A 72,089-nucleotide genomic window follows, 5' to 3' on the forward strand; every position below is an offset into this window, starting at 1 on the left:
TGCACATATTTTTTTTCCCTTCATCTGCACAGGTATCATTAATCTATCAACTATAATGGCCGTACCAGGTCCTGCAGGTCCTGTATCCCGTACACATGACGTGGGCAGGGCACGGCATGCCGCTAGTTTTTATTCTGAGTGCTCTTATATACGGTGGTAGTTTTACACAATGTTGAGCCTGTGATCTGCAGAGTGAAATGTCTGACTGCTAGAACAGAAGTATACGGCAGATTCTACAGCATGGATACATAAAGGACGTCCTGGGGGAATATACCTCCCTCCAACACTCGTCCAGTCCCTGCCTCACACTAGAGACATTTATAATAACTCCAGGACTATGGAGCTGGTCATTTTCTCATAATCTGTGGCCATTATTAGTGATCGCGCATTGTACGGTAATATCACCCTGGAGGTTGTGATGTATTTAGTGTAATAGCGCCATCTAGAATATACAGTATATATCAGGCGATACCATGCTTTCTATAGTTAGTCGTCTTATGTGCCCTCTATAGCTATCTATTATACTTTATATTTCTTTATAATAATTTATAATAAATTACTCGATAATTTTACAGTTTTATGATGTTTATTAATCTGCTGTAATTATAAAAGAAAATCCAACCTTACAGTGGACACAGGTGGAAGTGTTCTCCATGATGGTGTAGGCTGAGGTGGAGCAAGTATATAGTCAGTGGGGGATCAAGATGACCAGTATTCCCCAGGGTTCCTTGTTATGAGGGAGGGACCATCAACAGGTAACGACCCTCTGGCTATGGCCATCAATAGGTCATCACCCTCCGGCTGTGTGCCATCAACAAGTAATGACCATCCGGCAGTGCGCCATGAACAGGTAATGACCATCCGGCTGTGTGCCATCAACAGGTAATGACCATCCGGCTGTGTGCCATCAACAGGTAATGATCCTCTGTCCGGCTGTGTGCCATCAACAGGTAATGACCCTCTGGCTATGGCCATCAATAGGTCATCACCCTCCAGCTGTGTGCCATCAACAGGTAATGATCCTCTGTCCGGCTGTGTGCCATCAACAGGTAATGACCCTCTGGCTATGGCCATCAATAGGTCATCACCCTCCGACTGTGTGCCATCAACAGGTAATGACCATCCGTCAGTGCGCCATGAACAGGTAATGACCATCCGGCAGTGTGCCATCAACAGGTAATGACCATCCGGCTGTGTGCCATCAACAGGTAATGACCATCCGGCTGTGTGCCATCAACAGGTAATGATCCTCTGTCCGGCTGTGTGCCATCAACAGGTAATGACCCTCTGGCTATGGCCATCAATAGGTCATCACCCTCCGGCTGTGTGCCATCAAATGTTTTTATCTTCTGTCCAGTTTTGTGCCATCAAGAGGTAATGACCCTCCAGCTGTGGGCCATCAACAGGTCATCACCCTTCGGCATTTAGGCTTCTTGTCTTCTGTAAGATGCGATTCTTGAGTCTCCTGATGTTAAAAAATATTTAAAAAATCACCGATTAAACTAATAATCTATCTTGTACATAAGCATTACAATTTATAATCTATCTAATGCATAAGTATGACAATTTAGCTCACAGAACATACACTATGCTAAAACATTAGACCCTACAAGCAGAAATTTGCTAAACTAACATAAATATAACTGACAAATCAGTAGAAAAATCGCTACCAATGGCACAGCTCTCTTCACATCAACCTGTAACCATAGTAGATAAGAAATAGAGGACAACGCTCATAGTCAGTTATCAACAATTCGGCATGGGGCATCCCACCAGAGACATTATAATATCTAGTATGGGAGAGTGGATATTGCTGGATTGGTTTATGGAAGCCATGTTGCTTTTCAAGAGCCTTTGAGCCACTAATAATGTGGAAACCTCTGTTTTTCCATTGACAGATGATGGACCTGAGTGGGGACTTGGTTTTTGTGAGATGAGTAGAAGTTTTTATTGGTATCATTAACACCTACATAACATTGTTTGGTGGCTTTTTATTCCATATTTGGGAGACAGAATGAACAAACAGTTGAACACCACGCTCCACTGCTTCATCCTGTGAGGTTTTCTATTAGACTGTGAACTGTTATTGTCGAGGTGAGGAGTAAATTTTTTTTGCATAACTTGCCATTTTTTCGGACAGTTTAAGTAGAGATGTTTAAAAATATAAAATTCAATGATTTTTTATTAAAAAATAATAATTGGTTTTATTATTTGCAGATGTCTGTACCAGGAGATCAGAGGGACAGCTGACATCTTCAATTTTTAAATCAGATGATCTTGAGATCAAACAAGATACAATTGAAGTGAATGCCATTACTCCAGATATCCCATCATCCCTTCACAGCAAAGATCTGTCATCTGATCCTATGAAACAGGTCCTGTCTTCTGATTCATTACTGACTACTAAGGAAAATCAGAGTCACAAAATAAGCATTAAAAAACGAACTGCTCCTAAACCAAATAACTCATTTTCAGGTTCAGAATATAGAAATAGTTTTTCCCTTAAAAAGTATTTTCATAAACATAAAAAAATTCACACAGCTGTCACACTGACACTGCGTACAGGAGGTCAGGGGCCTAAGCTGACCCTAAGCTGGGGCCCTGACTAATCCCTCTACCTGGAGGTACTGTTAAAGGTACAGAGGTCCAGGCCGCCAGCGTAACCCCTACCTCCTGTGGATCCCTGCACCTCAGTAATCTAGTCTTGAGAAGGACCCCAATCACAACAATAGGGGACAGGAAATAATATGCCAACACACAGTACTGAGACGAACGAGACAGTACAAGAGTCAAACCAAAAACCACCTTGCATACAAAAACTACACAACTACAGAGGGAACACCAACGGGAAAGGAGATAAATGATAAAGCGAGGAAGGGAAAAACCACACCAAATACACTTAGCTCAGGACTCCAAAATACCACGATCCGCTCTGTTTGTCTGTATGAAATGCTTTCACCGACACTTCCCTAACAGACCGGCAGGCATTTGAACGAGTCTCACTACTGCAGCATTGATTGCAGCTGGGCGAGGCTGGACCTCGTCTAGCACAGAGAGAGAGAGTTAACTCCCTCACTGCCGAAAAACGCAAAACACCAAAAACTCAGCTGCGAGAAGTCAGGCTGTGTAATCGTGACGATCTTCGTGGCGACACACCCGTGACAGTACCCCCCCTTCTACGAGGGGCCTCCGGACCCTCAGGGCCAGGTTTATCTGGGTGAGTCGTGTGGAAGGCCCGAACTAATCGGTCTGCGTTAATATCCGACGCAGGAACCCACATCCTCTCCTCAGGACCATACCCCTTCCAATGAACCAGGTACTGAAGGGACCGGCGATTAAAGCGTGAATCGATGACCTTCGATACCTGGAACTCCAAGTTACCATTGACCACCACTGGAGGGGGAGGTAAAGGTGACGGTATCACCGGCGCCACATACCTCTTAAGCAACGATCTGTGGAACACGTTGTGAATTTTAAACGTTGGGGGGAGGTCAAGACGGAATGCCACCGGATTAATTATAGAACTGATCCTGTACGGCCCGATTAACCTGGGACCCAGTTTCCAGGAGGGGACCTTAAGTTTTATATTCCTGGTAGACCTCGTCTAGCACAGAGAGAGAGAGTTAACTCCCTCACTGCCGAAAAACACAAAACACCAAAAACTCAGCTGCGAGAAGTCAGGCTGTGTAATCGTGACGATCTTCGTGGCGATACACCCGTGACAACAGCGAAGAATAGATTTTCTTGTTCCACATGTTGTAGATGTTTTAATCAGAAATCAGATCTTGTTAGGCACCAGAGAACTCACACAGGAGAGAAGCCATTTTCATGTTCAGAATGTGAAAAATGTTTTAACCAGAAATCAGATCTTGTTAGGCACCAGAGAACCCACACAGGAGAAAAGCCTTTTTCCTGTTCAGAATGTGGTAAATGTTTTACACAGAAATCAACTTTTATCAGACATTGGAGAACTCACACTGGGGAGAAGCCATTTTCATGTTCAGAATGTGGGAAATGTTTTACAGTGAAATCAACTTTTATCAGACATCAGAGAACTCACACAGGGGAGAAGCCTTTCTCATGTTCAGACTGTGGGAAATGTTTTGTACAGAAATCACAACTTAATAAACATCAGAGAACTCACACAGGGGAGAAGCCTTTTTCATGTTCAGAATGTGGGAACTGTTTTACAGAGAAATCAAATCTTATCGCACATCAGAGAACTCACACAAGGGAGAAGCCATTTTCATGTTCAGAATGTGGGAAATGTTTTGCAAAGAAATCAAATCTTATTGCACATCAGAGAACTCACACAGGGGAGAAGCCCTTTTCATGTTCAGAATGTTGAAATGTTTTAACCAGAAATCAGATCTTGTTAGGCACCAGAAAACCCACACAGGAGAAAAGTCTTTTTCCTGTTCGGAATGTGGTAAATGTTTTACACAGAAATCAACTTTTATCAGATATTGGAGAACTCACACTGGGGAGAAGCCATTCTCATGTTCAGAATGTGGGAAATGTTTTACAGTGAAATCAACTTTTATCAGACATCAGAGAACTCACACAGGGGAGAAGCCTTTCTCATGTTCAGATTGTGGGAAATGTTTTGTACAGAAATCACAACTTAATAAACATCAGAGAACCCACACAGGGGAGAAGCCTTTTTCATGTTCAGAATGTGGGAAATGTTTTACAGAGAAATCAAATCTTATCGCACATCAGAGAACTCACACAAGGGAGCAGCCATTTTCATGTTCAGAATGTGGGAAATGTTTTGCAAAGAAATCAAATCTTATTGCACATCAGAGAACTCACACAGGGGAGAAGCCCTTTTCATGTTCAGAATGTTGAAAATGTTTTAACCAGAAATCAGACTTTGTTAAGCACCAGAAAACCCATACAGAGAAGCCTTTTTCATGTTCAGATTGTCTAAAATGTTTTGTACAGAAATCACAACTTAGTACACATCAGAGAACCCACACAGGGGAAAAGCCTTTTTCATGTTCAGAATATGGAAAATGTTTTAACCCGTAAGGGCATCTTGATAGCCACCGGAGAAACCACCCAGGTAAGAATTCTGCAGCCACACCCAACTGGTCTCTGTACAGACTAGAAAGGCACTAGCTGCACAACTAAAAACGCCACCACGGATCTAACTCCCTAATAGGCCGTTGATGAGTTTCTCATGCCTCCTGAAGAACCAGAGGGGAGGTCGCAACACTGTGAACAAGGGGAAAGGAAAGTATGAAGCAATATATGAAAACACTGAGTGAGAAACTAAAACACATTCATATAGGGCAAAGAAGGCAAGGTAAGGAGAACCAAAAATAAAAGGAATAAGCATAACTTGCCAGAAACCTAACATTGTTAGAATGAAAAGATACTGGGAGGGAAAGCAAACTGACCGGGAAGACAGTTTCACTTTTGTTGTGAAACTTACAAAATTCATCCTCACCAACTGTAAATGTAAAAGCTGTCCATTTATAATGACCACAGACAAGATAAAGATTCCCAACTCACATCAGGACCACAAGATCCCAGGTACTTTCAGCTGCATCACATCTAATGTAGTGTACTTAATTATATGTACCAAATGTCCAGCTTGGGGTCTGTATGTAGGGTAGACAGGGCAAAAACTTAGAACAAGGATGAATTCTCATCGCCATACAATAAAAGAATAGACCTACTTGTTACCAAACATTTTTGTATCCCTGATCACAGCATCATGGACATGAAACTAATTGTATTAAAAGGTAACTTCAAATCTCAGAGAGACAGAGTTATGACAACCTTTGTCACAGAGCAGGAATGAATGTGTCACATGGATTTGTCTTTTTACATCAGCTAAGGAATGTGCTCCTCAGACCATTTAAGGGCATCACAATCATGAACCAAACCTCAGACACAGGACAATAAAACTTTCATACTCCTTATCTTTGAACTGTTCTAATAATTACGGCCACAACTGCTTCTCCCTTTTCCTAGTTCTGCTTCACGTCACTTGTCTTATCTATTGCATTATTCCTGTGCCCTGTTGTGTATAAATATGTGACTCTTCAGATTTTGTGTTATACTATGTCTGATGAAGAGACCTGAGTAGTCTCGAAAGCTTGAAATTTCTTACCTTTTAATGCCTAACTGAAAAGATGGTATCAACCACTGATGACTCTCAAATTTTAATATTTTTCTCCAAACAGCAATTTTAAGATCTCTCCACAGGTGTTCAATGGGATTTAGATCCGGACTCATTGAGGGTCAGAACTCTCCAGCACTTTGTTTCCTTCCATTTTCTAGGTGCTTCTTGAAGTATGTTTGGGGTCATTGTCATGCTGGAAGACTAATGACCTAGGACGCAAACCCAGCTTTCTGACACTAGGCACTACATTGTGACCCAAAATCCTTTGCTAATCTTCAGATTTCATGATGCCCTGCACACAGTCAAGGCACCTAGTGCCAGAGGCAGCAAACCAATCTCAAAACATCTTTGAACCTCCACCATATTTGACTGTATAGGTTGTAAATGTATTATGTTGTGCACTATGGACAAAGGAACATCTGGATCTCTGAAGATGGACCATGAAATTGTTGATATTTTTCAACAATTTTGCTTCTTAACTCCTCAGACAGTTCTCTTCTTCTTCTGTTTTCTCCATGCTTAGTGTGGCACACATATGCACACAATGCAAAGATTGAATCAACTTCTCCCTTTTTTATCTGGTTTTAGTTGTGATTTTCATATTGCCCATACCTGTTACTTGCCACAATTGCATTTGAAGAAGCTTCACATGCTTGAAACTAAGTTATTTATCCACAAGTTTGGCAAGGTGCCAACAATTGTGTCCGGCCTATTTTATGTGGTTTTGTGTGAAATTATGTTCAATTTGCCTTTTTTCTCTATTTTATTGTGTTGTTCCAATACACACAAAGGAAATAAACGTGTATAACAAAATGTGCAATTGCAATAATTTTCTGGGAGAATTACTTAATTTCTGGAACAATTTCAAGGGATCCAACACTATGACGATGACTTGTTTTTGTTGCCTTTTTAATTTGTTGCAGCATATCATCCTCTTCATGTTCAGCTATATTAGGAGGCTTGTAGCAAACTCCAATTAGCAGCTTTCCATTATTGCCATTTCCATGTACATTTACCCAGACTGACTCTCTACATCAGGGATATAAAACTCAAAATTACACAAAGGGCCAAAATGAAAAACGTGGACAAAGTCGTCAGACAACCAGTTTACAGTATAATAGACCCTACATAGTCCTCCATACAGAATAATAGGCCCCACATAGCTTTCCATACAGTGTAATGGGCCCCACAAAATCCTCCATGCAGAATAATTGCCCCACATAGGTGTGGTGGTTCTGGTGTCGCGGTCTTTCCCTCTCGTTGGTAAAGCACGCAGTGGATGCTGAGCTGTGACGTGCGGTGAAATCCCGTCCACAGCCCATCAATCAAGGGGGAGTGTGTCACTTGCTCACTCCCGACTGCAGCCGGAACTCGACGTGACATCAGCGGATGTCGGAATCGGCTGCAGACGGGGTCACGTGATGCCTGGTGATAAAATGAATTCAGAAACCTCAGGAAATCCTGATGCGTTTCAGGTGCAGAACGCACCCTTAGTCATAGGATGTCAGAGGTAACACATAAATGCTGCTATATATCTTAAAGAACAATGTCCATTGACTGGATAATGAATTAATTAACCAATACTGAGGCATCAGGTGTTCGCATACACATAATGTGAGTACATGGCGTTATAAGCTGACATGAATGACAGATATATTAAATAAAAACAAAAAGACTACCGCAGGGAAACACAGCACCATCTAACACCAGCCCAAAAACCACACAACTGGATACCAAAGAAAACCAGACACCCTGCCACACTCACCAATGGACTAAAGAAACCAGCGATCTTGGGAAAGAAAAAGGGTAGATTGTGTAACACCAGAAGTATGGATCCTAGCTGACTAACTCACAACTACCAAGAGAAGCAGTGCGGCTCAAAGAGGCACATACCACCACACACGAAACCACCGATATCCCGCCGGAGACACCGAGGACCAACATGACCCAGCAATCCCGGAAAGCCGTTTACAAATACGAGCACAGCAGACACGGCCAACACTGCAACACAAGTGCCAAACGCCATGTATCACTCAAAGAATGAACTAGAAGAACCAGCAATCTTAGAAGAAAAGACTGCATTGTATTGACATCAGCGGTATAGATTAGGGTAACTAACTGGAAGCCAACGAGAAATAAAGTGCGGTTTATAGGGGCACATGATACTACATCCAAATACACCGACTCTGCGATGGAAACACTAAAGGACAACATGTCCCAGCAGTCCCAGAAAAACGTCCACCAATGCGGACACAGCGAGCATGGCCAGCGATGCAACTCATACCATAACGTCACCACCAGTAAGTAAAATAATTATAGCAATCTATACCGGCGGCCTGGATGAACGGATCTGCCGACACCATACTGGAACCTCGGAGGAACAACTGGTCCCAGGAGTCCTGACTGACGAACCATTGCTACCAATGCAGCAGACATGGCTGACAATACAACTGAATGCTGCAACTTGGCCGCGGGTGAGTGGAATGAATGCGAACAATTGTAAAACAGCAAAAGCCAACGATCCAATGGACCGGCCGTCTACACTACTGCGATAGACACAGATGGAAATATATACAAAGTCCATAAGGGAGTTTTATCGTCTCTTACTAAACGCATTACCAGATAATTATTAGGAGAAAAAACAAGTGTGAATAGTGAATCAGATAGTGATTCACAGGAAGCAGATACATCATTTACAAAAGAAAACTGAACGTGTGCACAGGGTGCTACTGGGAGATACATATAGTGAATCACAGCTGATCATTAGACATTATGTAAATTGTATGTCCACATTTCTGAATAAGGAAACACATTGTTTTGATGTAAAATTGAAATTAAATATACATCGCCAAGCCGAAAAACAAGGAAAATGTTCATAGATAAAAAACAAATCATTTTTGAAGTTCACACCATGGTGGTACTTTGTGTTTAAAGTCAGGATCCAATACGCCTCCCTCAGGGCCGGCTGCTTTTTCCAGCTGCCACCACAGGCCACAAAATTGACCTTTTCGAGTCTGAAAAATGATGAACACGAGGAGTCCCCTTTATGTATTATGGTAAAGTGTTTGGCCGCACCAGAATACCCCGAGTTGTTGGTGATATTGTTGATGTGTTCGGCGATCCTCTTCTTCAGTTTGCGTGTGGTATAGCCAATATACTGAAGCTGACGCTACAGCAGAATATACCGTATACCATGTGGCTGGACTCACAATTTATAAAGGATTTGATTGGATAGGATAAATGAGATGAAGTGCGCATAGAGGGGAATTCCTGTTCTCTATTGTCAGTAAAGCCACATACGCTGCATCTATTTAATGCACAACCGGAAGCCGAGAGCCATGTAGAAGGTGTTCTGGTATTACGCAGCATACTGGGGGACAACATATTCCCAAGGGTTCTTCCTCTCTTATCAACTACTTGACACCCCCCTTCCAAAGTAGTTGGGTGACATTTGTCCTGGTTAATAACCTGCAAGTATTTCAGAATAATATTCTTTATAGTGTTAAACTGTCTACTGTACGGAGTGGAAAATACAACATTCTGAGGAGAGGACTGTTTCAAATTATTATTGGTGCCGTACAATAAATCCCTGCGTGGAGTGTTGCTCACCTGTTCAAATGCATGACGGATGTTAGATTTATGATCGTCTCTATCTAATAACCTGTCAGTTATGATTTTTCCTTCACTGGTAAAAGTGTCATCATTGGAGCAGATTCTCCTGGCCCTGGTATATTCTCCTCTGGGGATTGCATTGGTCGTGTGCCTGAGTTGAGAACTGGATGCCAACAGAATGGTGTTACCGGCAGTGTCTTTATGGTGTAAAGAAGTATCAACCCTACCGGTGACTGTGTTACCATGCAATTCAATATCCAAAAACGAGACATGGATGGACAGCTGGCTAGAAGGAAAAAGGATGTTACAATTGTTTGAATTGATGTAAGAAACAAACTCAGAATATGTGGATGTGTCTCCCTGCCAGACAAGGAGTACATCATCCACATATCTGGAAAACCAAACCAAATGAGTAGAGAATGTATTATTAATAGAAAAAATTGTTTAATTTCTTCCCACCAGGCCATAAAAAGTATTGCTAAAGATGGGGAGAACTTGAGACCCATCGGTGCCCCCAATGTCTGTAAATAAAATTTAGTACCAAACATGAAAAAATTATGTTTTAACAGATAATCCAATGATAATAAAATAAAATGTTTGAGGGCTGGCGAATACGCACTATACTTCTCCAAATGGTATGCAATAGCCATCATAGCTGTATTGTGAGGTATGGATGAGTATCAGTTGACCATATCACATGTAGCAAAAGAATAGTTAGGATGGCATTTGAAATGATCGAAAACCTTAAGGATAGTAGAAGTGTCCTTCAAAAAAACTGGAGATCTAATGAGTAGCTGGAGATGACCATCCACCCACTCACTAAGGTTCTCGTTCAGGGATCCAATACCAGAAATTATTGGTCTGAGCGGAGGGAGGAAAACCCCTTTGTAAGCCTTAGGGAGCCCGTGGAAAATAGGAATAATGGGGTATTCAGGAATCAACCATTTTCGTAATTTAGGGTTCAAAATACCAAGTCTGCTATATCCAGACTGTCAGGAAATATTAAAAATCTCTCAAATCTCTCCCTCCAAAGTCTTCAGCCGTCCCCCCTCCCCTATCCTATTTGGAGTAACAGGAGCTAGCAATCTAAAAAGCTGCTTCTATGCAAAATAGTAGTGTACAAAAGAAGTGACAAACTTAATTATCCAGGCTAATTACCATACGAAATGGAGCTCCTGGTAAAGGAGACATGTGTGACAAATAGACACTTTTGAACATATGGGCCAGAGACTGAATGAGTTGTGCACTTGATCAGAAATAACAAGTATGACACCTGAAAGAGATAGTAAACATCTTGTTAAGGCTTCAAAGGGAATCTATCACACTCCTTACAATAGCCGGGACAGTCCCAGCTGCACATGAGTTCGATCTCCAGACTCTGAGGCACCAAAATGAAATATGGAATAGCGTCATTTCTATATTTCCGATTGTGATAAGACATATATTTTTAGTGGCGGGGCTAAATAAGGAAGAGTATGCATATTTTTCTGTATCTGTGAGCCCTGCCGGTGAGCTGTAATGCAACAATGCAGAGATAACCAACAGCATCATGTTTGATCTCTAAGGAAAGGTAAAATCGCAAAAAAAATATGGCATCATTTGCTAACTTCTGCAATCATCGAGCGAGGAGATATCACAGAAATTAGAGATTTAACAAAACCATGAAGGGCGGCGACCAGGTCATCACAGGGGAGTGTGTGGGCAGGGCCCACTTTAGCATAAAAGATCAAGCCGAATATTGATCTGGGAGATACAAATTTTCATGTAAGCAGGGGTCACGTTCACTGAAACGGCCAAATCAATCGAAGTGCTCTCCTTCGGCTAAACTGAATCGTCTCTGTGATTGGTATAGTAAGTTCTTCTATTAATCCCTTTTATTTTGTGTAACTGTATATGCTGTATGGTTTTGTCCCTCTTTGTAAAATCTTTTATAGATTTTTTTCATAAACATTGCTTCCCTTTGGATTAAAGGGGTTGTCCACTACTTTCACATTGATGCCCTATCCTTAGAATAGGGCATCAATGTATGATAAGCCGGGGTCCCGCGCTCGGCACCCCCGCCAATTTGCTGTGGGCGGCGGCGGCCGACGGCAGGAAGTGCTTACCTGCGGTGCTTGACCGTCAAGGTGTAGTGGCCGGCACTTGTTACTGCACATCCGCCTCCTATTCAATTCAATGGGAGGCGGATGTGCAGTACCCTGCGGCGGGCACTACAGATGGACGGCCAAGCACCACAGGCAAGCACTTCTGGCCGACCGATAACAGCTGATCGGTGGAGGTGCGGGACCCCGGCCGATCCTACATTGATGCCCTATCCTATAGATAGGGCATCAATGCGAAAGTAGTGGACAACTTCTTTAAATATAAAATTGAATAGGAAGTAGATGAGAAAAACTCCAGCACCTTCTCCGTATCCATCACAAGAAATGTAAAGTTAAAACGTCCATTTTATTAGTTCCATTAAAAAAGTGCCATATGTAAGGCAGACCTTACGCGTTTCGAACCAAACAGGGGTTCTTAATCATAGGATACATTGCTATGGTTAAAAGACATATATATATGTTACTGTAAAAGTCAGAAGGCCGGTAAAACCTAGGATTTACCGGTCAATCTGGACATTTACCGAGGCCGTCGGTAAAAGCTCAAAATGAAAAGTAAAATTGGACTTTTACCGGTGAAGTCTTGGTAAATCTTAACATTTCTCAACAGCGTTGGTAAATGTCAGATGTATTCCATATAAACGAACGATTTTGGACTTTTACCTGGGCGAATTGGTAAATCTTTACATTTACCAGCATGTGTTGGTACAAGTAACTTTGAGTCACAGAATTCTGACTCTTACCAGCAGATGATGGTGGTAAAAGTTAACTAAACGCAATTTCCGACTCTGATGAAGGCCTTAATCGTTAGAAATATTTTTATTCTTCAAAATGCAAATGAACAAATACAAATAGGAAAATGCAAATAGAAAACATTTATGTGGGAAAATACTTCTCAAAAATGACAAATTACCGCAAATACAAGAATAACGCAACTTCAAAACTATGTAATTCTGAATTCAAATAGGAAACATTTATGAAGGAAAATACTTCTCAAAAATGACAAATTACCGCCTGTGTTTCAAGTCCTTCTCTTGCAGCTTTTCGAACTCTTCTGACCGCACCAATTCTTCTATTGATTATATGCGAAATCAAAACGTCAGGTTGCTGATCATCATGAAGTTCTCCATCTTTCTCAGAAGGCTTTGACTCGGCACTTTTTTCTTTTAGGTCTTCATTATTCTTGGGAGGCAAAATTGGTGGAGTTTCATATGCTGTTAAGGTGTGCGGACAGTTGGATAAGTCCAAAGCTTCTCCTTCCGTTGTGAACAGCTGATGACAGTTGGATTCATCCGAAGCGTCTGCTCTTGTCGGTGCTGACGTGTGATGAAAGTTAGATTCATCTGACCCTTCGGCTTCTGTTGGTGATGTCGGATCACTAGGTTCCTCTTGCAAACCAACAAACATTTTTTCAAGATCTTCTTCTGAAGAGAGATTTCTGATCCCATCACTAGGAATTTTGGAGGTAGCTAGACCCATCTGCATTGGTACTCCGAACATAGCTTCATAGGGCGAGCATTTTATTCCCTCATGGTATGCTCTATTTTTCATTGCTTGTACAAAGCGAAGGCCCTCAGACCACTTGGGTGTCATATTTGTTTCCATCCACCTTGACAACATGTTTTCAATGTCTTGATTTGCTCTTTCCACGGAGCCTTGGGACTGGCTGTGTCTTGGTTTACCATGCACTATTTTCATATCAGGCCACATCGCGCACAAACTCTTTATGACCTTGTTACGAAATTCCCTCCCATTATCAGAATGCAGAATACACGGGGCACCAAAAGTGGAAAAAATGTCAAGGAGGTGGTACGCAACCTCTTCTGCTCTTTTAGTGCATAAAGCACGTAGAAGAACAAATTTAGTGACGTGGTCTTGATAGACGAATATGAACTTGAAATCATTATCACAATTGGATTGCATGTCAATGAGATCGACTTGAGCACGAGAATTCATTTCACTGTGTAGGATGGGTTTCACAACAAGGCCTTTTTTGGTAATCTTCTGTTTTTTTCTGGCATGGCTGGCAGAGTCACAGATAAATAACTATTGACTCCGTTGTGACATTTTTGAACTTACGGTTCACCTCCTTTAGGATCCTGGTCCGCCCTCTGTGGCCGGTACTGATGTGCGCATTATGAATGACACTAAAGAGTTCTGCACACCGAACGTAATGCAACACGTTGTCTTTTTCACACGAGATTGGTGCAATTAACTTTTCATCACTTCCGACGGTCATGATGTCGTACCTCTTCAAACGCCTGTAGGTAGTACTCTGTTTAGGTACCGCCACCTTAGCCTCCTTCACTTCTTTCAATATATTCTCGTATTTATCGTCCGTGAGATAAAAATTATTTATCTCGCTTTTTCTCCACCACTTCATTCAAGAGCTCCGAAAAACGATCTTTCATTTCCTCACTCATGATCTGACAATCAGCTAGTGCCTGTGCAGCTTTGACAGGCAGTCGGCTATGCAGCTCTGAGCAGTATGTGCAACTTGCAAAACACTCAGGCAGTCGTCCAGCATGAGGACAAAAACAGGAAGTACGCCCATTTACCCACACTGCTTGGCAAGAATCCCATGTTCTTTTGTAATAGGGTTACTCAGCATTGTGTGAAAGACTGTACAACAGCACCATCTACTGGTCTAACACTGCCATTGATGAGTTAGTGATTTTCTCCAGGCAGTGATTGGGCAGCAATCTAAGAAGAGAACCCCAGGAAACTAGGACTTGAGGCAGGAGCAATTTTAGGGAGAGTGAGAGGACTGGTGCTGTGCTGACTAGACTGAGCCCAGACAGGGCTGTTGCGCTGTTTCCTTCCAGCCTTTTCTCGGAATGCGATGTCTTCCGATTCCCCTGATCAGAGACTACGGTGCTCGGGTGGAACAGACCGTTCATGGCACCCAGCAGCTCCGGCTCAGAGCTTATCTGCATATCTTCTGGTTCTACCACATTGGCGCAGCAACGGTAAATCGTGTGAGCGGTGTTAGCGTCCACCTTGCAAGGGGCCCTTGGAAAGACTTTGGACTCTGCGCTCTACAGGAAGCTAAGTACAGGACAATTTATACACTACTACACCGGCAGCGTGTGTACTTCTTGTAACTTTTTGTGTGAGGGTGCTGCGGAACACTGATACCCTAAGATTCATAGGACGTTCTCTTTTGCATATTTTAGTGTGGGGTTAGTGGTTGTATGTTAGCGGGAAGTGGGCACTTTTTGTATGATCGGAACAATAATCATAGGATAGTCAGGATTGACATCTGTATATATAGAACATTACATACGTTAAGGATAGTCAGGATTGACATCTGTATATATAGAACGTACATACGTTACAGGGTAGCAGATAGCTTACAGGGTAGCAGATTTTGTTCATTGTTATTGCCATATTTTCCCCATTTACTCTTATTACATTTATAAAAACTTTGAACACTGTGTCCTCCATTTCCTCGCCGTATCTGCCTAATCAGACACTTTTCACACTGTGTCCTCCATTTCCTTGCCGTATCTGCCTAATCAGACACCTTTCCCGCGGTGGCTTACACTTTTTATTACACCCTTCTCAGCTACATTTACCAAGAAGCCGTGGTAAATGTGCACATTTACCAACTGCGCTTACACCCTTCTCAGCTACATTTTAATGTGCACATTTACCAACTGCGCTTACACCTTTCTCAGCTACATTTACCAAGAAGCCGTGGTAAATGTGCACATTTACCAACTGCGCTTGGTTAAAGTCAGATGTTCCATCTTCACACCTTATATTTCTGACTTTTACCACGCTCGACGGTAAATGTTAACATTTACCAAGACTTCACAGGTAAAAGTCCAATTTTACTTTTCATTTTGAGCTTTTACCGACGGCCTCGGTAAATGTCCAGATTGACCGGTAAATCCTAGGTTTTACCGGGCTTCTGACTTTTACAGTAACATATACATATGGACTGAAAACAAAAGAGAAAATAGGGTTGAGACAACAAAGAACAGGAAGTTCATTAGTGAATGAAAATCCTCCTGAGGATAATTGCTCAGTAATATGCATAAATTAAACTTATGTGCATGGTATGCTGGCAAATTATGTACACCATTAGAAAAAAGTCTCAAAAAATGTACAATAGATCATTGCAAAAATTGAGACCATTGGGAATGTGAGAGTTAAGTTTAAGAATCCATGAGGCTTCTCTAGCTAGAAGAAGCTTTTCTCTATCTCCTCCACCTATTTGTCTTTGCACCTTGTCTATACCAATAACCTTAAGTGTGGAAAAATCACCACAGTGAAAATCAGCAAAATGTTTGCTGAGCCCTGACATGGAGGACTCACTGCATTAGGATTCGGAGTCCTCCAGTAACATGCTCTGTGATGCGGCTTTTGAGCATGCGGCCAGTGGACCCTTATGGCATATGCATGGTAGGCTGAAATTTTCCCTTTTTTCCTTATATAAAATTTAATAGTTCTGTTTCTTTTGCTCTGTACTCGTTCCTCCTCCGAAGCCACACGCTACCTATAAGGCGTCCAATCGTCCGGAAAAACAGATTGGTGGTGGCAAAGAATAATCTTTCTTGGGTTATTGTGAAGTGACAGCGATCGTACAAGGGTGCATACATATATTTCATGTGTTGAAAGGTGGTGTGTACGCCGTACGCTCACTGCTAGCTTGCTGATACCTACATAGTGAGAACAGCCTGCAGCCACCTATATTGATTGTCGGCCAATTGTGCAATTGTCCAGACAATAGGGGGCAGCAGAGAACTGTTCACTCCAGAGATCACAGTGGGTGGTCTCTATGAGTAATCGGGATCCTGTGGAATCCTTGACACAGACATTCTGGTAACTCAGATGTAAATGCATTAGTAGGATCAGACCTTAAGGTGGTGTAGGTGTTTGTGTCGCTGAGGATGGAAAGACCCATGTTACAATACAATTCAGTGTCCAATACCACAACACATCCACCTTTGTCTGATTGCTGGATGGTTATACTAACATTTTGTTGAAGTTCTCTAACCGCTGGAGCATATCAAACTTACTATTATACTTCAAATTACAGATACCACCGTGTAATTTTTTTAAGGTCGTTTTCAACTAGAGTTTGAAATAAAACTAAAGATGGAACCCTGGATTGCAGAGGATAGTATGCAGGGTTAGATGGGATGATGTTAATTCCTCGGTCTTGTAGTTTATTCTAAGAAAAATCTGGATCCTGTAACGAAGACAAAGTTAGTAAGGCAGTCTGTTGAACGACTGTAAGTGTAGCATCATCATGTTCCATAATCTTTGCCATCATGTTATTAGGAGTGGAAGACTCTTCGGACTCATTGAAGAAATGTTTTGTAACTGTTAATAATCGAATACAGCGATTTACATCTCTTATTGTTTGAAAAAGGTCAAAATCTTGCGAGGGGACATAAATTGTGAGTCCAGTCACATGGTATACGGTATATTCTGCAGTAGCCGTCAGCTTCAGTATATTGGCTATACCACACGTAAACTGAAGAAGAGGAGGATCGCCGAACACATCAACATCACCAACAACTCCGGGTATTCTGGTGCGGCCAAACATTTTACTATAATACATAAACAGGATACTTCATGTTAATTATTTTTCGGACTCGAAAAGGTCGATCTTTTGGCCCGTGGTGACAGCTGGCAGAAGCAGCCGGCCCTGAGGGAAGCCTATTGGATCCTGACTCTAAACACCGAGTCCCACCATGGCGTGAACTTCAAAAACGATTTGTTTTTCATCTACTAATATTTCCTTGTTTTTCGGCTTGGCGATGTATATTTAATTTCAATTTTACATCAAAACAATGTGTTTCCTTATTCAGAAATGTGGACATACAATTTACATAATGTCTAATGATCAGCTGTGATTCACTATATGTATCTCCCAGTAGCACCCTGTGCACACGTTCAGTTTTCTTTTGTAAATAATGTATCTGCTTCCTGTGAATCACTATCTGATTCACCATTCACACTTGTTTTTTCTCCTAATAATTATCTGGCAATGCGTTTAGTAAGAGATGATAAAACTCCTTTATGAAAGCTTTATATATTTCTATCTGTGTTCTTTGCAATTGTATATATTGCCATCTGCGTCTATCGCAGTAGTGTAGACGGCCGGTCCATTGGATCGTTGGCTTTTGTTTTATAATTATTCCCATTCATTCCACTCACCTGCCATGTCTGCTGCATTGGTAGCAATGGTTCCTCAGCCAGGACTCCTGGGACCAGTTGATCCACAGCAGTTCCAGTATGGTGCCGGCAGGTCCGTTCATCCAGGCCGCCGGTATAGTTTGCTTTTTAGGCAGATATAATCATTTCTTACTTGTGGTGACTTTGTGGTACTTGAGTTACATTGCTGGCCATGTTTGCTGTGTCCTCATTGGTGGACGTTTTTTGGGACTGCTGGGACATGTTGTCCTTTAGCAGAGTCGGTGTATTTACAGTTGAAACCAGAAGTTTACATACATTATATAAAAAGACATATCATATTTTTCTCAATATCTGACATGAAATCAGAATAAACCTTTCCCGTTTTAGGTCAATTAGGATTACCATAATTACCATAGTTTTTAATATTTGCCAAATGCCGGAATAAGGAGAGAGAATGTTTTAAGGCATTTTTATTACTTACTGCAAAGTCAAAAGTTTACATACACTAAGATTACTATGCCTTTAAACAATTCTGGACTGCCTATATGATGATGTCATGGGTTTGGAAGCTTCTGAGACACACCTGTGGATGTATTTTAATGCACACCTGAAACACACTGCTTCTTTGTGCAGCATCATGGGAAAGTCTAAAGAAATCAGCCAAGATATCAGAAAGAGAATTATGGACTTGTACTTGTCTGGCTCATCCTTGGGTACAATTTCAAGATGCCTGAAGGTGCCTCGTTCATCTGTACAAACAATTATACGCAAGTAAAAACAAAATGGGAATGTCCAGCCATCATACCGCTCAGAAAGGAGACGGGTTCTGTGTCCCAGAGATGAATGTGCTTTGGTCCGACATGTGCATATCAACCCAAGGACAAAAGCAAAAGACCTTGTGAAGATGATGGCGGAAGCTGGTAAGACTGTGTCAATATCCACAGTGAAACGAGTACTATATCAACATGAGCTGAAAGGCCACTCTGCCAGGAAGAAGCCATTACTCCAAAAGAAACATAAAAAAGCCAGTTTACTGTTTGCAAATGCACACAGGAACAAAGACCTTAATTTTTGGAGACATCCTGTGGTCTGATGAAACTAAAATTCAACTTTTTGGGCATAATAACTATTGTTACGTTGGGAGGAAAAAGGGAGAAGCTTGGAAGCCTAAGAACACCATCCCAACTGTGAAACATATGTGGGGCAGCATCATGTTGTGGGGTTGTTTTGCTGCAGGAGGGACTGGTGCACTTCACAAAATAGATGGCTTCATTAGCAAAGAAGATTATGTGGCAATACTGAAGCAACATCTCAAGACATCAGCCAAGAAGTTAAAGCTTGGGTGGAAATGGGTCTTCCAAATAGACAATGACCCGAAGCATACTGCCAAAATGGTAACAAAGTGGCTTAAGGATAACAAAGTCAATGTTTTGGAGCGGTCATCACAAAGCCCTGATCTCAATCCTATTGAAAATGTATGGGCAAAGCTGAAAAGGCAGGTGCGAGCAAGGCGACCTACAAACCGGGATCAGTTACACCAGTTTTGTCGGGAGGAATGGGCCCAAATTCCGACCAACTATTGTGAGAAGCTTGTGGAAGGATATCCCAAACGTTTCACCCAAGTCATTCAGTTTAAGAGCAATGGTACCAAATACTAATGAAATGTATGTAAACTTTTGACTTTGCAGTAAGTAATAAAAATGCCTTAAAAACATTCTCTCTCATTATTCTGGCATTTGGCAAATAAAAAAAATGATGGTAATCCTAATTGACCTAAAACGGGAAAGGTTTATTTTGATTTCATGTCAGATATAAAGAAAAACCTGCAAATGTGTCTTTTTATATAGTGTATGTAAACTTCTGATTTCAACTGTATATATTGTATCATGTGCCCCCAAAAATCTGCACTTTATTCCTTGTTGGTTTTGAGTTAGTTACTCAAATCTATACCCCTGATGTCAATACAATGCAGTTTTTTATTCTAAGGCCCTGATCCCACTATCGGTATTCGGTCAGTATTTTTTCTCAGGAATGGGGGATAAATGCAGAATTGGTGACTTGTTTCTATTATACCTTTTCTCTGATTGTTCCTCACCTGGTTTTGGCTCCCACTCCTGAGAAAAAAATACTGACCGAATACTGACCAAATACTGATAGTGGGGCCGTGGCCTAAAATCGCTAGTGTTTCTAGTTAGGTAAGGATGAGGTTGCTTTATTAGTTAACTTTCATTGCAGAGGACATTGGCTTCATCTGGAATGGGCGTTATGGTAAGTAGGGTTTAATTTAGAACAATAAAAGGTCTCTGTGTTTATTTCAAATAAAATATTTTATTCATGGTACTCTTGTAGTTATTTCACATATCACTTTCACTATGGTGTTAGTAATGGGGGCGTCTTATATACGCCCCCATTACTAACACTGGGCTTCATGTCAGCTGGCCTTATAAGCTGACATCAACCCCAACCCTATTACCCCACTGCCACCGCTACAGGGTAGTGGGCAGAGCGGAGGCTAAGTGCCAGAATTGGTGCATCCTATGGATGCGCCACTTCTGGGGTGGCTGAGGGCTGCTGTTTCTAGCCTCGGAGGGGGCCAATATTCATGGCCCCTTCCTAGGCTATTAATATTAGTCCCCAACTGTCTGCATAGCCTTTGCTAGCTGTTAAAATAGGGGGACCCCAAGTAATTTTTTTGCGGGTCCCCCATTTTAATAGCCTGTAAAGGCTAAGTATTCAGCTGGAGGGCTGATATTAGTAGCCTGGGAAGCTCCGTGGGTATTACCCCCTTCCCGAGCTTCAAAAATCTGCCCCAGCCGTCTGCTTAACCTCTGCTAGACTATAAAATTACGGGGGACCCCACACCAATTTTTTTAAATAAATACTTTAATTTAACAATAAATGACAAGTACAGTAACCAACACTGTCACTGTACTAATTATATACATGACTGACACCTTTCTATCTATCTATTCTATGTGTATAGCTATTATTTCTATTCTAAATTGTCGGGTACCGATGTAGTGTAACTGTATGCGGCTGATGAATTGCCGGCTTTTAAAGAGACTGGTGCGTGAAAATCGGAGGGCACTCGCATGGTCCGAGTGCTGTGCGATTTTTTTCACACACTCATTGACTTGATTGACTTGCATTGGCGAGTCTCGTCCGAGATACATGGCAAATCGCAGAATGCTGCGAATTTGTTCTCAGCCCGATTTCAGCTGAGAACAAATGAGATGTCACTCATTCATTTTTTATTGCTCTTTCCCAACTAGAGCAGAGAGGGAAAGTGCGCGGTTGATGCTGGGCTGTGATGTGCGGTGAAACCCCGACCACAGCCCATCAATCAGACAACTAAGATGAGAACACACACATTTTGTGTGCCCCTAACAGGGGGATCTTCATGCGATCAGATAGACAGATTATAGGCTGGGGCTGGGGAAAACAAAGCAGTCATGTACACATTGGTACCAATGACAAAGTTATAGGGAGGTGAAAGGTCTTTAAAAATTATTACAGGGAATTAGGAGAGAAGCTGAAGTACAGGTGTTTTCAGAAATACTGCTGATTCCACTACGTCACTAGAAAGTCAGCGGGAACTTAAGAAGATAATTCTCAGGAAGAAAGGGTTTGGGTTCATGGAGAACTGGGCTGACTTCTCTGTCGGCTACAGGCTCTACGATAGGGACAGGCTGCACCTCAATGGGGTGCATGCAGATGTGCTGGGGGAAAAAATGGTCAGATGAATGGAGGAGCTTTCAAATTAGTATTTGGGGGAAGGGAGGGTAGCTATGCAAATAAGGGGGTAGAGTAGACAGAGAGAGTGAGACATTCAAGGAAAGTAAGAAGGCGAGTAGCAGTAATAAATGTGCTAATAGTATTAAATGTCTGCAGGCAAATGCAAGAAATCTTGAAAACAAAATGAATGAATCAGACTCTTAGGTCAGCCACAGATTACGATGTGGTGGGCATTACAGAAACCTGGCTGGATGAAAGCCATGACTGGGTGACAAACATAGAGGGTTACACTGCATTCAAACGGATAGGAAAGAAAAATAGGTAGAGGGGTGGGTATTTTCATTAAAACCAATTTAAGACCTCAAGCTCAATGACGACATGGGGGGCAGCTTCAACAATGTACAGCACACATGTCCAACTTTTGGTGATTATATTTGACCCACGACACCAGAACCACTACACCTATGTGGGGCCATTATTCTGCATGAAGGATTTTGTGGGGCCCATTATATGGTATGGAAAGCTATGTGGGGCTCATTGTACTGTATGGAAAGTTATGTGGGGCTAATCATACTGTATGGAGGACTATGTGGGGCCCATTATTCTGTATGGAGGACTATGTTGGGCTCATTATACTGTATACTGGTTGGTACACGACAATTTTTCATTTTGGCCCTCTGCATGTTTTGAGCTTTACATCCCTGATGTAAAATCAGTTTGGGTAATGTACATGGAAATGGCAATAATGGAAAGCTGCTAATTGGACTTTGCTACAAGCCTCCTAATATAGCTGAACATGAAGAGGATAATATGCTGCAACAAATTAAAAAGGCAACAAAAACAAGTCATGGTCAAAACTGTTGGAATTGTTCCAGAAAATGAAGTAATGCTCCCAGAAAATTATTGCAATTACATGTTTTGTTATACATGTTTATTTCCTTGGCATGTATTGGAACAACACAAGAAAACAGAGAAAAAAAAGGCAAATTGAACATAATTTTGGACAAAATTGTTGACACCTTGCCAAAATTGTGGGTAAACAACTTTGTTTCAAGCATGTGAAGCTTGTTCAAACGCAATTGTGGCAAGTAACAAGTGTGGGCAATATGAAAATCACAACTAAAACCAGATAAAAATGGGAGAAATGGATTCAATCTTTGCATTGTGTGCATATGTGTGGCACACTAAGCATGGAGAAAACAGAAAAAGGAGAAGAGAACTGTCTGAGGACTTGAGAACCAAAATTGTTGAAGAATATCAATAATTTCAAGATTATAAGTCCATCTTTAGAGATCCGGATGTTCCTCTGTCCAAGGTGCGCAGCATAATCAATAAATTTATAACATATCAAGTCAAATATGGTGGAGCTTCAAAGATGTTATGGGGTTGTTTTGCTGCCTCTGTTCAGGTACTTTGTGTGCAAGGAATCATGAAATCTGAAGATTAGCAAAGGATTTTGGGGCATAATGTTGTGCCTAGTGTCAGAAAGCTGGGGGGCTTCCAGCATGACAATGACCCAGAAAATAGATGGAAACAAAGTGCTGGAGAGTTCTGACCAGCAATGAATCCGGATCTAAATCCCATTGAACACCTGTGGAGAAATCTTAAAATTGCTGTTTGGAGAAAAATATTAAAATTTGAGAGTCCTTAGTGGTTGATACCATGTTTTCAGTTAGCCATTAGTCAGTAAGCTTTCGAGACTACTCAGGTCTCTTCATCAGACATAGTATAACACAAAATCTGAAGAGTCACATATTTATACACAACAGGGCACAGGAATAATGCAATAGATAAGACAAGTGACGTGAAGCAGAACTATCAGTATGGGAGAGGGAGAAGCAGTTGTGGCCGTAAATATGTGTGGACACAAGTAGATCTATTCTTTTATTGTGTGGCGATGAGAATTCATCCTTGTTTTAAGTTTTTGCCTTGTCTCCCCTACATACAGACCCCCAGTTGGACATTTGGTACATATAAATAAGTTCATTGTGATGCAGCTGAAAGTACCTGGGATCTTGTGGTCCTGATGTGAGTTGGGAATCTTTATCTTGTCCGTGGTCATTATAAATGGACAGGTTTTACATATACAGTTGGTGAGGATGAATTTTATACGTTTCACCACAAAGGTGAAACTATCCTCCCGGTCAGTTTGCTTTCCCTCCCAGTACCTTTTCATTCTAACAATGTTAGGTTTCTAGGAGATTATACTTGTTCTTTTTATTTTTGGTTCTCCTTAGCTTGCCTTCTTTGCCCTATATGTGTTTTTTTTTCTCATTCAGGGTTTTCATATTTTACTTCATACTTTCCTTTCCCCTTGTTGACAGTGTGTTGCCGCCTCCCCTCTGGTTCCTCAGGAGGTATGAGAAACTCCTCAACGGCTTATTAGTTAGTTAGGTGCGTGGTGGCATTTTTAGTTGTGCAGCTAGGGCCGTTCTAGTCTGTACAGAGACTAGTTGGGTGTAGTTGCCACATTCTCCCCTGTGTGGATTCTGCGGTGGTTATCAAGATGCACTTTCTGGTTATAACATTTCCCACATTTTGAACATGAAAAAGGCTTCTCCCCTTTGTGAGTTCTCTGGTGCTTATCAAGATCCGATTTCTGGTTAAAACATTTCCCACATTCTGAACATGAAGTAGGCTTCTCCCCTGTGTGAGTTCTCTGATGTCTGATAAGAGTTGATTTCTCTGTAAAATATTTCCCACATTCTGAACATGAAAAAAGCTTCTCCCCTGTGTGAGTTCTCTGATGTCTGATAAGAGTTGATTTCTGTGCAAAATATTTCCCACATTCTGAACATGAAAAATGCTTCTCCCCTGTGTGAGTTTTGTGATGTTTGATAAGAGATGATTTCTCTGTAAAACATTTCTCACATTCTGAACAGGAAAATGGCTTTTCTCCTGTGTGAGTTCTCTGATGGTTGATAAGAGTTGATTTCTTTGTAAAAGATTTCCCACATTCTGAACATGGAAAAGGCTTCTCCCCTGTGTGAGTTCTCTGGTGCCTAACAAGATCTGATTTCTGATTAAAACATTTCCCACACTTGGAACATGAAAATCTATTCTTTGCTGTGTGAATTTTTTGATGTTTAAGAAAAGACTTTTTGAGAGGAAAACTATTTCCATATTCTGAACGTGAAAATTGCTTCTTTGCATTAGAAGCAGTTTGTTTTTTAATGCTTATTTTGTGACTTTGATTTTCCTTAGTAGTCAGTAATGAATCAGAAGACAGGACCTGTTTCATAGGATCAGATGACAGATCTTTGCTGTGAAGGGATGATGGTATATCTGGAGTAATGACATTCATTTCAATTGTATCCTGTAGGATCTGAAAATTATCTGATTTGAAAATTGAAGGTGTCAGCTGTCCCTCTGATCTCCTGGTACAGTCATCTGCCAAGAAGAAAACCAATTATTATTTTTTAATAAAAAATCCTTGAATTTTATATTTTTGAACATTTCTACTTAAACGGTCCGTAAAAAAGGCAAGCTATATAAAAAAAAATTCACTTATTCACCAGGACAATGACTGTCTTATAGAAAACCTCATAGGATGGACCAGTAGAGCGTGGTGTTCAACTGTTTTTTCATTCTGCCTCCCAAATATGGAACAAAAAGCCACCAAATGATGTTATGCAGGCGAAAATAATACCAATAAAAACTTCTACTCATCCCACAAAAAACAAATCCCCACACAGATCCCTCATCTGTCAATGGAAAAACAGAGGTTTCCACATTATTAGTGGCTCAAAGGCTCTTGAAAAGCAACATGGCTTCCATAAACCAATTCAGCAATATCCGCTCTCCCAAAGTCAGATCTCCCCCTCACTTCTGAGCCTTGCAGTGTGCCTAAATCACATTTAGCATCCATGTATTTGACATTACTATAGTGAGAAGAACCCACTTAATTTATGCTGTGTGTCTCCTGGAGCACAATCTGGGCACTATGTGTTGGGTAATAAACTAGCCCATTTGCAATTTTCACTCTCCAACGTCCATTGCGTGGTAATTTCTGGAAAGTGACTGTGGAGTCAAAATAGTCACTACTCCTATAGAGTAATTCACTGAGGGTTATAATTTCCAAAATATAGTCACTTTATGAGGATTTCTACTGCTCTGGTTTTCTGACATTTTGTCATATTAGGGCTTCTGCAAATGATGTGTCCCATCTCCTCTGGGACATCTACTTCTCCTCCTGCTTCGACTTGTGTGACGTCTGCTTCCGTCACCAGGCGCCGCCTTATTCATTCTGCAGGCGGCGCTGGTGATGGAGGAGACGTCAGAAGCTCTGCGAGACACAGGCTCTGCGCAGCCACTAAGATTAGGGTTGCTGGGACCAGTAGTACCATCCAGTCTGGCAGTATGGGTGTGTGTGCTGTCCAGCTGGAGTAATCTGCTCCCTGCTTCAGCCATTTGGAAAGCACCGCACCCTACTAAAGCTGGAAGCATATTGCCGGCAGCTGCCAGATACAGCCTTGTTCTCCTCTGGTTCAGTCCTCTGTGCTCAGCTCCCGGCTTGTGGATTTGTTTCTGTTGTGACCTCGGCCCGTTTACTGACTACTTTTGTGTGATTTTGTATTTTCTCTGCCCTCCTGGTTCTGACCCGGCTACCTGACTATTCTTCTCCCCATCTCACTCAACAGAACAGCAGGTAACACTGTGGCCCAAGCCTAGGGGTCCCTGTGTAACTCCAGATCCATGTAGAGGGGTTAAAGGGTGATGAGCAAAGTAATTTGTGAAATCTGTAAACGGGGTAGATAAGACAAGCCTGTTCGTAGTAGCCATCTTTTAAGCTTCCAGGTGACCAAGACCAGCTCCCCCAACACATTGTGTCTGCGAACTATTCCAGAAAAATCTGCATTCCTAATAGCTAAATGGCGCTCCATCCTTCTTAACCTACGATGTGCCCAGACAGCAGTGTACAACCGTATACAGGGGATTGTCAGATTCAAGAGAAGTTGGAAAATAATTTGTAAGGTCCATTTGTTTCTTATTATCCTTTGTGAAGAATTCCAAAGTTATCACCACATAAAGTGACACACGTCAGATTAGAAAAATGGGCCCTGATTAGGAACACAAAACTGGCAGCAGGAAGGGGTTAAATCAGAGTATTTTGGGCACTAACTACTGTAGTCAAAACTGTGAGTACAGACAATAACACATCTACTGAAACGATCAAACTCAACAGTCTCCATCAGTAAGTAGTGAGTAACTACTGGTGAAACCTCTCTGGGGTAATTAGAGTATGGGGCTCGGTGGCTCTTGGGAATCTAAACTATGATAAGAACCAATATTTTCTATCAGATGAGTGTCAAGAAGAAATATTAGACATTTAAAGTGAACCTTTTTACAATACTGCAGAGCTGAGGTGTCTTAAATTTAGATTTCGGGCATTTGGAAGAGATAATGGAGATCTTTTTGAAAGACTACCAGGGAGTTGCAGACTCACATAAGTGAGGAAGGCCGATCCCACCACAATCAAACTGTCATAGAGAGGGAATTTGTTAAAAAAAGAAAGAATATATAAACATGTAACATCCCCAACAACAACGTATGTATGAAGGGAGAAATCCAACACTAAACCGGAGTCACACTCATTTATGGTGGACCATTGGAGATACTATGAGTCCTGACCAGAAGAGTAGAGAAAGTATTAGCGCCCCCATTTCAGGAGAGATTGTGCAGTAATCTGAATTCCTTAGGATTGAAAACATAATGGAATTTATGACGTGGAGTGAATCCATGAAACCAGGGCTGGAGCCAACACATCTCCTGCAGGCGTGAATAAATGTATATTACAGCCATCAGCCACGCACAGCTTAGAGATATATCATGGCACAGGTGTAATGTTTTTATGTATAGTTTATTGCAATCCTGTTTGAAGTTAGTTGGTTTTAAAAGAAATTGAAAAGTCAGGATAAAGGGAAACTCTGCTGCTATTGTACAGAAATTCACACTTGGCCTCACTGCACATTTAATGCTGTTGATCATAAAAGTGAAGTTTGGCCAGAAAGACTGGACCTGGTCTTGTAGGGACCATATGAGCACATTCAGCAGCACAGAAAGGAGAGAAGGTAGATTCATCCAATAAGATATCAGGGTTCTAGGAAGCAAACAGCATCATTACCCTCCGCTTTCTCTTACAGGCCCATCATAGTATTTTTCTTCAAGTGATTTTCTCACTTGTCAGCACATTCTACGTACGCTGTCATTTGGCTTTGTAGTTTACAGATCTGGGCAGGTAACGGTCAGCGTCTCCTAATCCCAGGGGGTAGGTGGATCCTCCAGGTTGTAAGTTCTATAGAAAAGGGCTTTCATAATTTCCCAAAGTAATTTGAACATTTTCGGACGGAGGAGAATGTTGTGGTCTAGCGGCAAAATGGTGATCACACGATTGTGATACGGCCGGACTACACAACCGATAAAGCAGCCACAGCCGGTGACTGAGAAGAATCTGTGACTTCTCTGTATTTAGTGGTTACTACTCACCTGGGTGGTCATATGTAGGAATCTCCTCTTTACACCGCTCATCACCCCTCACATATGTCTCTGTAGTATTAATATGGGTCAGATCTTCACCCTGAAACAAATATTGTAAAAGTCACAGGCAGATGGAGAAGTCACATCTATGGTCAGCTCTAATCCTGGCATCTCCACCGTTCTCATTACACAAATATAAAACATAATAATGGTGGATAAAACAAGACTGAATACAAAATCTTTACAGCTGTCTACACATCATAGGGGAGATCTCATGACACCTTCTCTCCATCTACCTGATGATCCTGAGGAACACTGGGGTCTTCTTGTTTACAGTCCTGTGGAAGAAGAGGACGGGGACATCTCTCTGGTGTTGTCCTATTACTGGATAGATCTGGAGGAAACACATACAGGGACTGAATTCATTCTTTACATACAGATAATTATAGGCCGTGTGTATTTAGTCCTGTCTATTACCTGGTGATGTCCATCATGACGTCCTTGTACAGATCTTTGTGTTCTTCTAAATACTCCCAATCCGCCATGGAGAAATAGACAGCGACATCCTGACACCTTATAGGAACCTGACACATACAATGATAAGGTCATCTCCCCAATCACTTCATAGCATTACTGTATAATGTCCCAGCATTCCCAGCAGTGTCACGTCTCCAGTCAGCAGCTCAATCATCTTGTAGGTGAGTTCTAGGATCTGGTCATTGATGTCCTCATGTATGAGGGGGTGAGGTGGAGGCTCTGTGATTGGGCTCAGGGGTCTTCCCCATCTCTCAGACACAGGGTCCTGACAGCGCTCACTAGAGGTCTTCTTCACTACTGTGTAATTCTGGTTATGGAGAGACACATTAATAAGTCTCCCTCCAGACATTTCCAGAGTCCTCACCTCTCCAGTTCTGTCCATCTGTTATTCCCATAGATAAGAATGATGTAATGTGACGTCATCAGAATCTCTCACCTCTCCAGTAAGACGGAAGAGGATCTCTAGGGTGAGGTGTAATATCCTCTCCGTCATCTTGTCTCAATCCATATCCATCTTTGATGGATAAATCAGGAAAGCTCTCTTATATAGAAGATCTTCAAGGAGAGGATCCGATATTGTATGGACCTGAATGAGAAGAAGATGAGCCGATGTAACATCATAAAGATCCTGTGTAATAATACAATTACTGGAGAGAATAAGGAAAACATATGAGGAGATTTATTATTTTACAGTATTTAGTTTTTTTATTTACATCTAGTAATAAAACCTTTATATTTTAGGCCACAGACAACAAGCAGTTTCTTCCTCGGAGTCTGCAGCTGAACACGTTACTTATAGACTCATCTTCCATAAAGCTAATTCTCACCTAATTTTCTGACACTGGAATTGACATTGAGAATAACCTCGGCACTCAATGGTTATTAAAGAAAATATTTTTTTTTAATGCAGTCCAAAAACAAAAGTAAACGTTTCGGTCGATCTGACCTTAATCAAGAACTATTGGAAATAGCACAAAGAACAAAACAATAAATAAAAGAATAATAATAAATAATAAAATAAAAAAGCATATACAAATGGATCATTGTGCAATAACATGACAATATCTCTTGTTTAACCTGAACAATAAACATGCTGTCAAACAGTGCATAATATTTCGTCAAACCCCATTAATGCAGATACAACATCATAGTATAGAGCAAGTATATATACAAATTGAAGAGAGGTGACACCTACTAGACTGCTGGATGGTATTCAAAGGTAGGAATTCAAAAGTGTGGAGATATGGTGACACTGGCTGCTTGGGTCTGCAGAAAAGAGCAGAGAGTGGCAGACTCAGAGTTATCAGCTGAGAGGGACTGTGGAGGCAGAGATAGACAGAATAGAGCTGGACGTAGCATACCTGTGACCCAGAGTTCCTGGTTATAAAGCGGTGCTGCAAATAGTGGCTTAGAGGAACGCGGTGTCCACCGCTAGTTCCTGGTGCTGTGCGCGTTGTCCTGCAAAAAGCAAACATGGCATCTAAGAAGGTGTGACAGAGTTCGGCTGAATGCCCTTCCTCCCCAAGTACTCAATAGTATGGGGCTGACTAGTTCCTACAATACTGAAATGCCTAATAATAGTGTCTGGGCCTGCAATGTGCGAAAGTCTATTAGGCCGGGCCAGAGGCAGCGTTCCATAAGTTACCTTTAAACGCCCCATAAACATTAGACTAAAGTTGCATGGAAGCACTGATTTTGGGGGTTTTGGTTGACTATATAATGTATTTGGGGGCCTCCCGACAGTACCAGTCAGTCATACAAACCACAGGAAAGCTGGAATATTTGTGTGTATGGAGGAGTCTGGAGATAGCCGTCTGCCAAATGACCGATCAGTCAACACTTATCTCATGTGTATGGGGCCGTTACTATTGCACAGGCAGTGATAATACACGGCACTACAGTAGTACAGTGCATCACCTGAGAAATCAGAGGCTTCTGTGTTGTATGATCGCACTAATGAGAGTTGTTTAAAAAAGTTTATAAAAAAGGTTTAAAAAAGTTTTAAAGTGAAAATATCACAGTTTTAGCAAAAATAAATATTCGTCACTATAGGGAAAACATCATATAATGGGAAAATGGAGAGGGAGGTCAGCTCACTGTTTGTTCAATGTATCTGGTCTGAAGATCACCGCATGGAGCCGCCCTGGTCAGGGACATTTCAAGGTTCAAGTAGAGAAAGGAGGAGAGATGGATTCTCCAGCATTCTCTATATTGTTAAAACCTCACATTTATTGTGAATTCATAAAAACTGTTGTGATGGCATACCACCAAGTGCCCACATACCAAACCAATGCTTATTCCTGATTTACAACATGTGAGTCTCCGTGATACTTTTATATCCTTCCCTTTGGAACGCCTGGGTGTCCATTGATTACTGAGCTCTTCTCAGACAATTTAACCCTGTATTGTATGATAGAAAAAGATAATACACAAATACAACTCATGCATGAGACATTCAATAAAATCACTGGAAATCACAGACAAATACAATTAATTGTACTGTAATATTAATCCTGTCTGATGTTCATTCCCTGTGGGGCTCTAGTTTGTAATTTAAATATCCAATATGACTTTCTATTTAAGATTTTTCTTTTCATATCTCCACCTCTTAATGGTTTATAAGACTTTTCTATTCCTAATATCTGAAGGATCTGATATCCCCTGTATGTTTTTGTGAAAAGCGTCTTGAAACCACAGACACGTTTAATGCTGTGGGATTGATTGCGTCAGATAAATGTCTTCTAATACATGTTTATAGCGGATCTGACGTCCATCCCACATATTGCAGTTAACTCTCTATACACTCTATTAAATAGATGACCCCTATAGTGTTACAACTGATGAAATTGTGTATTGCAAATTGCTGTCCCGTTAGGTTTTCTTCAAATGTGTCGGTTTTATTAACATAGTTGCATGCTTTACAGGGTGTATGTCCACATGTAAAAAAAAACCCTTATAGGATAACCAAGTCACCAAATACCGGCCCATTAAGACACACTTTGTCACTCTTGTATTCCCTACTGATTGAATCCCTGGACCAGTCTAAAACACGCTTCCAATCTCAATGGGAGAGAGATCTGAGTTGCACCTTAACGAGGGATCAGTGGAAGCGAATCTTCACCTTGACACACATCAATCAGCTCGCGATTTCAGGAGGCCAGCTATAAACTGCTTTCTCGGTTGTATACGGTCCTAGCTCGCCTACACTCTATATTCCCAGATGCTAGTCCCATGTGTTGGACATGTGGGGAGGAGGAGGGTGACCTACTACATATTTTCTGGGCCTGTAAACTCCTTTCTCCTTTCTGGGGAAAAGTTCTACTAGTGATTAGAAAATTCAGTGATCTTATTTCAGACCTTGACCCAGCTTTCGTCCTTCTCCATCACAGCAACATCCCTTTAAAAACATAAAAACTCGATACTGAGACTCTTGATCACGTCTGCTAGAGCATGTATTCCCTTGCTATGGAAAAGTAACAATATCCCGACAATCTCACTATGGTTCTCCAAAACAAATGAGATTGTGTTAAAGGAGGAGCTCAATAACGATCAATAACTGCCATGATAAATTTTATAAAACCTGGCTCTACTGGAGTTTAAATCTTCCGCTGATTACCTTGACCTCATAGGGGAAAGCTAAGTCTATACTTCAGGAGCCTCTCTGAGGTTACCCTAACCCTCTTACCCATACATTCCTTCCCCCACTTCCCTTTGTCTTTGTATGTACTTGTGTTTTTGGTTTTAACTACTCATTTTTTTCTTTTATAGCCCTTATTTGTTAATCCACATGAATATGTAATGACTTAATGTTTAAGTCAGAGTCACCATGCTGGTATATCCTAAAACACATTGAACCAATGTTCTACCAGCGACTCTACTTTGTATTGTGTTTAATTATTTCATTTTGTTTTCAAATGTTTTGGAAATACTGGTTATTGTTATGGTTATGTGGTCATGTTTGACCTACTACTTGTTGCACAACTAGTACCTGGCGTTTGTATTTGTATTTCCTTTTCAAAACTTAATAAAGATAAATTTATAAAGGATAATCAAGTCACATTGCGTTTGATATTTGTTTCTTGAAAAAAAACTAGGTGAAAGTTTTCCGCCCAGTCTAGAAGCCTTTTTGGATACAAAACTCAAACAAAATATGCAAAAGACTTTACAAAGTCTGGAGGATGGATCTCAGACATCAAAAAAACTAAGTTTGAAAGAGATATCAAAGACTACGAGTCAAATTCAATTTACACATGGAAATGAAACAAACCAAGAGCTACTGTTTTGAAATACAGGTCACACAATAAATTCAAAGGAAATAGAGGAGAGCGGAGGTCAGCTTCACAAATCCTAATGTGTCCATGGGTTCCTCTAATTATAATTCTCTGAGGACTTATCTGATGCATCAGTGAGATCAACTAAAGACAGAACAAAAATAAATTCTCAAGTATTCCCCACAATTCAGCACAAAACAACGGGGGGGCAGAAAGCAAAAACGTGCCTGGACATGTGCGTTCCATGCCGGAGTGCATCACGGTCTCCTATCTGCGAATGCGCATGTCCGGAAGCATGCGTTCCACACATATGGTATTGGATTGCATTCTACCAACAGAAAAATCCTCTCTCTGAGATCAGCGTCATGGGAGACTAAAAACAACTATTGCACATCCTCCCATCATGCAATAGGCATGTAGATCTACTTTATCACTACATAAAATATGGGATGTTGGCCCACAGTAAATTCCTAAATGGTCATATTTGACCCCTATTGCATAATTAGAGATACACAAGGATCACCACACTTGTTAGTTACTAAATAGTATATATGGGATATAACGGATAAGAAATAATTCTGATATAGAAGCTCAGATATCTCGATGAAGTACAACAATATGTGATCCCCCATTCACAGGGAACTGAGTAGCAATGGGTAGAGTATAAAATCCAAAAATGTAATCCAGAATGGGGCTGTATTCATACAAAACAGGCATAGGAAATTTGCTCATTCAGTCCCTTAGGGGCTCGTGAATCCAGTCTGGAAATCCACTTACTTTCTTTTTTGAGGATACATCTATTGTGATCACCTCCTCTCACATTGGGTTTAACCACCTCAATGATACAAAAGGAGATGTCTCCGGTTTCACTTCAATGTGCACTGCTAATGTGCCTCGCTAATGGGGTGTACTGACCATGGCATATATCACCCAATTGCCCCCCACCCTCCTCCTAGACTCTGTCTTGGTCTTGCCTACATAATCTAGGGGACAGGTGCATGTGGCCATATACACAAGTACTGAGGTTTTACAGTTGGAATAATCTCTCTGAAAAATTTTTTTACTCGTGGAGGAACTCGAGAAAGATTTACATGGTCTCATCCAATTACATGTACAACATTCTCCAGATCTAAATAAACCGCAGAGATTCTTCTATCTAGCCAAGTCCCCTTGGGTGCAGGTTTTTTGTAGAAACTATGCACTAAATGGTCTCTAATTGACTGATCCTTTCTGAAAGTTATTGTGGGAGTAGATCCCACAGCACACTCAGGTCCGGGTCAGCCACAAGTATATCCCAGTGTTTTCTGAGGATATTAAAGATATGGTCACTCTGACTGTCGTAAGTTTTTCTTACTTGTGTTATCTCATCTTTTTCTTGGTCTCTTGGTTAGGTATGGAGGAGTGTCTGTCTCTCCCATTTTTCTGCAAACAATGATGCGGAATCCAAAATGTACCAGGAGTACCCTTTTTCCCTGAATCTGGTGTTCAGGTCTATTGCCTGTATATTAAAATCTGTGACATTATGGCTGTACCTTTTCAACCATAAAAATTAGCCCTTGGGTATTCCTCTTTTTATGGGGATGGGGTGGTGGCTATCCCACTTCAATAGTTTATTAGTGCTTGAAGGTTTATGGTAGATGAATGTCCCTAGGGTCCCATCCCTTTCTTTGTTGATTAGTACATCCAGGAAAGGCAACTGGTAATCATTAAACTCAGATGTAAATCTCAGACTCTGTTGAAGTTGAGTTCCCTGACACATTCAAAAGATTGTTCACTGGTCCCTGACCAGATGATTAAAATGTAGTCAATATATCTATACCATACCCCAATAAATGGATGCCACCACTTATGATCATCCCTGAATATTGTGGTTTCCTCCCACCAGCCCAGGAATAGGTTAGCATACTTCCTATCAAAAAGAAAGAAGTTATGAGTAAGACAAGAGTGAATTTTAGAAGATCCTCCATGAAGTCATTATGTCTGCTACACTCTATTGACCTCAGTTTCAAGAAATGTCTTACTCCTCTGATACCATCCTCATGCGGAATATTACTGTACAAAGCCTCGATATCTTGTAAGGCCTGCTCCCCTACATGCATGTATACATGCTCGAGGGTATACATGTAGGGGAGCAGGCAAAGGGAAAACCATTTTACAGAGGGATTATTCCAACTGCAAGACCTCAGGCGGTACTGGGGGAACATTACACTGTGTGGGGGCATCATACATGCTGCATAAGGGGCATAATGGGGGCATTACACTGTGTGGGGTCATCATACATCCTGCATAAGGGGCATAATGGGGGCATTACACTGTGTGGGGGCATCAAACATCCTGCATAAGGGGCATAATGGGAGCATTACACTGTGTGGGGGCATCATACATCCTGCATAAGGGGCATAATGGGGGCATTACACTGTGTGGGGGCATCATACATCCTACATAAGAGCATAATGGGGGCATTACATTGTCTGGGGGTATCATACATCCTGCATAAGGGGCATAATGGGGGCATTACACTGTGGGGGATCATACATCCTGCATAAGGGGCATTACACTGTGTGGGGCATCATACATCCTGCATAAGGAGCATAATAGGGGTATTACACTGTGTGGGGGCATCATACATACTGCATAAGGGGCATAATGGGGGCATTACACTGTGTGGGGGCATCATACATCCTGCATAAGGGGCATAATAGGGGCATTACACTGTGTGGGGGCATCATACATCCTACATAAGGGGCATAATAGGGGTATTACACTGTGTGGGGGCATCATACATACTGCATAAGGGGCATAATGGGGGCATAATGGGGGCATTACACTGTGTGGGGGCATCATACATCCTGCATAAGGGGCATAATGGGAGCATTACATTGTGTGGGGGCATCATACATCCTGTATAAGGGGCATAATGGGGGCATTACACTGTGTGGGGGCATCATACATCCTGTATAAGGGGCATAATGGGGGTATTACACTGTGTGGGGGCATCATACATACTGCATAAGGGGCATAATGGGGGCATTACACTGTGTGGGGGTATCATACATCCTGCATAAGGGACATAATGGGGGCATTACACTGTGGGGGGATTATACATCCTGCATAAGGAGCATAATGGGGGCATTACACTGTGTGGGGGCATCATACATCCTGCATAAGGGGCATTACACTGTGTGGGGGCATCATACATCCTGCATAAGGGGCATAATGGGGGCATTACACTGTGGGGGCAGTAAAGGGGTCCTGTACTATGAGAACAATACATTTCCTCCCTTCCTTTCTCCATAGTGGGGTCGTATGTATGTATTACAGGAAACAGAACAAAAACCTTATGATTCTTATAAAGGGGCAACACAAGACCCCAAAAGAGTCTCCGTGCTGAAGGGGTTAATGCCCCCTGTGCCCAGTAATGGGGGTCTCCACATACCTCCACCTGCAGAGCCGCCACCACATATATGGCTGCTCTGTGCGCGCAGGAGCTGTGATGAGGTCACAGGAGGGGAGGAGTCAGGGGTCACATGATCAGGGGCCTCAGTGGATGCAGGACTCTGCTGTGCTGGTTGTCATGGTGCTGGATGAGCTGAAGTTTATGTGTGGGGTCAGGAGGGGTTTACAGTGTGGATGTAGCAGAGCCGTGTGTGTACGAGGTGTACGGAGCGGAGCCGCGCGTGTACGAGGTGTACGGAGCAGAGCCGTGTGTGTACGAGGTGTACGGAGCGGAGTCGCGCGTGTACAAGGTGTACGGAGCAGAGCCGTGTGTGTACGAGGTGTACGGAGCGAAACTGCGTGTGTACGAGGCGTGCGGAGCGGAGCCGTGTGTGTATGAGGTGTACGGAGCGGAGCCACGTGTGTCCCCGCTTTCCCCCACATTTCCCAGAATAATGCAAAGTCACGTTCAACTATTATGGGATGCAATAGGTCCTTAACGACCGCCACTTCATGAGATGTGGTGCCACAGTCCGTGTTTACATCCACCGGGGCCACTGGATAGTTCTTAGCGTCCCCATGGATACACCGGACACGCACCACCTTCCCAGGAATCAGTCCATGAGGGAGTGTGGCCCTTATCAGTGTCTCCAAACTTCCTGAGTCCAATAGTCCAGAGACTCGTGCCCCGTTTACTGACACTGAGCATGCCTGAGGGCCCTTGCCATGTTGAGAAAAAGCGCTGCCGGTGGGGTAGGCAAAATAAGAGCAACGTCGGCCCATGTTGCAGTCCATTGGCTCAGAGTTTACGGAACACCGGGCGGCAGTATGGCCAGGGGTATGACATCTTCAACACACTATATTATGGGGTGGAACCTTGGGCACCAACTCAGACCCCTCCTGAACTCTATGACGCCCCCCAGATGTGGTGCTAGCTCCCTTCTTTTGGTTGTCCGCTGCCTTTTGAGAACCCCAGTATTGAGAGGCTACGACCCCTTGTTTTCCCAACGGACTCTCAACCGCCTGGTATCTTTCCACCAACCCCACCAAGTCATCGGCATTATGGGGATCTCCCTGGGCAACCCAGGATTTCACCAACTTCAGAAGAGAGTGTATAAACCTGTCTATAATGACCTTCTCCACCATCTGTGCTGGGGAAGAAGATTCTGGTTGCAACCACTTTTGGACCAGGTGTAGGAGGTCGAACATCTGGGACCGGGGAGGTTTGTCACTGCAATAGGCCCAGTGGTGCACCCGTTGCGCCCTGACAGTCAGAGTCACTCCTAAGCGTGCCAAAATCTCAGTTTTCAACATAGCGTACTCTTTCGCGTCCTGCAAGGCCAAGTCATAATAGGCTTTCTGCGGCTCGCCTGTCAAATATGGCGCCAGCACCTCCGCCTACTGCTCCGGAGACAATTTTTCCCGCTCTGCCACCCTCTCAAAGACAGTCAGGAACGCCTCAACGTCATCACCCGGGGTCTTCTTTTGTAATGCTCTTCTTACCGTCTTCCTGACGTATGAGTCATCACCTGGATCTGAGGATGTGGCGGTCGTCCTGCCACGGTTCTGCTCTGCCAAGATTTCATTTGTCTTTGCTGCTGTTGGATCAGCTGCATCAGAAGTTTGCTTCCTGCTGCAGCATGCTCTGCTGGTACTGCTGCTGGTGTTGCGCTTGTTGCGCCTGCTGTGCTTGCAACAAATGTTTAAGCAGGTACTCCATTTTGTCCGGCGACACTTGCTGGCTTATGGCGGACTTCACCCAGGACATATACGTCTTCTTGCAGCAGTCACACTGCTGCTTGGGATCTGTGCCCGTGCTTCTAGCACCAATTGTAGGGATTTGTACTCACTGAGCCGCGTTGGAGGTAGGCACAGATTCACACAGTGATGCAATCCGCGAGTTCAAACAAACTGGTGGTTTATTTAGTGTCCATACACCAGTGAGGAAACAAAAGTAACAGTCTTTTCCTGGCACAAAAAGGAATAACAGAACAAAGCTCAAAATAATAAGTCCATGCGACCAAAAGTTTGGACACACCTTCTCATTTAACGATTTTTCTGTATTTTCATGACTTTGAAAATTGTACATTCACACTGAAGGCATCAAAACTATGAATTAACACATGTGGAATTATATACTTAACAAAAAAGTGTGAAACAACTGAAAATATGTCTTATATTCTAGGTTCTTCAAAGTAGCCGCCTTTTGCTTTGATGACTGCTTTGCACACTCTTGGCATTCTCTTGATGAGCTTCAAGAGGTAGTCACCGGAAATGGTTTTCACTTCACAGGTGTGCCCTGTCAGGTTTAATAAGTGGGATTTTTGGGCTTATAAATGGGGTTGGGACCATCAGTTGTGTTGTGCAGAAGTCTGGTGGATACACAGCTGATAGTCCTACTGAATAGACTGTTACAATTTGTATTATTGCAAGAAAAAAGCAGCTAAGTAAAGAAAAACGAGTGGCCATCATTACTTTACATAGTTACATAGTTAGTAAAGCCGAATAAAGACTTGCGTCCATCAAGTTCGACCTGTTAGTTCTGTAATTGCTAAAGTTGATCCAGAGGAGGGCAAAAACCCCAAATGATTTAGCCAATCTTCACCTGAGGAAAAATTCCCTCCCGACTCTGAAACCAGCAGTCAGAATAAATCCCTGTATCAACCTACTATTTTATTCTATTTTTAAGTATATGCAGAAATCTGCCTGGTATCTAGGAAAGCATCCAGTCCCCGCTTGAACTGGTTTAGTGAATCCGACATTACCGTCTCCTCACTCAGTGAATTCCATATTCTCACTGCTGTTACCGTAAAGAACCCCTTCCTATGCTGGTGCTGAAACCTTTTCTCTTCCAGTCTTAGTGAATGCCCTCTTGTTACCGTAATATCCCTCCTTTTGAACAAATCCCGGGCAAGGTCTCTATACTGTCCCCTAACATATTTGTACACATTTATTATGTCCCCCCTCAACCTTCTCTTTTCCAGGCTGAATAGTCCTAGTTTTGCCAACCTCTCTGGGTATTGCAGTCCCTCCATTTCCCTTATTAATTTTGTTGCCCTCCTTTGTACCTTTTCAAGCTCATTTATATCCTTTCTATATATTGGGGCCCATAACTGAGCACAGTATTCCAAGTGTGGTCTGACCAGAGCTTTGTACAGTGGAAGAACAATGTTCTCATCCTTTGCAGCTATACCTCTTCTGATACATCCCATTACCCTGTTTGCCCTTACAGCAGCCGCCTGACTTTGGGCACTCCAATTTAGTTTGCTATCAATCAAGATGCCCAAGTCCTTCTCCATCTCTGAATTCCCCAATGATTTCCCATTCAGTGAGTACTGTTGACTTCCATTTTTCCTTCCCATATGTATGACCTTACATTTCTCCTCATTAAACCTCATTTGCCATTTAATGCTCCACCTACCCAGCTTATCCAAATCCCTCTGTAGGTCTGCACTGTCCTCTTTTGTATTAATTGTTTTACATAACTTTGTGTCATCTGCAAATATTGATATTTTACTATTTATCCCGTTGACTATGTCGTTAATAAAGATATTAAATAACATTGGGCCTAGTACAGACCCCTGTGGTACCCCACTAGTGACGCTTACCCAATCTGAGTATATTCCATTTATAACCACCCTCTGCCTTCTATCCTTTAGCCAGTTAGCTACCCACTTGCAAACATTTTCCCCCAGCCCCATCATTCTCATTTTGTATACCAACCTATTATGTGGCACGCTATCGAACGCTTTTGAGAAGTCGAGATACACGACATCCACTGGTTCCCCCTGATCTACTCGAGAGCTAACCTCCTCGTAGAAGTCAATCAGGTTAGTTTGGCAGGAGCGATTCCTCATGAATCCATGTTGGTTCGGGGTTAATAGATTATTAGCATCAAGATGCTCCATGATTGCCTCATTAATAAAGCCTTCAAAAATTTTGCCCACAACGGACGTCAGACTCACCGGCCGATAGTTTCCGGCGTTACTTTTTGCTCCCTTTTTGAATATTGGCACTACATTCGCCTGTCGCCAATCAAGTGGTACAGACCCAGTCTCAACAGAGTCCTTAAATATAAGATATAACGGTCTGTCTATCACATTACTTAGTTCCCTTAGTACCCGTGGGTGTATGCCATCAGGTCCTGGTGATTTGTTTATTTTAATGTTACTGAGGCGTTTCTGTACCCCAGCTTGGGTTAGATTTGTCATACTTAGTGGAGGATTAAGCTTGTCACTTCTCATTTCGCCTGTTAGTTCTTTTTCCTTTGTGAAAGTTGACGAAAAAAATTTATTTAATAGATTAGCTTTATCCTCATCTTTCTCTATGATTTTGCCTTCATCACTTTTTATCGGTCCAATATTATTCGATTTAATCCTTTTACTATTTATATACGTAAAGAACAGTTTGGGATTTGATCTACTTTCCCTAGCAATATGTCTCTCTGTTTCCTCCTTTGCTAATTTTATTTGTTTTTTGCAGGTTCTCTTTTTTTCCTTGTAACACATTAGTGCCTCCTTGCTGTTTTCCTGTTTTAATCTCTTGAATGCCTCTTTTTTGCTATTTAACGCCCCTTTTACGTTCTTATTCAACCATATTGGTTTCCTCTTATTTCTGGCCCTTTTATTCCCATACGGTATATACCTCTTGCACTGAGTATTCAGAATTCTTTTGAAGGTTTCCCATTTACTATTCGTATTCCTTTGATTAAGAACTTTGTCCCAGTCTATAAGTTGAAGGCTTTCTTTCAGCTGATCAAACTTCGCCCTCCTAAAGTTTAATGTTTTAGTTGTTCCCTTATTGATAACCCTACTGAAGGGCATTTTGAAATTGATAATATTATGATCGCTATTACCTAGGTGCCCCCCTATCTGTACCTCAGTTATTCTATCATGCCTATTAGTCAATATTAAGTCCAACACTGCCTTCCCTCTCGTTGGTTCCTGCACTTGTTGGGAGAGATAATTATCCTTGATATTTGTCAAGAACCGTTTTCCTTTCTGCGATCTACAGGTTTCTGTTTCCCAGTCAATATCCGGGTAGTTGAAGTCCCCCATTACAATCACCTCATTATGTTTTGCTACTTTGTCTATTTGTCCTAATAGCAGATTCTCATTCTCCTCTGTTATATTGGGTGGCTTATAGCAGATCCCCAGTAATATTTTATTATTATTTTTTGCCCCCTCTATCTCTACCCACATGGACTCGACCCCCTCTTCTCCCTCTCCTATATCTTCCCTTAGTCTGGGCTTTAGACGTGACTTTACATATAAGCAGACTCCTCCGCCCTTCCCCTGTTTCCGGTCCCTTCTAAATAAACTATAATCTGTTAAATTTACAGCCCAGTCGTAGCTATCGTCTAGCCAAGTCTCTGTTATACCTACGATGTCATACCTCTCCTCCGATATAAGCGCCCGCAGCTCATCCGCCTTATTGGTCAGGCTTCTTGCGTTGGTCAGCATGCAAGATAAAACTTTGGGGTTATTTAGCATCCTATTCTTCTCTAACGATCTAACTGTACTATCCCCACCCCCCTCTCCACCCTCATTATATTCACTTCTCCCCTTCCCCCTTGCTTGCCTCACATCCCACCTATTTCCTTGGTTCCCCCCCCCCGTCTCTAGTTTAAAAACTCCTCCAACCTATTAGCCATCTTCTTCCCCAGCACCGCTGCACCCTCCCCATTGAGGTGCAGCCCGTCCCTACAGTAGAGCCTGTAGCCGACAGCGAAGTCGGCCCAGTTCTCCATGAACCCAAACCCTTCTGCCTTGCACCAACTCTTTAGCCACTTATTCACCTCCCTAACCTACCGTTGGCGCTCCTGTGTGGCTCGCGGGATTGGTAGTATTTCTGAGAAAACTACCTTGGAGGTCCTTGCCCTAAGCTTCCTACCTAGATCCCTGAAATCATTTTTAAGGACCCTCCATCTACCACTCACTTTGTCATTGGTGCCAATGTGGACCATGACCGCTGGGTCTTCGCCAGCCCCACCCAGTAACCTGTCAACCCGATCCGCGATGTGCCGGACTCGAGCGCCAGGGAGGCAGCACACCGTTCGGCGATCCCGGCCTTTGTGACAGATTGCCCTGTCTGTCCCCCTAATAATAGAGTCACCCACTACCAGGACCTGTCTAGCCTGCCCTACACTTCCCCCCTCCCCCTCATTACTGGAGCATACACTCCCCCGGCGGTCAGAGGATCTGTCGTGCTCCAATAATGCCGGTTCTGAACCAGCCTTCCTATACTTCTTCCCTCTATCCCTTCTAACTGTTACCCAGCTCCCTGCCTGTTCAGCCTGCGCTTCCCCACTAAGCTCCACCCCCAGTGTTGACCCATTGAGTGTCTGCTCGGTGAGCAGCAAACTCAGTTCCATGTTGTCGATGCTCCTCAGTACCGCTATCTGAGCACTTAGATCCAGGATTTGGGCTTCCAAGTGCACGATATGCTCACATCTCTCGCAGCAGTATGGATCCCTGAGCGGTGGCTCAGGGAATGCATACATTGCGCAAGATGTACACTGCATGGCTCCGGCCAACATGGACGTCATTCTAAATATGGGGATACAGTCAGTATATATGTACAAGTACAAAACACAATTATTTATATATAGGTGTATGGACGGGGATCAATTAGGGATGTGCAAGTGTATCGATTAGATATCGGCGCGGGATCAGTTAAGTATGGACGGGGGATCAATTAAGTATCAATTAAGTATGGACGGGGGATCAGCTGAGTGGGTCAGGTGGATTAATTAAGTATGGACGGTGTGTCAATTAACTATGGACTGGGATCAATAAGTATGGACTGGGGAAATAATTAATTGTGGACTAGGGAATCAATCAATTAATTATGGACAGGGGGTTTAATTAAATAGGATGGGGGGTAAAGCAAATAAATAGGTATGGACGGTGGGTCAATTAACTAAGGACTGGGGATCAATAAGTATCAATAATATCAATAAATATGGACTGGGGAAATAATTAATTGTGGTCTGGGGAATCAATCAATTAATTATGGACAGGGGTTAATTAAATATGGTGGGGGATAAGGCAAATAGATAGGGACTGGGGATGAGTAAAAGTGGACAAGGGGAATCTATTAAATAGGACAAGGGGGATCAATCAATTATGGGCTGGGGGGGTCAATCATTTAAATGTGGTCAGGGGGATCACTTTAAGATGGACGGCGGGTGGTCGGGGATCAATTAAATGAGGACGGGGGGTCAATTTAATGTGGTCAGAGGGATCAGTTAAATATGGACGAGGGTGTTCAGGGGAATCAATTTAAATATGGACGGGGGTGATCAATTAAATATGGACTAGGGAATACAATACAATACAATACAATTACAATACAGATACAAATACAATACAGTACAGTACACACTTGGGTTCAGTAGGGCCTCTTATCGCGGCCTCCTGCCCCTCACTCACCTCCTCTAGGGACGCTGCTCGCTATCACAGCGCGCTCGACCCTCCGGTCGCCTCTTACCGGTCCTCCTGATCACCTCCTGGTCACCACCACCTGGCACCCTCCGCCAGCCGGCACTGCACGCTGCCACAGCGCTCTCTTGCGCTCGTCCCTCCGGTCGCCTCCTACTGGTCCTCCCGGTCCGCTCGGTCACCTCCGCCTGGCTCTCCTCCCTTCCCTTTAAGAAATGAAGGTCAGTCAGTCCGAAAAATTGGGCAAACTTTGAAAGTGTCCCAAGTGCAGTTACAAAAACCATCAAGCGCTACAAAGAAACTGGCTCACATGAGGACCGCCCCAGGAAAGGAAGACCAAGAGTCACCTCTGCTTCTGAGGATAAGTTTATCCGAGTCACCAGCCTCAGAAATCGCAGGTTAACAGCAGCTCAGATTAGAGACCAGGTCAATGCCACACAGAGTTCTAGCAGCAGACACAACTCTACAACAACTGTTAAGAGGAGACTTTGTGCAGCAGGCCTTGATGGTAAAATAGCTGCTAGGAAACTACTGCTAAGGACAGGCAACAAGCAGAAGAGACTTGTTTGGGCTAAAGAACACAAGGAATGGACATTAGACCAGTGGAAATCTGTGCTTTGGTCTCATGAGTCTAAATTTGAGATCTTTGGTTCCAACCACCGTGTCTTTGTGCGACGCAGAAAAGGTGAACAGATGGACTCTACATGCCTGGTTCCCACTGTGAAGCATGGAGGAGGAGGTGTGTGTAGCGTCAGCGTCCCTGCCTCCTGCTAGGCAGGGACGCCGTTCCCCTCACCTCTCCGCTCCGTGCCCGGCGGCTTCCTCCCGCTCTGCTGGCAGCGTGCGCTGCTTCCCGGCCTCTGTGCTTAGGGCGCGCGCGCGCTCCCCCTCTCTTAAAGGGGCCGCGCGCGCTGTCCTAAGGAGTCCCCGGCCAATGGCCGGAGGACTTCACCATATATAAGGCACTTCCTCCAAAATGGAGGTGCCCGAGCAATGTTGTTGCAAAGCCTTTCAACTCTGCATCAGCCCTCAGGTCCCGTTACCAGTTACCTGCCAGTTACCGGCCAGATTCCTGCTTGATACCTGCCTGATACTTGTCTATCTGCTTGCATTCCTGCGGTCCGACAGCCTGCCTACCAGCCCTGCCAGTCTGTCTATGGATCAGTCCGCCCGCTCACCTGGGAGCGCTCACCTGCTACCTGCCTGCTAGCCTACCTGGAGGCTCTGCCGTCACGTGCCGTGACCACCTGCCTGTCCAGAGACTCTTGCCCGCTCACCTGGGAGCGCTCACCTGCTATCTGCCTGTTAGCCTACCTGGAGGCTCTGCCGTCACGTGCCGTGACCACCTGCCTGTCCAGAGACTCTTGCCCGCTCACCTGGGAGCGCTCACCTGCTACCTGCCTGCTAGCCTACCTGGAGGCTCTGCCGTCACGTGCCGTGACCACCTGCCTGTCCAGAGACTCTTGCCCGCTCACCTGGGAGCGCTCATCTGCTACCTGCCTGCTAGCCTACCTGGAGGCTTAGCCGTCACTTGCTGTGACCACCTGCCTGTCCAGAGACTGTCCCCGTCACTTGCCGTGACCTCCTGCCCTTCTACCCAGAGACTGTCCCCGTCACTTGCCGTGACCTCCTGCCCTTCTACCCAGAGACTGTCCCCGTCACTAGCCGTGACTACCTGCCCGCCTTCCCTGGGAGCCATCCGCTTCCTTACAAGGACTGCCCCTTTGTATAGTTGCTCAGAGGTTCCACCTCCCAGACCCGTTACAGTTTGCTCGGGCCATGGAACCCGGTGGCACCCAAGCTCCCTCGCTCTCGGACCTATGTCATGAACTTTCCCATCAGAGGTCCCAACAGGAGTCCATCCTGAGTCACCTGCGTAGTGTTAACTCCCGCCTGGACACATTGACTACCTCATCGGGAGCTGCCTCCACTCGCACACTTACTACTCCGGCACCGTCGCTGCCAATCAATACCATGGCATCTCTTCCCGGTCCCCGCCTCTCCGCCCCGCCTCGTTTTGGCGGAGATCCCAGCCAGGCATGGGGCTTCATTAACCAGTGCACTCTGCACTTCGAACTGTTGGTACACCAGTTTTCCTCCGACCGAGCCAAAGTAGCCTTCATCATGTTCCATCTCACGGGGGAGGCGCTGGCTTGGCTAAATCCTCTATGGGAGAGAGGAGACCCCCTGGTGTCCAACCTGCCAGTCTTTCTCACGGCTTTCCGGAAAGTTTTCGACGAACCAGGACGGAAGACCTCATCCGCCTCATCTCTGCTTCGCCTCCGTCAAGGAAGCCTCACCGTGGGCCAATATGCCATACGGTTCCGTACCCTTGCTTTGGAGCTTGCCTGGGATAACGACGCCCTGGTGTCCGTCTTCTGGGAGGGTCTGTCCGGCCGTATTAAAGATGAACTCGCCGGTCGGGACATTCCTACCACTCTCGACAACTTAATTACCCTTGCCACCCGGATTGACATCCGGTTCCAGGAGCGCATCAAAGAGGCTACCCATGAGAGGAGGTTTCCACACCTTGCCCCTACCTTCCAGAGACTCACTTCCTCCGTTACTTCCCCGGCGCACTCACCCGAGCCTATGCAGGTCGACCAGACCAAGATGGTCAAAACCCGTCAAGAATTACGCTGTGCCGAGGGGAGCTGCTTCTACTGTGGCAGTAAGGAGCACCGGATCCGTTCCTGTCCGGAGAGGTTGGGAAACGCCTGTGTCTAGGATCGCTCAGAGAGGTCGCCCGAGACAGAAATAAACCCTCTCCATCCCTTATGCTGTCGGTCTCTATCATCTGCGGGGAGAACCGTTATTTTGAACTGGCTCAACTTGACTCTGGAGCTGCCGGAAATCTCATTTCTCAGTCCCTGGTAGAGAAATACCGCATACCCACCAAACCTCTGGCTGTACCCTTATCTGTCGCCGCCGTGGATGGGGGCCTCTTACCTCATCCCATCCAACTCATCACCGAATCCATAACTCTGCAGGTGGGAATGTTGCACTCTGAGAGCATCTACTTCCATGTTCTGCCTGGACTCTCTCACGCCCTCTTGCTAGGCCTACCTTGGCTCCAGAGACACGCACCCGTGCTTGATTGGCAGACCGGAGTTCTTCGCTGGGGACAGGACTGCCATAAGACTTGTTTAGTTCCCGTTCATCCTGCTCGTCCTTCTCCTACCCCAGCCAATCTACCCGGCCTACCGGTTCCCTATTGGTCTTTTGCGGACGTCTTTAATAAAAGAGAAGCGGAGACATTACCCCCTCATAGACCATACGACTGCCCAATTGACCTGATGCCCGGCGCTACTCCTCCCCGTGGGCGTATTTACCCTTTGTCCACTGCTGAGACCCGGTCCATGTCTGAATATATTGAGGAGAATCTGGCCCGGGGATTTATCCGGAAATCTACCTCCCCTGCGGGAGCAGGCTTCTTCTTCGTCAAAAAGAAGGACGGCTCACTCCGTCCCTGTATAGACTATAGAGGCCTTAACCAGATCACAGTGAAGAATAAATACCCCCTTCCGCTCATTCCTGAATTATTTGACCGTTTGAGGGGGGCTAGAATCTTCACCAAGCTGGACCTCCGTGGGGCGTATAATCTGGTCCGTATCTGTCAGGGGGATGAATGGAAGACGGCATTCAACACCCGGGACGGCCACTATGAATACCTTGTAATGCCCTTCGGTCTCTGTAATGCTCCCGCCGTCTTTCAAGAGTTGGTCAATGACATCTTCCGGGACCTTCTCTACTCCTGCGTGGTGGTGTACCTGGACGACATCTTGGTCTTCTCTCCGGATCTTCTCACTCACCGGAGGGACGTTCGTCAGGTCCTGCTCAGGCTCAGGCAGAACCACCTCTACGCTAAATATGAGAAGTGCCTCTTTGAGCAGACCTCACTTCCATTTCTGGGCTACATAATCTCTCAGACCGGCCTACAAATGGACCCTGAGAAACTGTCTGCCATCCAGAAGTGGCCTCGACCTGAGGGGTTGAAGGCTATTCAGCGGTTCCTGGGCTTCGCCAACTACTACCGCCTCTTCATTCCGCACTTCTCTTCCCGGACTGCCCCTATCTCAGCGCTCACCCATAAGGGCGCTAATCCCAGAGAATGGTTGCCCGAAGCAGAGGAGGCCTTCCTTTCCTTAAAACAGGCTTTTTCCTCTGCCCCTGTGCTGCATCGTCCGGACGGCAACAAACAATTCTTCCTAGAAGTCGACGCTTCCTCCTCCGGAGCCGGAGCGGTACTTACCCAAAAGTCGTCTTCCGGAAGAATGGTAACCTGCGGCTTCTTCTCCAAACTCTTCTCCTCTTCTGAGCGCAATTATTCTATAGGAGACCGAGAATTGTTGGCCATTAAGCTGGCACTGGAGGAGTGGCGTTACCTGCTCGAAGGGGCTCTTCACCCGGTAATAATTTATACGGACCACAAGAACTTGGCTTACCTCCAGAGTGCCCAGAGACTTAACCCGCGCAAAGCCCGGTAGTCCTTGTTCTTCGCCCGCTTTAATTTCATTCTTCATTTTCGCCCGGCTGACAAAAACATCAAAGCTGATGCCTTATCCCGATCCTTTTTGGTCTTTGATCTTGAGGAGGAGCCTAAACACATCATCGACCCCGCAAAAGTGATGCAGGTGGCCCCCGTGAATCTGGATCGTCTTCCACCCGGTAAGACGTTCGTAACTGTACCTGATCGTGAGAGGGTTCTACACTGGGGACACTCGTCCAAGCTAGCTGGCCACACTGGTCAGAAAAAGACCCTCCAGCTTATTACCCGGCATTACTGGTGGCCTACCCTGCACAAGGACGTAATAGACTTTGTTTCAGCCTGTGTGTCCTGCGCCCGCAACAAGGTTCCGAGACATCTGCCAGTCGGCCGTCTCCTTCCTCTTCCTGCTGCCCCGTGGCAGCATATAGCTATGGACTTTATAACGGACCTCCCTGTCTCTGCCGGTTGTACGGTCATATGGGTGGTCGCTGACCGCTTTTCCAAACTGGCTCACTTTATTCCCCTGCCGGGTCTCCCGTCTGCATCAGAGTTAGCCAAAGACTTTATCCATCATGTCTTCCGTCTTCATGGTCTTCCTCTCCACATCGTATCCGACCGAGAGGTTCAGTTCACCTCTCGTTTTTGGCGAGCTATGTGTAAATTGCTGGGGGTCACCTTGGACTTTTCTTCAGCTTATCACCCACAGTCCAATGGCCAAGTAGAACGGATCAACCAAATTTTAACCAGTTACCTCCGGCACTTTGTTAATGCTCACCATTCCGACTGGGTGGATCTTTTACCGTGGGCCGAATTTTCTTACAATAATCACGAGAGCGAATCTTTCTCCAAATCCCCGTTTTTTGTAGTCTTCGGTCAGCATCCTCGGATCCCGTTTCCCGTCTCCACCTCGGTGGACAACCCGGCTGCGGAATCTCTCGTTAACGAATTTTCCTCCATTTGGGAAAGTACCAGATCTGCACTTCTTCAGTCATCCGAGCGGATGAAAAAACAGGCTGACAAAAAACGTCTGGATCCACCACAATTCCGTCCTGAAGATAAGGTCTGGCTCTCGTCCAAATATGTCCGGCTCAAGATTCCTTCCTACAAGTTAGGGTCTCGGTTCATCGGCCCACTGGAAGTTATCAAACAAATCAACCCAGTGGCCTATAAATTGAAACTCTCGGTCAATTTGCGGATTCCTAACTCCTTCCATGTATCTCTACTCAAACCCGTGGTACTTAACTCTTTTTCCAAGTCTACAGGTACGCCTCCTGCTCCAGTTTCCGCTGAAAACGAGTTTGAGGTAGAGAACATTCTGGCCACCAAAAGGGTAAGAGGAAAGACCTTTTTTCTAGTGGATTGGAAGGGGTTTGGTCCTGAGGAGAGAACATGGGAGCCCCGGGAGAACATCCATGTCCCTCTCATCCTTGATAAATTTCTCTCTGGCCTAAAAAAAGGGGGGGCCTAAAGTGGGGGGTACTGTAGCGTCGGAGTCCCTGCCTCCTGCTAGGCAGGGACGCCGTTCCCCTCACCTCTCCGTGCCCGGCGGCTTCCTCCCGCTCTGCTGGCAGCGCGCGCTGCTTCCCGGCCTTTGTGCTTAGGGCGTGCGCGCTCCCCCTCTCTTAAAGGGGCCGCGCGCGCCGTCCTAAGGAGTCCCCGGCCAATGGCCAGTGGACTTCACCATATATAAGGCACCTCCTCCAAAATGGAGGTGCCCGAGCAATGTTGTTGCAAAGCCTTTCAACTCTGCTTCAGCCCTCAGGTCCCGTTACCAGTTACCTACCAGTTACCTGCCAGTTACCTGCCAGATTCCTGCTTGATACCTGCCTGATACTTGTCTATCTGCTTACATTCCTGCGGTCCGACAGTCTGCCTACCAGCCCTGCCAGTCTGTCTATGGATCAGTCTGCCCGCTCACCTGGGAGCGCTCACCTGCTACCTGCCTGCTAGCCTACCTGGAGGCTCTGCCGTCACGTGCCGTGACCACCTGCCTGTCCAGAGACTCTTGCCCGCTCACCTGGGAGCGCTCACCTGCTACCTGCCTGTTAGCCTACCTGGAGGCTCTGCCGTCACGTGCCGTGACCACCTGCCTGTCCAGAGACTCTTGCCCGCTCACCTGGGAGCGCTCACCTGCTACCTGCCTGCTAGCCTACCTGGAGGCTCTGCCGTCACGTGCCGTGACCACCTGCCTGTCCAGAGACTCTTGCCCGCTCACCTGGGAGCGCTCATCTGCTACCTGCCTGCTAGCCTACCTGGAGGCTTAGCCGTCACTTGCTGTGACCACCTGCCTGTCCAGAGACTCTTGCCCGCTCACCTGGGAGCGTCCACCTGCTACCTGCCAGCTAGCCTACCTGGAGGCTTAGCCGTCACTTGCTGTGACCACCTGCCTGTCCAGAGACTCTTGCCCGCTCACCTGGGAGCGCCCACCTTCTACCTGCCTGCTAGCCTACCTGGAGGCTCTGCCGTCACTTGCCGTGACCACCCGCCTGTCAAGAGACTGTCCCCGTCACTTGCCGTGACCTCCTGCCCTTCTACCCAGAGACTGTCCCCGTCACTTGCCGTGACCTCCTGCCCTTCTACCCAGAGACTGTCCCCGTCACTTGCCGTGACCTCCTGCCCTTCTACCCAGAGACTGTCCCCGTCACTAGCCGTGACTACCTGCCCGCCTTCCCTGCGTGCCACCCGCTTCCTTACAAGGACTGCCCCTTTGTATAGTTGCTCAGAGGTTCCACCTCCCAGACCCGTTACAGTGTGATGGTGTGGGGGTGCTTTGCTGGTGAAACTGTTGGGGATTTATTCAAAATTGAAGGCATACTGAACCTGCATGGCTACCACAGCATCTTGCAGCGGCATGCTATTCCATCCGGTTTGCGTTTAGTTGGACCTTCATTTATTTTTCAACAGAGTGATGGGGTGCTACGCCAGATGACCTGGCCTCCACAGTCACCAGACCTGAACCCAATCGAGATGGTTTGGGGTGAGCTGGACCGAAGACTGAAGGCAAAAGGGCCAACAAGTGCTAAGCATCTCTGGGAACTCCTTCAAGATTGTTGGAAGACCATTTCTGGTGACTACCTCTTGAAGCTCAGCAAGAGAATGCCAAGAGTGTGCAAAGCAGTCATCAGAACAAAAAGTGGCTACTTTGAAGAACCTAGAATATAAGACATATTTTCAGTTGTTTCACACTTTTTTGTTAAGTATATAATTCCACATGTGTTAATTCATAGTTTTGATACCTTCAGTGTGAATGTACAATTTTCATAGTCATGAAAATACAGAAAAATCTTTAAATGAGAAGGTGTGTCCAAACTTTTGGTCTGTACTGTATATATTCTGTACTGTATGTATATAGGGTCAGTATGTATATATTCTGTACTGTATGTATATATGGTCAGTATGTATATATTCTGTACTGTACGTGTATAGGGTCAGTATGTATATATTTTGTACTGTATGTATATAGGGTCAGTATGTATATATTCTGTACTGTATGAGTATAGGGTCAGTATGTATATATTCTGTTCTGTATGTGTATAGGGTCAGTATGTATATACTCTGTACTGTATGTGTATAGGGTCAGTATGTATAAATTCTGTACTGTATGTGTATAGGGTCAGTATGTATATATTCTGTTCTGTATGTGTATAGGGTCAGTATGTATATACTCTGTACTGTATGTGTATAGGGTCAGTATGTATATATTCTGTACTGTATGTGTATAGGGTCAGTATGTATATATTCTGTTCTGTATGTGTATAGGGTCAGTATGTATATACTCTGTACTGTATGTGTATAGGGTCAGTATGTATATATTCTGTACTGTATGTATATAGGGTCAGTATGTATATATTCTGTACTGTATGTATATAAGGTCAGTATGTATACACTCTGTACTGTATGTGTATAGGGTCAGTATGTAGATATTCTGTACTGTATGTGTATAGGGTCAGTATGTATATATTCTGTACTGTATGTGCATAGGGTCAGTATGTATATATTCTGTACTGTATGTGTATAGGGTCAGTATGTACAGTATATACTCTGTACTGTATGTGTATAGGGTCAGTATGTATATATTCTGTACTGTATGTGTATAGGGTCAGTATGTAGATATTCTGTACTGTATGTGTATAGGGTCAGTATGTATATATTCTGTACTGTATGTATATAGGGTCAGTATGTATATACTCTGTACTGTATGTGTATAGGGTCAGTATGTACATTTTCTGTACTGTATGTATATAAGGTCAGTATATATATACTCTGTACTGTATGTGTATAGGGTCAGTATGTATATATTCTGTACTGTATGTATATAAGGTCAGTATGTATATATTCTGTACTGTATGTATATAGGGTCAGTATGTATATATTCTGTACTGTATGTGTATAGGGTCAGTATGTATATATTCTGTACTGTATGTATATAGGGTCAGTATGTATATATTCTGTACTGTATGTATATAGGGTCAGTATGTATATATTCTGTACTGTATGTGTATAGGGTCAGTATGTATATATTCTGTCCTGTATGTATATAGGGTCAGTATGTATATACTCTGTACTGTATGTGTATAGGGTAAGTATGTATATATTCTGTCCTGTATGTATATAAGGTCAGTATGTATATATTCTGTACTGTATGTGTATAGGGTCAGTATGTATATATTCTGTACTGTATGTGTATAGGGTCAGTATGTATATATTCTGTACTGTATGTATATAGGGTCAGTATGTATATATTCTGTACTGTATGTATATATGGTCAGTATGTATATATTCTGTACTGTATGTATATAAGGTCAGTATGTATATATTCTGTACTGTATGTATATAGGGTCAGTATGTATATATTCTGTACTGTATGTATATAGGGTCAGTATGTATATATTCTGTACTGTATGTGTATAGGGTCAGTATGTATATATTCTGTACTGTATGTGTATAGGGTCAGTATGTATATATTCTGTACTGTATGTGTACATTTATAAAGATAAGTGATATAGTGATCGTACACACACACGGCTCCGCTCCATACATCTCGTACACGCAAGGTTCCGCTCTGTACACCTCGTACATGTGTGGCTCCGCTCCGTACACCTCGTACACGCAAGGTTCCGCTCCGTACACACACGGCTCCGCTCTGTACGCCTCGTACACGCGCGGCTCCGCTCCGTACACCTCGTACACACGCGGCTCCGCTCCGTACACCTCGTACACGTGCGCCTCTGCTCCGTACACCTCGTACACACGCGGCTCTGCTCCGTACACCTATAGGGTCAGTATGTATATATTCTGTTCTGTATGTGTATAGGGTCAGTATGTATATACTCTGTACTGTATGTGTATAGGGTCAGTATGTATATATTCTGTACTGTATGTGTATAGGGTCAGTATGTATATATTCTGTTCTGTATGTGTATAGGGTCAGTATGTATATACTCTGTACTGTATGTGTATAGGGTCAGTATGTATATATTCTGTACTGTATGTATATAGGGTCAGTATGTATATATTCTGTACTGTATGTATATAGGGTCAGTATGTATACACTCTGTACTGTATGTGTATAGGGTCAGTATGTAGATATTCTGTACTGTATGTATATAGGGTCAGTATGTATATATTCTGTACTGTATGTGTACATTTATAAAGATAAGTGATATAGTGATCGTACACACACACGGCTCCGCTCCATACACCTCGTACACGCAAGGTTCCGCTCTGTACACCTCGTACACACACGGCTCCGCTCCATACACCTCGTACACACGCGGCTCCGCTCCGTACGCCTCGTACACGCGCGGCTCCGCTCCGTACACCTCGTACACACGCGGCTCCGCTCCGTACACCTCGTACACACGCGGCTCCGCTCCGTACACCTCGTACACGTGCGCCTCTGCTCCGTACACCTCGTACACACGCGGCTCTGCTCCGTACACCTCGTACACACGCGGCTCTGCTCCGTACACCTCGTACACACACGGCTCCGCTCCGTACACCTCGTACACACGCGGCTCCGCTCCGTACACCTCGTACACACGCGGCTCCGCTCCGTACACCTCGTACACACGCGGCTCTGCTCCGTACACCTCGTACACATGCGGCTCTGCTCCGTACACCTAGTACACACACGGCTCCGCTCCGTACACCTCGTACACACGCGGCTCTGCTCCGTACACCTCGTACACACGCGGCTCTGCTACATCCACACTGTAAACCCCTCCTGACCCCACACATAAACTTCAGCTCATCCAGCACCATGACAACCAGCACAGCAGAGTCCTGCATCCACTGAGGCCCCTGATCATGTGACCCCTGACTCCTCCCCTCCTGTGACCTCATCACAGCTCCTGTGCGCACAGAGCAGCCATATATGTGGTGGTGGCTCTGCAGGTGGAGGTATGTGGAGACCCCCATTACTGGGCGCAGGGGGCATTAACCCCTTCAGCACGGAGACTCTTTTGGGGTCTTGTGTTGCCCCTTTATAAGAATCATAAGGTTTTTGTTCTGTTTCCTGTAATAGATACATACGACCCAACTATGGAGACAGGAAGGGAGGAAACGTATTGTTCTCATAGTACAGGACCCCTTTACTGGCCCCACAGTGTAATGCCCCCATTATGCCCCTATACAGGATGTATGATGCCCCCACACTGTAATGCTCCCATTATGCCCCTTATGCAGGATGTATGATGCCCCCACACAGTGTAATGCCCCCATTATGCCCCTTATGCAGTATGTATGATGCCCCCACACAGTGTAATGCCCACATTATGCCCCTTATACAGTATGTATGATGCCCCCCACAGTGTAATGCCCCTATTATGCCCCTTATGCAGGATGTATGATGCCCCCCACAGTGTAATGCCCCCATTATGCCCCTTATGCAGGATGTATGATGCCCCCCACACAGTGTAATGCCCCCATTATGCCCCTTATGCAGGATGTATGATGCCCCCACACAGTGTAATGCCCCCATTATGCCCCTTATGCAGGATGTATGATGCCCCCACACAGTGTAATGCCCCCATTATGCCCCTTATGCAGGATGTATGATGCCCCCACACAGTGTAATGCCCCCATTATGCCCCTTATACAGGATGTATGATGCCCCCACACAGTGTAATGCCCCCATTATGCCCCTTATGCAGGATGTATGATGCCCCCACACAGTGTAATGCCCCCATTATGCCCCTTATGCAGGATGTATGATGCCCCCCACAGTGTAATGCCCCCATTATGCCCCTTATGCAGGATGTATGATGCCCCCATTATGCCCCTTATGCAGTATGTATGATGCCCCCACACAGTGTAATGCCCCCATTATTCCCCTTATGCAGTATGTATGATGCCCCCCACACAGTGTAATGCCCCCATTATGCCCCTTATAAAGTATGTATGATCCCCCCACACAGTGTAATGCCCCCCTTATGCAGTATATATGATGCCCCACACAGTGTAATGCCCCCATTATGCCCCTTATGCAGTATGTATGATGCCTCCACACAGTGTAATGCCCCCATTATGCCCCTTATACAGTATGTATAATGCCCCACACAGTGTAATGCCCCCCTTATGCAGGATGTATGATGGCCCCACACAGTGTAATGCCCCCTTATGCCCCTTATGCAGTATGTATGATGCCCTCCACAGTATAATGTTCCCCCAGTATCGCCTGAGGTCCTGCAGTTGGAATAATCCCTCTGGAAAATGGTTTTCCCTCTGCTTGCTCCCCTCCATGTAGACCCTCGAGCATGTATACATGCATGTAGGGGAGCAGGCCTTACTAGATATCGAGGCTTTGTACAGTAATATACCGCATGAGGATGGTATCAGAGGAGAAAGACATTTCTTGAAATCGAGATCAATACAGTGTAGCAGACATAATGACTTCATGGAGGATCTTCTAAAATTCATTCTTACTCATAACTTCTTTCTTTTTGACAGGAAGTACTTCCACCAGCTCAGCGGTACTGCGATGGGGAGCCTCTGTGCCCCCTCATATGCTAACTTATCCCTGGACTGGTGGGAGGAATCCACAATATTCAGGGATGATCATCAGTGATGGTATCCATATATTGGGGTATGGTACAAATATATTGACTACATTTTTATCACCTGGTCAGGGACGAGTGAACAATCTTTTTAATTTGTCGGGGAACTCAACATCAATAGAGTGGGCCTTAGATTTACATCTGAATTTATTATAATAATAATTTTTATTTTTAAAGCGACAACACATTCCGCAGCACTTTACAATTTAGGGGGGGACTTATACAGACAATACAGACTTTACAGAATAAGCATAACTCAGATATTAGAAGGAGTGAGGGCCCTGCTCGCAAGCTTACAGTCTATAAGGAAATAGGGGAGACACAAAAGGTAAAATGTACATATATTGTATAATACTGCCTTAATATACTAAATAGGGTAAGTACATAACACTACATGAACTGGTCCCCAGCCAGTATGTGTACAGTACAGGCAGAGGCTATTCAGTGCATGGATGGTATGAGCATGATTTTGAAGAAAATTTAAATATGGGCCAAACTGGGACAGTTAGATAAGTGTGTTGAGGTGATAGGCCAATCTAAAGAAATGGGTTTTTACGGCACGCTTAAAACTGTGAGTATTGGGAATTAATCAAATTGTCCTGGGTAGTGCATTCCAAAGAATTGGTGCAGCATGCGAGAAATCTTGGAGACGGGAGTGAGAGGTTTGGAGGAGGATTTTAGTTTTAAGTCATTAGCAGAATGGAGTGCACGGGTAGGGTGGTAGACTGAGACGAGGGAGGTGATGTAGGGCGGTGCTGAATCGTCGAGAGCTTTGTGGGTAAGAGCAATAAGTTTATATTGAACTCTGTATTGGATGGGCAATCAGTGCAATGACTGGCACAGGGAAGAGGCATCGGTGTATCGGTTGGTGAGGAATATGATCCTGGCTGCTGCGTTCAGGACGGATTGGAGAGGGGAAAGTTTAGAAAGAGGGAGACCGATAAGTAAAGAGTTGCAATAGTCCAGACGAGAATGAGTAAGAGCTACAGTAAGAGTTTTTACAGAGTCAAAAGTAAGAAAATTTCTGATTCTAGAGATGTTTTGGAGGTGTAGATGACACGATCGAGCGAGTGATTTGATGTGAGGAGTGAAGGAAAGATCTGAATCAAGTATGACCCCAAGACAGCGGGCATTTTGCTGGGGAGTAATGATGGAGCCACAAACAGAAATGGCAATATCGGGCACAGGTAGGTTAGTGGAGGGAGGAAATATGAGTAGTTCAGTTTTTGACAGATTAAATTTTAGATAGAGGGAGGAAATAGTGTTAGAGAGAGCTGAAAGACAATCACTGGTATTTTGTAATAATGCAGGGGTGATGTCCGGAGAAGAGGTGTATAATTGGGTGTCATCAGCATAGAGATGGTACTAAAAACCGAATCTACCGATTGTTTGTCCAATAGGAGCTGTATATAAGGAGAAAAGAAGGGGGCCTAGTACTGATCATTGAGGAACCCCGACAATAAGGGGAAGGGGAGAGGAAGAGGAGCCAGCAAAAGACACAGTGAAGGAGCAGGCAGAGAGGTAGATCCACAGTGTTGAATGCTGCAGAGAGATTCAGGAGAATCACCAGTGACTAGTGACCATTAGATTTGGCTGTTAGATCATTAGACATTTTAGTGAGTGCAGTTTCAGTAGAATGTAAGGAGCGGAAACCAGATTGTAAAGGGTCAAGAAGGGAGTTATCTGAGAGATTGTGTATTAGACAGGAGTGGACCAGTCATTCCAGGAGTTTAGAGATAAAGGGAAGATTGGAAACAGGTCTGTAGTTAGCAGCACAGTTCTGGTCCAGGGATGTTTTTTTAAGTCATGGATGTATGCTGGCGTGTGTAACCCCTTTATGACCCAGGGCGTATTAGTACATATCTGTGCCCTGGGCCTTATGGGCCTGATACGTATTAATACACCCTGGCGATTTCGCCCGCACACAAGCGGTGCGGGCGAGATCGCCGCCGAGTGTCAGCTGATTGTTACAGCTGACACCCAGTGCTATGTGCAGGGAGCAGTCCCGCACCGCTCCCGGCACATTAACCCCCGAAATGCGATCAAAATCAATCGCAGCATTCCGGTGGCAAGAGGAGGTAAGCGCGATACTTACCTTCTCTGCCGGTGTCCAGCGGCATCTGAGTCCGGTCCCGGATGTTCCCATGGTGACCCGACGTCATCATGACAACATCCGGGACACCAGGAGGCATGAAGTTGCTTTGGTCATGCACAGTGCACGACCAAAGTAACTTTTCCCTGTGCAGCGCTGACAGGCTGCATGGCATGGGGAGCTGCTGCTCTCTATGTCATGCAGCCGATCAGGCTGCAAAAAGTGAAAGTCCCATAGTGGGACAATGTGTAAAAGTAATAAAAATGTCAGAAAAAAAAAAGAAAAAAAATATATATATATATATTGTACCCATAAATAAATAATCTTATGAAAAAAAAAAATAAACCAATAAAAGTACACATATTTGGTATCGCCGCGTCCGGAATGACCTGACCTATAAAACTGTCCTGCTAGTTAACCCCTTTAGTGAACACGATAAAAAAAACAAACAAAAAAAACCATAAAACGATGCTTTATCATCATACCGCCAAACAAAAAATGGAATAAAACGCGATCAAAAAGACTAATGTAAATAACAATGGTACCGCTGAAAACGTCATCTTATCCCTCAAAAAACAAGCCACCATGCAGCTCCAACGGCCGAAAAATAAAAAAGTTATAGCTCTCAGAATAAAGCGATGCAAAAACAATTCTTTTTTCTATAAAATAGTTTTTCTTGTGTAAAAGCGCCAAAATCTAAAAAAATATATAAATGTAGTACTGCTGTAAACGTACTGACCCAAAGAATAAAGCTACCTTATCAATTTTACCACATGCAGAACAGTATTAAAAAAAACCTCAAAAAAACAATTCCTGAATTGTTGGTTTTTGTTCATTCTGCCTTCTAAAAATAAGAATAGAAAGCGATCAAAAAATGTCACGTGTCCGAAAATGGTACCAATAAAAATGTCAACTTGTCCCGCAAAAAACAAGCCATCACATGACTGTCGGCCAAAATATGGAAAAATTATAGCTCTCAAAATATGGCGATGTAAAAACTAGTCTGCAAAAAAATGTGTCTTTTAGTGTGTGACAGCTGTCAGTCATAAAAACCCGATATGAATCTGGCATCACTGTAATTGCACCGACCTGAAGAATAAAGTCGTCTAATCACTTATACCGCACGAGGAACGGCGTAAAAAATAAACTCTAGGGTTAGGGTTGGGGTTGGGCTAGGGTTAGGGTTGGGCTAGGGTTAGGCTAGAGTTAGGGTTGGGCTATGGTTAGGGTTGGGGTTGGGATTTTTTCAGAAGTAGAGAAAAAAAAAATGACGATATGGTGACTAATGTTGAACGCAAGTGCTCGCTACTTGAGTTTGCATCGTGTGCTCGGGTATGCACTGAGTATAGTGGGTGCTCGAGTGACATGCTTGAGTCTCCGCCCCAAATGTTTTGCAGCTGTTATACAGCCAAAAAAACCTTGCGGTGATTGCCTGCCATGCACCAGCGATCCCCGCATGTTTTTTTTTGGGTGTCTAATAACCGTGAAGCATGCGGGGCGGGGACACGAGCATGTCACTCGAGCACCCACGATACATGGTGCATATCTGAGCACCCTATGCAAACTCAAATAGCGAGCACTTGCACTCAAGACTAATGACAACTTATTGAATATGATGACCTAATGTTATCAAATTCTGTGTCGTTCCTCTGGGTTCAAAATGTTCACTATACCCCTTGATAAAATCCTTGAGGTGTGTAGTTTCCAAAATGGGGTCACTTGTGGGGGGTTTCCACTACGTAGGCACATCAGGGGCTCTCCAAACGCGACATGGCATCCGCTCTCGATTCCAGCCAATTTTGCGTTCAAAAAGTCACACAGTGCTCCTTCCCTTCTGAACTCTGCCGTGTGCCCAAACACTGTATTTTCTCCACATATGGGGTATTGGAGTACTCAGGAAAAATTGCACAACAGTTTTTGGGGTCCATTTTCCCCTCTTACCCTTGTGAAAATAAAAAATTGGGGCTAAAACATAATTTTTGTGGTAAAAGTTTGATTTTTTTATTTTCACGGCTCCATGTTATAAACTTCTGTAAAACACTTGGGGGTTCAGGGTGCTCACCACACATCTAGATAAGTTCCCTGAGGTGTCTAGTTTCCAAAATGGTGTCACTTGTGGGGGGTTTCCACTGTTTAGGCACATCAGGGGCTCTCCAAACACAACATGGCGTCCGCTAATTATTCAAGCAAATTTTACATTCAAAAAGTCAAATAGCGCTCCTCTCCTTCTGAATCCTGCTGCATGCCCAAACAGTGGTTTTCCCGCACATATGGGGTATCTGCTTACTCAGGAGAAATTGCACAACAAATTGCATAGTGCAATTTCTCCTGTTACCCTTATGAAAATGCAAAATTGGGAGCTGAAAAACATTTTTGCTGAAAAAATGTGAACATTTTATTTTTACGGTTCAATGTTATAAACTTCTGTGAAGCACCTGGGTGTTCAAGTTGATCACCATACATCTAGATAGGTTCCCTAAGGGGTCTAGTTTCCAAAATGGGTTCACTTGTGGGGGATTTCCACTGTTTAGGCACATCAGGGGCTCTCCAAACTTTACATGGCGTCCGCTAATTATTCAAGCAAATTTTACAATCAAAAAGTCAAATGGCGCTCCTTCCCTTCCGAGCCCTGCTGTGCGCTCAAACAGTGTTTTTTCCTCACATATGGGGTATCTGCGTGCTCAGGGGAAATTGCACAACAAATTTTGGGGTCCATTTTTTCCTGTTACCCCTGCGAAAACAAAAAAAATTGGGTCTAAAGTAACATTTTTGTGAAAAAAGTTAAATGTTAATTTTTTTCTTCCACATTCCAAAAATTCCTGTGAAGAACCTGAAGGGTTAATAAACTTCTTGAATGTGGTTTTGAGCACCTTGAGGGGTGCAGTTTTTAGAATGGTGTCACTCTTGGGTATTTTCTGTCATAAAGGCCCTTCAAAGTCACTTGAAATGTGATGTGGTCCCTAAAAAAAATGGTTTTGTAAATTTTGTTGTAAAAATGAGAAATTGCTGGTCAACTTTTAACCCTCATAGCTGCTTACTAGAAAAAAAATTTGGTTCCAAAATTGCGCTGATGTAAAGTAGACATGTGGGAAATTTTATTTATTAACTATTTTGTGTAACATATATCTCTGATTTAAGGGCATAAAAATTAAAATTTTGAAAATTAGTTAGGTGAGTGGTGGCAGCTGGAGAAAGGGACTGAAGGAGATGTGAAGGAATAGGGTCACTGGTGCAGGTGGTAGAGCGAGAAGAAGCAAGGAGCCTTGTCACTTCTTCTTCCGTGACTGGTTTGAAGTCAGAAAATGAGCAAGATGCAATGTGGGAGGGAGGAGCATGCATAACATTTGGGGATTGAGAAAAAATTTTCCTGTCGGATATGGTCAATTTTTTCTTTGAAATAATTGGCGAGATCTTCAGTGCTGAGGTCGGTGGTTGGGGCCTGTGCGGATTGATTAAGGAGAGAGTGAAAAGTGTCAAACAGGTGTTTGAAAAAATGTGCAGCGTGTTCCAGGGTTGTCGCCGTCTGTGCCGAGTTGTTCTCTGTGTAGGAGGTGCACCTTCATCCAGGGCGCATTGCAATATTTTGTTATAATGCTTCAGTGCAGAGTCAGGGCATGAGAGGGAGGAGATTGGGGCCAATGATCATTGCAACGTTTTCATAAATTTCTGGGTGTTAATGGCATGTATATTTCTATAAGTGTGGAAAGTGGGGGGTCTTGAGCAGGGTGACAGTTCTTGACAGAGAATGAGAGAAGGTTGTGATCAGAGAGCGGAAGAGGAGAGTTAGTAATGTCATGTATTGAACAGAGCTGGGCGAAGATCAGGTCAAAGAGTATTTCCATCTTTTAGTGTAGGAGAATTAGTAAGCTGTGAAAGGCCGAAGTAGGAAGTTAGCGATAAAAGATGAGCGGCAGATAGGTAGAGGGAATCGCCAATTGGGATGTTAAAGTCTCCCATGATGAGGGTGGGGATGTCATAGGATAGAAAGTTTGGAAGCCAAGTGGCAAAGTGATCCACAAACTGACGGGCGGGGCCCGGAGGGCGATACACAACCGCCACTGGCAGGGAGAAGGGCCGGTAGAGTCTGACTGTGTGGGCCTCAAAAGAAGCGAAGAAAAGTGAGGGTACTGAGGATATAACCTGAAAAGTACATTTTGTTTAAAGGAGCAGACCAACACCAATTATTACCAGTTGGCTTTCCTGTATGTACTGATCAAGAATGATTGTAATGGGACCATAGGGACACTCATCTACCATAAACCTTCAAGCACTAATAAACTATTGAAGTGGGATAACCACCACCCCCATCCCCATAAAAAGAGGAAAACTCAAGGGCCAAATATTACAGTTGAGAAGGTACTGCTCGAATGTCACAGATTTTAATATACAGGCAATAGATCTGAACACTAGATTAAGGGATGAAGGGTACTCGTGGTACATTTTGGATTCCGCATCATCGTTTGCAGAAAAATGGTCTTATCCATCAGCTTATCTTTTTCTCATTCAGTTCTCTAAAATACCGGATCCTCTCAGTGAAAGTCGTCTATATAAGAACATTTTCCTGATTTATCCAGGAAAATGATGGACAAGATGGTGGAGAGGATATTACACCTCACCCTAGAGATCCTCTTCCGGCTTACTGGAGAGGTGAGAGATTCTGATGGCGTCACATTACATCATTCTTATCTATGGGAATAACGGATGGACAGAACTGAAGAGGTGAGGACTCTGGAAATGTCTGTAGTGAGATTTATTAATGTGTCTCTCCATAACCAGAGATTAATCACGGGGCCTCCACCTCACCCCCTGATACATGAGGACATCAATGACCAGAAGATCCTAGAACTCGCCTACAAGATGATTGAGCTGCTGACTGGAGAGGTGACACTGCTGGGATTGCTGGGACATTATACAGTAATGCTATGAAGGGATCGGGGAGATGACGGTATCATTGTATGTGTCAGGTTCCTATAAGGTGTCAGGATGTCGCTGTCTATTTCTCCATGGAGGAGTGGGAGTATTTAGAAGGACACAAAGATGTGTACAAGGACGTCATGATGGAGGTTCCCCAGCTCCTCACATCACCAGGTAATAGACAGGACTAAATACACACGGCCTATAATTATCTGTATGTAAAGAATTAATTCAGTCCCTGTATGTGTTTCCTCCAGATCTATCCAGTAAGAGGACAACACCAGAGAGATGTCCCCATCCTCTTCTTCCACAGGACTGTAAAGAAGAAGATCCCAATGTTCCTCAGGATCATCAGGTAGATGGAGAGAAGGTGTCATGAGATCTCCCCTATGATGTGTAGATGGCTGTGAAGGTCTTGTGTTCAGTTTTGTTTTATCCACCAGTATTATATGTTTTATACTTGTGTAATGAGAACGGTGGAGATGGCAGGATTAGAGCTGATCATCGATGTGACTTCTCCATCTGTCTGTGACTTTTACAATATTTGTTTCAGGGTGAAGATCTGACCCATATTAACCCCTTAAGAACCAGAGCATTTTCCGTTTTTGCTTTTTTCGTTTTTTGCTCCCCTTGTTCCCAGAGCCATAGCGTTTTTATTTTTTGGTCAATATGGCCATGTGAGGGCTTATTTTTTGCGGGACGAGTTGTACTTTTCAACGCCATTACTAGTTTTACCATATCGTGTACGGGCAAAGGGGAAAAAAATTCCAAGTGCGGTAAAATTGCAAAAAAAGTGCAATACCACAGTTGTTTTTTATTTATTTTTTTTACCACGTTCACTGAATGCTAAAACTGACCTGCCGTTCTGTTTCTCCATGTCATTACGAGTTCGTAGACACCAAACATGTATAGGTTCTTTTATATTTAAGTGGTGAAAAAAAAATCAAAAATTTGGTAAAAAAAAAAAAAAAAAATAGCTCCATTTTCTAAGACCTGTAGCGTCTCCATTTTTCGGGATCTGGGGCTGGGTGAGGGCTTATTTTTTGGTCGCCGGGCTGACGTTTTTATTGATAACATTTTGGGGTAGATCCGATGTTTTGATCACCCGTTATTGCATTTTATTGCAATTTTGCGGCGACCAAAAGACGTAATTCTGGCATTTAGAATTTTTTTCTCGTTACGCCGTTTACCAATCTAATTAATTCTTTTTTTAAATTGATAGATCGGGCGATTCTGAACGCGGCGATACCAAACATGTCTATGTAGGGTTTTTTTTTTATATATATTTTATTTTGAATGGGGCGAAAGGGGGTTGATTTAAACTTTTTATATTTTTTAAATTTTTTTTATATTTTTAAAAACTTTTTTTTTTCACTCTTTGCTTGCTTCAATAGTCTCCATAGGAGACTAGAAGCAGCAACTATCCGATCGCCTCTGCTACATACAGGGATCAGGAGATCCCCTGCATATAGCAGAATTGGTCCTGTGCTATGAGCGCCGGCCACTTGGTGGCGCTCTTACCGACCAGCTCATGACAACCACAGGCGTCTGCTGCAGACCCTGGGTTGTCATGCGCACCCATCGGTGACCCGCAGTCACGTGACGGGGTCACCGATGGGCGGGGCTTAGGACACGCTTCCCGGAAGCGCCGCGTTAAATGCCGCTGTCGGAGATTGACAGCGGCATTTAACATGTTAACAGCCGCGGGTGGATCGCGATTCCACCCGCGGCTGTTGTGGGAACATGTCAGCTGTAAGAATCAGCTGACATGTGCTCGGTTCAGTGCGGGCTCAGTGCAGCAGCCCTCACTGAACGGGGGGATGCAATTTGTGCATACTAATACAGCAGGGGTTAATACTACAGAGACATATGTGAGGGGTGATGAGCGGTGTAAAGAGGAGATTCCTAGATATGACTAATCCTCTTCACCCTCGTCCACAGTTTATGGACTAGGCCACAGGTCGGGTATGACCTGCCTTTCTTCCCAAAAAATCCCGACTCTAGGCCCACCACCAATGGACTTTTTTTAGGATGAGCTTCCAAAACCGCCTGAATAGTCCCTTTCACTGCCCTCAGCGCCCACCCTCTAATATGTTGGGACTGTGCTGCCAAAAAGTATATCCACGGGGTTGGTAAGGCGAGACCCCCCTCTTCTTTCGGCCTCTGGAGAGTCTCCAGCTTAATCCTGGGTTTTCCTCCACTCCAAAGCAGATCCCTAAATATTGAATTAATACGCTGGAACACCGACCGAGGGATCCACACAGGGGAGTTATGTAAAACATATAGCAATTTTGGCATCATCACCATTCTAAGAAGATTGGTGCGTTACACCACCGAGAGGCTCATTTTTCTCCACGTAGATGCTTTATCTTTTAATTTCCCAATTATCGGGTATACATTCAACTGAAGGTACTCCTTTACTGGTAGTGTTATTGTAATTCCAAGATATTTAAACTCTCGTACTAATCTAAGTTGTGTACGTTCTACGTGTTCAACATCTAAGCCATCCAAAGTATCTATTTCCATAATATGAGATTTATCCCAATTAATTTGTAACCCAGATAACAGACCAAATCTATTGATGATAGCTATTGCACCATGTAATGATGCCTGAGGGTCCTGTAAGAATAATAAAATATCATCTGCGTACAGCGCTATCTTCTCCTCAACCATTCCATACCGAAATCCCTTTACCACGTCTGACTGTCTTATTACAGAAGCAAGCATGGCTCGGGGGGCTGTTCCTGGAGGCTGGGGACTCAGTGGGACTCTATGAGCTCGCTCTACAACAAAGACCTTCGACAGTTTATCAGCTCAAAATTTTTCCAACAGCAAATTCTCAAAAAATTCTGTACGGTTTGATCCTTCTGCTTTTTCCGGGACCCCCACTATCCTGACATTATTATGTCTCGACCTGTTTTCCAAGTCGTCATTTTTAGCAATAACATCAGTTAACAGCTTGTCCTGCTTTTTTTGAGCAGCTTGCACAGATATTATGGTGTCTTCAGCCGTGCTCACTCTTTCCTCCACCTCTCCTGTGTGGACATCGGCTTTCTGCATGGCAGCTTTAATATTAGTAATTTCTGCTTGCACACCAGTAACCTGCTTTGACAGCTTAGTAAGCGTTTGTTTGCAATATGACACCACAGTAAACACATCTTTCAGGCTATGTGCCCACGATGCAGAAAATTTCTGCAGCATTTCTGCATCTCCCTGGCAGAAAAAACGCATGCAGATTGTGCATGCGTTTTTCCTGCGGAATACATGCGGATTCAATTGCGTACCCACATGCATTAACACATGTGTTTCCGCATGCGGACTGACAAGCACTTTCCAGGCGATAGCATCACTTGGAAAGTGCTTGACAACTAGGTCACACTGTATAAATCCATGCAAAAGGCATGGATTTATACAGTGTGACCGTAAAAATAAAAAAATAAAGCTATACTTACCCCCGAACCCACGCCGCGTGTGCTGTCGCGCTCGTCCTGGCTTCTTCCGGGTTGCCGGCATCTCGCGAGACAGCCTGCGGTCACATGACCGCGACGTCATCTCAGGTCCTGGAAGGTAAGCGCTGCAGGGGCCGCTGGACAGGTGAATATAAACTTTATTTATTATTTTATTCTTTTTTTTACAGGTACAATGGTACCCAGATCTGGATGAGAACCGCATATAATCCGCTTGTACAAATGTACAGACGCGCATTATATGCGTCTCAATGCAAGTCAATGGCGGCGCTTCCGCTGCACTTCCGCAAAATTAATGAATATGCTGCGGATTTATTTGCGCTGCAGAATCGCTGCGGAAAAATCTGCAGCATGTGCATTGACATTGCGGAATGCCATTGGGGACCATGGGGTGCGGATTACCATGCGTTTTTGATGCGTTTCCGCTGTGGAAATTCCGCAGCAGAAACGCATGAAAAACGCATCGTGGGCACGCAGCCTCAAAGTGGGTTCTCAAACATCAGGATCAACATCAGACTCCACATTTTTGTCCTGCCCATCATCTTCAGAGCCATTAGCCTCACAGTTCACTGTACCTATTGTACTCTGCTGATCCTCCATGTCATTATCTGCCCCAGCCTCCCACTCTGAGAGTCCAGCTTTATTGTCACTTGCTTCCACCCTCGCAAACTTCTCCAGGCGTGCAGCAGCCGACATCCTCCTGGAGCATGCTGTGTTCGCTCTGGCCGCCTCCTCCTGAGCCACGGCACCATCTTGGCCCCTACCTCCTCTTCCAGGGTCGGGATCCCGCTGCCTGGTGCGGGTCATTGCGGCAGTCTTGCTTTCCAGGAACGCTCCCCGGGACGTCAGGAGACTTTCCCCCAGGATCCGGCGGTATTTGAAAGGTTTTGCGGTGCCCTGGCTCAGCGCATACAGCTACGGTCGGCGGGAGAGTTCCTGACCTTTAGATGTGGAGAAAGTTGTACATGTAATTGGATGAGACCATGTAAATCTTTCTCGAGTTCCTCTACAGGTAAAATCTTTTTCCAGAGGGATTATTCCAACTGTAAAACCTCAGGACTTTTAGATATGGCCACATGCACCTGTCCCCTAGATTATGTATGCATGACCAAGAGGGAGTATAGGAGGAGGATGGAGGGCATTTGGGCGAAATACTCCATGTTCGGGATACCCCATTAATGAGACACATGAACAGTGTACATTGAGGTGAAACCGGAGACATCTCCTTTTGTATCAATGAGATAGTTAAACCCAATGTGAGAGGAGGTGATCTAATAGATGTATCCTCAAAAAGGAAAGTACCGTATTTTTCGGACTATAAGACGCACCGGACAATAAGAAACACCTAGGTTTTAGAGGAGGAAAATAAAAAAAAAATTAAGCAAAAAATGTGGTCATGATGCACTTTTAAGGGAGAGGGGGTCTTCTGCTGACACTGGTATAGGGGTATTGTCCCCCAATTCTGACAATATCCCCCATCCTGGTATATATGCCCCCCTTCCTTTTATACGTGGTCCCCATCCTCATCCTGGTATTCCTGGCATCCCTCCATCCTGGTATGCCTGGCATCCCTCCATTCTGGTATGCATGGAACCCCTCCATCCTGGTATGCATGGCACCCCTCATCCCTATCCTGGTATGCATGGCACCGCTCATCTCTGTCCTGGTATGCATGGCACCCCTCATCCCTATCCTGGTATGCATGGCACCCCTCATCCCTATCCTGGTATGCATGGCACCCCTCATCCCTATCCTGGTATGCATGGCACCCCTCATCCCTATCCTAGTATGCATGGCACCCTTCATTCTTTATCCTAGCATGCATGGTCCCCCTAATCCCCATCATGCTGCACATAAAAAAAAATAAACACTCCTACTCACCTCTCTTCTCTCCTCCAGCGCTGCGTCCTGTCTGCTCACACTGATCTCTACATGTGAGCCGCGCATGACATCACTGCCATGCGCGGCTCACAAGGAGAGATGAGCTGCTGGAAGTCATTGCTCCCCACGCTGGGACTGTGTGCGCGGGGAGCAGTGACTTCATTCTCCTTCATAGCCGGCACACAGCGGAGCCGCCCTACGGCTCCTGCTGCTGCCGGCTATCTCGTGTGCCCGCTCATTAAAGGGCATGAATATTCACCCCTCCCCACACCCATGGGCGTGGAGAGAGGTTGAATATTCATGCCCTTTAACAGCGGCACAGGCGATTCCGGCAGTAGCAGGAGCCGCAGCGCGGCTACACTGTGTGCTGCTATTAAGGAGCATGAATATTCATTGCTCCCCACGCCCATGGGCGTGGGGAGCAGTGAATATTCATTTTTTTTAGCAGCGGGGACAGTGTAGGCTGCGGCAGGCAGCTGCTGCCTCCTGTGCCCCGCTCCTCCACCACTACTACTCCCCCCACACCCCGTGTATATATATATATATATATGTATATTACACCCCCCCCAACATAAGACGCAAAATTTTGGAGGAAAAAAGTGCGTCTTATAGTCCGAAAAATACGGTAAGTGGATTTCCAGACTTGATTCATAAGCACCTAAGGGACTCAATGAGCAAATTTCCTATGCCTGTTTTGTGTGAATACAGGTCCATTCTGGATTACATTTTTGGATTTTATACTCTACCCATTGCTACTCAGTTTCCTGTGAATGAGGTTCACATATTGTTTTACTTCATTGAGAGCTCTGAGCTTCTATATCAGAATTATTTCCACTTATACTATTACGTAACTAACAAGTGTGGTGTTCCTCGTGTATCTCTAATTATGCAATAGGGGTCAAATATGACCATTTAGGAATATACTGTGGGCCACCATTCCATATTTTCTGTAGTGATAAAGTAGATCTACATGCCTATTACATGATGGGAGGATGTGCAATACTTGTTTTTAGTCTCCCATGACGCTGATCTCAGAGAGAGGATTTTTCATTTGGTGGAATGCAATCCAATACCATATGTGCTCCGGTGTGGAGCGCAGACATCTGGGCATGCGCAATCGCGGACAATGATCCCTCATGCGCATCCGGTGTGGAATTATAACTACGGCCATGCGCAGTCACAGGTACGAGTGGCGCGGCGACAATCAGTTTATCTGGCGTTTCAGTGTAAAGCACGTCATTTCCGGACATGCACATTAGGTGATGGACATTATCGAACCTCTAGCTCATGAGAAGTAGCGCAGGTGCAGTACTTTATTGTAGACAGACTCCATTCTGTATATCCTGTGACAATTCACCTCTAGGAATGGGAATGGGCCTCCTAGTCTGGGAGGGGTTTTGGATGAAGTGGGATATTTAAACATGGACACCTGGCTATTAGGCACACTATGCTGAGCATCATCAATTATTATCCCTCTATCAAGCCTCCTAATGAACCTGTTGGGGAATTGCATTGAGGTGGATTATTGAAACATTCTCTGAGTACCATACCCTTTCCTTTATACATATTGTAGGGGTTTTACTCACTTGGATGCGACGGGAGGAAAACAGGAGGCATGTTCCTTTAAAAGTTCATGTGGGTTTATGGCTTCAAAAACCCAGAAGCCAAACATAAAAGCAAATAGCCTTTAGATCAGGCAAACAAAGTAAATGTCCTTAGCAGGTCTCTGCTCAGCCAGGCCTGTGTGGCACACAAGCTGGGGTAGCGTCCAGTGTCCTGGCTTGGTCTCAAGACAAACATACACAGTAGGCCTTCTCCCTCCAAACACACAGACCACGTGCCAAACAACACCCTTCATTTTATAGGCTGTTAACCACACAAGAGGTGAGGTATGTGGGTAGCTGGACTCACCCATTCTTTCCTAGTTACCCGTAACCCGGCTCCCAGGTGCACCAACCGATCCTCTTAGTGCTTATGTGCCCTAGAAAAACACTCCGGGTTACATCACAGAGACTAGCCATCTCTGTGACACATACCTCCCATTGACTACGAGACCATTAGCCACCTTACAATGCTTTGATACATATCTGGTTTTATGACTACCCCACGGCTGATTGCCCATATTAGAGGTCAGATAAGTCCCAGCGAGTGACAGATTCCCTTTAATCAGCCGTGGGGTAGAAGGTGGAGTGAATTCCCTTTAATAAATATCCACTTAGCCCCATTCTTGGTGCAGGTACTAATGAAACCAGGACCTATGAGATTTTTACCAAATGATAGTTGGATAGTTAGGGGTGTATCATCCATAGCATCGGCCCACACGGCCACTATGGTGCCTGTGAAAAAAACACAGATTTTGAGCTTGGTTTAAATTGGTATCCATGCGGCACATAGACGCATGTTTACTATGGCCATAAATCAGAAAAAAACTATAAAGAAAAATTATCATAAACCCTGCTGTAAATAAATAAATAAAAAGTAAAAGTGCATTTAAATAAAATAGGGTTCTTAGTAACACTGTTTTTGATCAAAAATAGCATGAAAGCTATCCCACCATGGCATGGTGAACCCATTCGAGATAGTCCTACTCTGTATAATATTAAAAACCTTACCATGTGTGAAAGCCTCAAACTTCTGTGTGTTAATCAGACATGAGATCTAACCTGATAGAAGATTACAGTCCGGGGAAGACGGGAAACATTCATATAGACGACCGGTGGAGATGTAGTCAGTGAAGCACTCTAGCCAAATATGTTTGTAGAGCCTTAGTAGAAGATGAAGATGTCGTCCTATTCATGAAGTAGTTATTTCTCATGTCACGTGTAATGAATATCTCCTGCAGTATTGCTAATGCCGACTGCAGTGTCGGTAAATGAGACGAGAATTAGCTTTATGGAAGGTGAGTCTTTGAGAAACGAGTTCAGCTACAGACTCCAAGGAAGAAACTGCTTGTTGTCTGTGGCCTAAAATATATAGGTTTTATTAGTAGATGTAAAGAAGAAAACTAAATACTGTAAAATAATAAATCTCCTCATATGTTTTCCCTTATTATCTCCAGTAATTGTATTATTACACAGGATTTTTATGATGTTACATAGGCTCATCATCTTCTCATTCAGGTCCCTACAATATCGGATCCTCTCAATGAAGATCTTCTATTTAAGAGAATTTTCCTTATGGAACCATCAAAGATGGATATGGACAGAGACAAGATGGCGGAGAGGATATTGCGCCTCACCCTAGAGATCCTCTTCCGACTTACTGGAGAGGTGAGAGATTCTGATGACGTCAC

The 72,089-nt window shown here is 44.1% G+C and overlaps 2 protein-coding genes and 2 long non-coding RNA genes across 5 annotated transcripts in view; 2 read left to right on the forward strand and 2 right to left on the reverse strand.

The window, feature by feature from the left end:
* Window positions 1-22,753: 22,753 nt before the first annotated feature.
* Window positions 22,754-28,821, reverse strand: LOC141217352 (uncharacterized). The gene is made up of 4 exons (XM_073665779.1): window positions 28,797-28,821; window positions 28,509-28,606; window positions 28,222-28,312; window positions 22,754-25,125 (listed from the first exon to the last, which is right to left on the reverse strand). Exons 1-4 carry the CDS (start codon window positions 28,819-28,821, stop codon window positions 24,185-24,187), a joined length of 1,155 nt encoding a protein of 384 aa, XP_073521880.1. The 3' UTR covers window positions 22,754-24,184.
* Window positions 28,822-29,156: 335 nt separating this feature from the next.
* On the reverse strand, window positions 29,157-36,495 carry LOC141217361 (uncharacterized). Of its 2 annotated transcripts, none has more exons than XR_012286205.1 (4): window positions 36,457-36,495; window positions 30,111-30,207; window positions 29,945-30,015; window positions 29,157-29,335 (listed from the first exon to the last, which is right to left on the reverse strand). It is a non-coding gene; the product is annotated as an uncharacterized lncRNA (long non-coding RNA). The 2 variants fall into 2 exon arrangements; XR_012286204.1 differs by lacking the exon at window positions 36,457-36,495 and adding an exon at window positions 31,033-31,175 and having other exon boundaries at window positions 29,160-29,335.
* An 18,228-nt stretch (window positions 36,496-54,723) lies between these two features.
* LOC141217362 (uncharacterized) lies at window positions 54,724-63,414 on the forward strand. Its single transcript, XR_012286206.1, has 3 exons — window positions 54,724-54,788; window positions 63,043-63,182; window positions 63,312-63,414. It is a non-coding gene; the product is annotated as an uncharacterized lncRNA (long non-coding RNA).
* Window positions 63,415-63,490: 76 nt separating this feature from the next.
* Window positions 63,491-72,089, forward strand: part of LOC141217353 (zinc finger protein 189-like) — a 9,591-nt gene continuing 992 nt past the window's right edge. The window contains exons 1-3 of the mRNA XM_073665780.1: window positions 63,491-63,623; window positions 63,707-63,804; window positions 71,917-72,066. Coding sequence (XP_073521881.1) covers window positions 63,491-63,623; window positions 63,707-63,804; window positions 71,917-72,066 — 381 coding nt within the window. The remainder of the gene's footprint in view (window positions 63,624-63,706; window positions 63,805-71,916; window positions 72,067-72,089) is intronic.

The sequence above is a fragment of the Phyllobates terribilis genome, unplaced genomic scaffold (genome assembly GCF_046119375.1).
Source record: "Phyllobates terribilis strain yellow unplaced genomic scaffold, ASM4611937v1 Scaffold_238__1_contigs__length_3037890, whole genome shotgun sequence".
Taxonomy (NCBI): domain Eukaryota; kingdom Metazoa; phylum Chordata; class Amphibia; order Anura; family Dendrobatidae; genus Phyllobates; species Phyllobates terribilis.

What these genes read in the sequence shown, in the direction of transcription:
- LOC141217352 (XM_073665779.1), bottom strand. Translation starts at nt 28,821, where the DNA reads ATGACCTTATCATTGTATGTGTCAG. An exon ending in CTTATCATTGTATGTGTCAG is followed by an intron (nt 28,607 to 28,796) that starts GTTCCTATAAGG and finishes TGTTTCCTCCAG; the next exon opens with ATCTATCCAGTAATAGGACA. An exon ending in TCCTACATATGACCACCCAG is followed by an intron (nt 25,126 to 28,221) that starts GTGAGTAGTAAC and finishes TCTTCTTGGCAG; the next exon opens with ATGACTGTACCAGGAGATCA.